This window comes from Salvia hispanica, chromosome 4, assembly GCF_029641045.1.
Source record: "Salvia hispanica isolate PSC_SH4W2 chromosome 4, Shi_PSC_v1, whole genome shotgun sequence".
Classification (NCBI taxonomy): domain Eukaryota; kingdom Viridiplantae; phylum Streptophyta; class Magnoliopsida; order Lamiales; family Lamiaceae; genus Salvia; species Salvia hispanica.
In genome coordinates this window covers 24,493,060-24,564,925 of record NC_142695.1, presented here as the reverse complement: position 1 = coordinate 24,564,925, position 71,866 = coordinate 24,493,060, and the positions used below count along the sequence as shown (strand labels likewise).

The following is a 71,866-nucleotide window of genomic DNA, read 5'->3' as shown; positions in this document are numbered from 1 at the left end:
ACACTCATGTGTGACACGATTTGATGATAAATCTGGAGTTGTTGTGCGAATAAAAGCGATATGATAATCGTACTTTGATTTTGAATGGTGATATTAAAACTAATCGATGGGAAAAAGGGAAAACGTGGGAACATGCATGATTTTGATCAATGATTGACACTTACTTGTAATACATAAATTAAAGGTGATACCTCGCGCTCTCGGTGTGATATCAAGAAGAAGAACATACTTGTGATCTAGGAATCGAGGTGGACTTTATTCTTAAACTCTCTCTTATGTTGCAAATTTATGAAAGTGGAGCAATAAGGGTGGATTAAACCGTTATGCCATGCCAATGATTATTTTGAATATTGTGTGTGCCTGATGCCTAGTTTGCGAATGCGTTCCATTAGGCTATAGGGCTATATAAACGAATTCGGGTCTGAGTAGGGCCGCAAACCCTATCAGGCTAGTGTACACGAGAGATCGGGAGCCGTCCTTGCTAGTCGGCCGGTCTCGTGGGCGAAGTGTGGCCACACTTCGTCGCACCATGATATTGTTGATTGATGAGAAAATGAGAGGTATTGTTTGACTGGTCAGTCCATGAAATATTTTTGTGATACTCGATGCTATTCTTTAAATAAATGCTAACCCTCGAGTTCACTATGGTAAGGGTGGCATAACTATTAAAACGTTTTGGCATGAGTCCACTGAGTATGTTTAAAATACTCAGTTCTGCATGTGTTTTCCCTATGTGCAGGTTGAGCAGTGACGAGCGGGTGGCGGTGTTGAGCTAATAAATTGAATAATGATATGATTGTTTGAAACATCAAGTGGAGTTGTGTCTTCATACATGTTCTTCACTTTTCTCTTGGTTGCTTCCGCTAAACATGAAACTTAGTATCATCGCTTTTGGACTATTTCGTTATTGCTTAGAATATCGAGACATAATGCGTTTTGTTGGATTTACATTAAACCCTTGACCTTTGAGCATAGTTATGATATCTATTCATCTTTTGATTTTCTTGATTAAACCGTTGACTTATTGTTTTGATAGTTCGTTAAATACCTTGGTCAAATCTCATTAAATGAAACCCTAGCCTATGTCTTTATTGCTTGTAAGTCCGCCTTAATAGCAGTCGCCATATTTATTATACCCTAAAATATCGGATTGTTACAGTATATATAGTACATTCGAGTTTTGTAGTGTAGTTCTAATCCAATATAATGAAGGAACGAGTTAACAATATCTAGTTGATTTAAGGTTTAACGAGTTTAGGCCTTTAGGGTTTAGAGAGCTTATGAGAAAACGCCATTTATAGTTGATTTATATTCTAACAAAGATTGGTCGGTCCTATTGAAATTGATAAAAAAAAAAAAAAAAAAAAAGAAATGATTGGTTGGTCCTATAACTCTAATCTAAATCATTATTGAAAAAAAAAAACCCTTTAACAAGTAGTCAAAAATCACTTTTTCGCTGCAATATGTGGGAGCCGATCATGTTTTGAAAATAAGGTTAATAAATAGTCATTCCTTTCTTAATTTATGAGAATAGTCATTTCATTTCTATATTCGCTTTGTTACCACTTCCATTTCATGTTCTTCTGCTATATTCCATCAAGCACCTAGAAAAATACTTCCTCTGTTCACCATAAAGTATCACATATTTCATTTGTGGAAGGACCTAAATAAGTATTCCATTTCATTTTTACAATTTTTAGTAAGTTTTTAGTTAATGAAACTCAATTCACTAATTTTTTGCACCCGCTTTTCTTAGAAAAGTTAAATAATTTATTAAACTCAAACTTGTCAAATTATGAGACATCTAATAGATTGGGAGATTAGGGTTTAGGGTACATGGATTAAAGGTTAAAGGTTGGTGCCAAACTCTTCATTGATATTGACACCATAATAGTCGGGAAGATATTAGAAGTAGATTGGAGTTTTGGTATCCACAAAGAAGTAGAATTGTTGAGTATGGTATGTTTTGATGTCATTTTTACTTGCTTGTTTTTGTTTGTTGGGAGAACGTAGTAGGATGCTATGAGCGTGGCTTGTTGGGTGGTGTAGCTAGTCTTCTATGATTTTTGGTTTTTGGATCTGCTTAGATTACACTTAGATGTCGCTTCTCTTTTATTTTTGGTGATGTTGCGCTTTTTCGGTTGACAGACTCATAACTCACCGATGATTGAAGGATTGGAAACCTCTTTCTAAAACTTTTTTGTATTACTTTTTCAAGTTATTCAGTTTTAGCTTTTTTTTCTTTTTTTTTTTTTTACTCTTAAAGATTGAAAAGTCTCACGAAATATTGTTGCTTGACAAAAGAGAGAGAATCCCAAAATAGTGAGTTGTTTTGTGAAGAAACAGTTTTGCCAAGGTGGATTGTGATCAACACAGAACCAATCTTAAATGCAGAACATAGAACTATATGAAAATAGTTCATTGTAGGAGACCATTAAGGTCATTGTTATTTCATTATTAGTTCAATATAGTAATCTGAATATTAAAATGAACTAGTTTATTTTTGGATTTTTTTAGTGTATTTTAAAATGCAAATTTTCTATAATGAATTAAAAATGATCTTATAATAACCTTATGTTCTTTTATAATGATCTATTTTATTTGGTTCTATATTCTACATTTAAAAGGGGTTCTGCTGTTAACGCTACCCTTGCCAAGGTAACTTATCTTTTCTTTTTTGATGACGTATATTTGTAACAATCGAATTACAATTGTGAAACAATAGTCCAAAACACCAAAACTATATTTCCTCGTATGATGCAAGAAAATCAGCTTCTTTCATTCTTGTTATTAATTTTCTTCTATTTTTCTTAAACAAACTATCATACTCTAGATAATTTGAATTAATAAGTGTACTGTGTACACTTACTTTGACCTCACCAAATTTGCCATCCGTCATCAACTTAGAACATGCATTGTTTCTCAGTAACATTAATGTATATAATTAACACAAATACCTTACGTTTAGCAAACTAAACCCTAATTAACATTTATCCAACCATCCACAGGAGAATGGTTCATGATTTTGTAATCTATCATGTGTGGTAATTTAAGTGTTACCGCGAAACACAATATATGTGCTCCAAATAACAAATTACAAAACCATCAAAATAAATCATGAAATCAAGAAACTACAATAATCTGAAGGTACAAGGTGACACTATATGAATTCAATATCCACTGCATTAAATCTTATTCCCTCCTCCCTATTTTAACATCTCACAGAGATAAAGGGAAAAGGAACCAAAATGAACATGTATAGAAGCTTTTCTGACAGGGCAGTTGAATTCATTAGCATCATTAAATTCAACAATTACTTAACTTCCTAAAATTTTACAGAAAAAGAATCACAATCTAATTACATGGTTAATACAAGGTTAAGAAACGAACTTAGAGCATATACATCTAACAGACTTGGCTCCATATTCTTTTTTTTTTTTCTCTCAAATATGCCCACTATTTTTATTATAAAAACTTATTCTTACACTTTAGTAATTTTAATTATAAGGAATCCAACAACATTAATCATAGCTCAACCTAATTTTGGAGTATAGCGGGTGTATGTATATATATTACCCAGATCTACTGAAACTTAGGAAGCAAATTTGCAACTGAGGAAAATCTTAGTATTAGTCTGTCACAGTAGAGTTTGATCGGCTATGTTGATCTCTCTGATATTTGCAGTACCTACTGCAAAATATCAATCATTTCTGCCTATTTTGGAATATCCAATTTATTATCACCACACTCACTTCCATAAGCCTACACTACACACAGTCATAGGTGCAAGTGTGTGTATTATAGTACTATATGACAATTTTTTTATTTTCGGAGGGAATTAGGCGAAAGGAACTTTCAGATGACCAAAGGTTTTAATTTATAGCACATATTATACAAACATACAATAAATAAGTTAGCAGAGCTAACCGTTTTTTGATTATTCCGATGCCCATTTAGTCAACGAAATCCTAACAAACCTTTATTTTTTTTCTTATCATCACATGATTGTTTTCATTTCTTCATCAAATACCACTTCATTTAATAAATTACTAAAATAATTATTCAGTTGGAATTTAGGATCATCGCCTCATGCCGTCACGTCACCGTATATATTTCTAATTTCCACCATTCATTATTTTATAATTTATTGTTTTTTACTTTTATTCCTCTACCACTCATATCAATACTATTTTCGACGAAAATCACGTTAGAAGAAAATGCACAACTCTCAATAGTGAATTGAGCACCTCAGCATCAAAATCCTAGCTTCGTTAATGAGTATATACACTCACAACTAATATATTTTGACCAAATCACAAATATCAATTCATTTTAATGGTCCAATTAGTATATAATAATAAACATACATATTATTTTTTATTCCATCACTCATTATTTTATGATTTGTTTTCCATTACTTTTCTCCATATTCATGACAGAAGAAAATGTACAACTTTCAATGGTGAATTGAATCCTTCAACATCAAAATCCTAGCTTCGTTAACCATTGTATACAGACATAAATATTATATTTTGACCAAATCACAAATATCAATTAATTCCAATGGTCCAATTAGTATATATAAACATACATATTAGGGCAAATAATAATTAAACTAAAATGAACTAACTAAACATCAACAAACTTATTAGTCATGACCTGCGGCGGCGCCGAACAAGTAGGGCGGCGGCGGTGCCGGAGCGTCGCCACCGCCGCCGCCTTGGAGGATTCGGATTTGCCTCTTCAAGAACTTGACATACCGAATGGCCTCATCGAGCATGGAGGCCGTGTCCATCTTGGTCCCGCCCGGCACAAGCCGCTGCAGGATGCGGATCTTCTCGCTGATCCGCTCGCGGCGGTGGCGGGCAGCGACGCTCTGCGGGTCGTCGCTGATCCGCACGTTCCTCCTCCTTGGCTTGCGGATGGTGGCGGGGTCGATGTCGACAGGCTGCATTGAGGCGATCTTGAACATCATCTCCTTCATCGCCCCGAGCTCCTCCTCCTCCTCCTCCTCCTCCTCCTCGGGATCCTCCTCCTCGTGGTGAAGTGGGAGGTAGAGATCGTAGTCGTTGGGATTATGACTCTCCATTGCCATGGCCATGGCGTATGGATTATCCCAGAGCTTGTTTTCCATATATTATTTTTTTCTTTTTATTTTTGTGTAGAGGGACAGAAGGGGATTAAGATTTATGAGTCTCCTCTATGGAATAATAGGGAGAAGAAATCTTTGATGGGGCTTTGCAGCTTTTGAGAGAGGTGGGAAATTGGGATATAAATAGGAGGAGAATGGAGATGGGACCAGCCTTGGGATAAAGTGAGGGAAACTAGTTGTCAAATTTCTTCGATTGTTAGGGTTTGTTTTTTCAACTATTGCTTTTTCCTGCTACATCCACTTTTTAATATCAATAAGTCTATGCAACCAAATTTTGTACAACCAAAAATTGGTTTATTTGGGAGAAAAAGTAATGTATATATACATTTAATTAAAAAGTATAGACATACATATAGTATACGGAACGTGCATAATATTACGGTATCTGTGTATAATTTTTAAATATTTTTTGAACCATAAAATGTAATTAATGCATACTTTAATTCAAATTTAAAAAATAATAGAGAAATAATTCAAATATAAAAATAAAAAATTGAAAATGAGGCCATAGACTAATAAATTGTTTTTAATTTGTTAACTAACTATATTTATTATTTTAATATTTAATTAACACATCAAAATAGCTAATATAATATTGTTTTGGTTGTACAAAATTTGGTCGTTTATCATTGCTCTTTTAATATTTATACTCTCTCTATCTATACATATGTTCATCAAGGAATTTTTTTTATCATTTTTAAATTGTAGTGGCAAAATTATGCTGAATAAAATTAATTATGCTACTTCTCTATCTTCTTTAGTAAAAAAAGTTTTTGTTGCGGCTTTATTATTAGTTTAAATGATATCTTTGAACAATTTAATAAACGAGATTTAGAAACCTTAGTTTGTGTGTCGGTTGGTTTCGTTTCTATTAATTGTTCTGATGCGAAAACGTTATAAAGAATGGTTGGACTGCTGAGTAATAAGAGAAAATCCAATAACCTGAAAACGTAATACTCCTAGTAATCAAAATTTGCGTTAAAAGCAAATACACCCGTCATTTCTAAGCAGCTAGAAAACCCTAGAGGCCCAAAAGAAAATGAAATAAAAACTAGGAAATTAATAATAAGCCTGAAAAAATAGTAAATTGTGTTTTCGCACCTAAAAATGTCGGATGGTCAAAGTCACTGTGTTTCGGCTCGTGCGAATTTCAAGCAAGTCCGGCACAGAAAACTTTCTCAGTGTCGTTGTCAAGACGTCGACTGATGAAACTGCATCATATTCTGTCATTCTCGATTGCGATTTGACATCTATTTACTCACTCCATTTTATGACAAATGTTACTTCTATTTAGCTTTTTTTCTTTCTTCCTTAGTAAGTGTTCAATCTCAAAAAAAATGGAGTGAGTATTTCTTTATGAAGTCATACATTTTTTTTTCTCATAAACTATAATCTGTAACACTAATAATAGATGCGTTTTTAGCATATTGCTACAACATTTTTAGAATTTCGTTTAGTAATCCTACTACTAATTAAAATTGATTAAAAAAAAAATAGAACACTTTTTGAAGCAATTAACCCTAGTTATAAATAGTGTTAAATTGAAACCTGATGGAACAATTGGAATGTTTTTATATCATTTGCAATTTTGCATGTATACGGTGATATTGTATCATTGTTAATATATTTTTCAATTTGGCTTTAATTTCTGAAAATGGGGCAGTAGAATTTGAATCATAAATCTCTATGTTCAAACACCTTACAAAGAAACAATTAGTACTATAATTAGTGAAAAAAACTAACTCACTATAATCATTAAAGGAAATAATGCATATATCAGAAATTTCTAATATGGTTTCTAAGATGAGAATTGCATCAATTGTGAATCGACTTGGTATTCCTGTTGCAGTTACTTTAAAAGTAAAAAAATCATGAAAAATATCTCTATAATTTATTGAAAAAGTCTGGCTAAAGAAATTAATTTTTACTTCTTATGCACCCCTATCTATTAATAATAATTTGATACGATCGTCACAGTGCTTCGCTAATATTCTTAAATTTCTCTTGAGTGACAATGACCACTCGATGAACTGCATCTGGCTGAGATCATGATAATTTCCAAAATAAGAGCTCAATATATTTCATACGTTACTTCTTTATCAACTAAAGATGCAGTCTTTTTTCAACATTTATCAATTAATATCGTAAGAAATATATATGTTTTCGTTCTAATCAATTAATATCTAACTTTAATGATGCATTGAATACTGTTGTGTACAATGGAACGTGCTACTTATCTACTAGATGTACGAGGTAAAATTCACCAAATTTTAATGGCAAATGACCCTCCTTTATACAAAATAAGTAAGAAAATCCAAATGCGTAATTTGGTAGATTTTGCAAATGACCCTCCTTTATACATAGCAACCATTTATAAAATTTTAAATTTTGCATAATCAGGCCAGACTTACTGAACCATTATGTGTATTGAATAACTTTGGTTTATAAATCAAGCACTTGGCTTACAATATATGGATAAATTGTGTACTACTATTTATTAAAACTAATTAATTATTAGCAAATAATTTATTCGGCTTAAGGCTAATTATGTACTAATACTACTTTTTCGTTATAAAAAACAGACTGTTTTTATTTTTTATAGAGTGATACAACAAATCATTTTTGCAATATAGATATGTAAACATATTACACGAACCTTCCGCTTCTTATATTCCCTGTGGCCTATTAATAATTTCTAAAACCATTTTTTAATCATTTATAATGTCTCGAACCCAAAAGAGTGCCTAAATATTGTCTTACAAACGAATCCCTTTAATTTGCTAGTGATAAAATAATAATTTCTTTCTTTAATTTGAATAATTTCAATATGCACTTTCCTTAACCTATTTCATTTTAATTTACATTAATTAGTCCCAATTCCACAACAACTTCAATTGTCGCTTCTTTGAATAATTATTATTTGAATCATGCAATCATGTTACTATGCACATTCGACTGCTAATAAATGCTATATAAAAATGCATTTATTAGTGAATCTGTCCAATACATTCTAATTGTATCCATGAATCAATCCTATGTATCCTAATTAGTTGTAACCATAAATTCGATAAATGCGCCCTTGTAGAGTTAGGACCATTTTCATGATGACTAAATGCATACTTTCTTCTTATGATGACTCATTTTACTATTATTCACAAGAAATATAACAATTCAAAATAGCATAGAATAGAACGTTAATTGCTTTTAAATTTTTTAAAATTTTATAAAATCAGTTTATTGATATTTAACACCGAAATACTTAGAATTTCAAATTTTAATTTATGCAGATAAGAATATATTGCAGTGACGATAATATATATATCCTACGCCTACAAAAATAAAAGAGTGACATCAAAGATAGTCCGGATTGGAGCCTTGAAATCCTCCGGAATATTGGATTTAATTCCAAAGTCCAAACAGTTTAATTTATAAATTATTTATAAGAATAAAGAGTAATGGACTCTACTTTGTCGTTTATTTTGAACTTTGTTACGTTGTCGATGCTACAATTTTAAACCATGAATTATCCAAAAACAGAAGGTTAGTCGATCGGTACCTAGCATATAAAGTTTAAAAACCTATACTCAATTCAGTCTTCAGGATAGTATGAATTTTTAATATTTTATAACTTGACATTAGTTCATGAGTATTTCATTGTCTAATAACTTTATTCTTCATAATTTCTATTGCAAAGCTCGAGACCTAAGACATGTACTCCATCTCTCATAAAAATAAATCACTTCTAAAATGACAAAACGACACAGATTTTAATTTGCAACTAGTAAAGTGAAGGATATAGAAAAAAAAAATTGTAATATTGTTAATGAAAATCTATGTCTACTTCATGGGAGAGGAAAAGAATTCCTAAAAATAGAAGTTGATGTAACATTGGGACAGCCCAAATAACAAAAGAGATATGTTTTTATGAGATATATATAGATGAAGTATAATTTTATGGCGACAACTTACAAACCATTTTTTTTTATCACTTTGGGTGATTAAAATCAAACATTAATTATGAATGGCATTAGAATACTATCATCAAGAATTTTTCAACAATACTTTTAAATTTTATTACAAGTGATTTTACCTAATTTAACCAAAGCAGTAACAAATTTTCAAATTCTAAAATATAACCATTTCAATAACGATGGCACCACTTCCATATATGGAGTAATTAATACGAACAACAGCTACACTTTCATAGATGATCACTTCACTTTTGAACTAGCTAATACTATATACTCCTATATATTGTTCATTTATAAGTTTATGAATATTTACATTACTACATAGACACACACATATACTCCTACACAATAAGACTAAGATAATTAGAAAATTAAGCGATAAATTTTAATCATAATTTGATTTACAACTCACGCACAGTAAAAAAGGGAGAAAAATTGCGACAATCTCATGGTCTAATAAAGAGAGCCGTGATGTTCACAAATTAGTTGATTTGAAGAAAAAAATCGTAGCAACGATTAAGCATAAGTATTCAATATCATCTTAAAGCAACTAAATCCCTACCCATGCTGCTAATTGAAATTATTAATTATAATATCTAAATTAATTCATTTACTTTGGTTAATTTAGGAAAGAAGAAAATGGGCGTACTCCATCTAAGTGGGATCACTTTTTGTTGACACGAAGATAGGAAAAAATTGTATGGGATGAGTTAAATAATAATAAAATAAAATAGGAGAGAGGGAAAAAGTAGGTGAGATAAAGAGAAAGTATAGTACTCCATCCGTTTCATAGTAATTGGGGTGTTTTTTTTCGGCACGGAGATTTAGAAAAATTGTGTTAGGTGAGTTAAGTAAATGGAGAATAAAGTGGAAAATTAAAAAGGTAGAGGGATAAAGAAAGAAAAAAGTAAGAGAGAGTAAAGTTGGTGTGAAAAAATGTGTTGACTTTTATTAAAAAGGGAAATGACTCTATTATTATGCAACGTATTAAAATAACTCTATTATTATAGAATGGAGGGAATAGATGATACAGTAAAGTAAGAGTGAATAGGTTTTTCTTTCTTTCTTTCTTTAAATAACTCATTTTTGTTAGGACGTCACGACACAGAATATGATTCAACTTAGCTGGGACAGAAGGAGGAGTACATGGCTAGATTAAAAGTTAATCCAATATAAAGTGATTTGGTTATCAAGAAAAAAAGGTAAAATGTGAGGGATAATTAGAGAGGAAAGACATAAAAAGCAAAACATGGAGAGAGATAAATTGAGAGGTGATGAAAGAAAGTGTAATTCAGAAATGTGTAAGTGGATGAGGTCAGCTTCTCCCTCTCTTCAATGGAAATAAAGCAGCTGTCTCATCATCATCATCATCATCCCATTACCTCATCATTCTTTAATTTTGTGTATAGCTGTTGCAGGGATAGAATTTCTGGGCTGAGAAATTGTTTCAGTAGTGAATGCAAGTGTAGCCAGAACAAGTTAATTTTGTGTCCATTTATATATTTTTTTTTGCTCATGGTAAAGTTGAAATGTTAATGCCTTTTCCATCTATTTATTTAGCTCATGGTCTTTTTATTTTTGGATTATATGAGTGAGTGGTGTTTCTAGTCTTTCACTTTATACCCATTATTAAAGAAATTGAGTGAGTTGGATTTTGTCCATTCAAGATTTTCACAAGAAAGAACTTTTTATTTTACTCACTTTTATGAATTGCAGCTTTTCACTATTTGCTAATTATGGAAACTATTCTTTGAAATATTGGGTTTACCCATGCTCTTTACTCCTCTTTTTTCTCGACGAATTATGAATAAGTAGGCAGATAATTATTTCGTTGCATTCATTTCTTTGGATCGAAAAGGGATTCACCGTTTGGGAACCCAGTTTGATTATTTTTTACAATAGATCTTTTATCAAATTTTGTACAACCAAAAACTAGTTTATTTGTGAAAAAATAAGTGTATTTATACATTTAAGTAAAATATATGGATGTATATATAGATTAGTACATGGAAAGTGCATAATATTGTGATCATATATTTATAATTTATGTATAATTTTTTTTACTTTTTTGGAACCATAAATATAATTAGTGCATACTTTAATTCAAATTTTAAAAACAACATAAAGGAAATTTAAATATAAAAATAAAAAATAAAGTTAAAGGCTAATAAGTATTTTTTAACTTGTCCACTTACTATATTTATTATTTTAATGTATAATTAATACATTAAAATATTAATATAACCTTATTTTATTTGTACAAAATTTAGTTGTTTATCGTTATTCTATTTTTTAATGTTAATATTTTAAATCCTACTTTCAGCAGCAATATATTTGATCATCACATATATATTAACATAGTAATATCCTTAGATCCAACGTCAAATTTAACATGTCATGAATAGAAACTAATTACTACCTTCGTTTAAAGTAGTAGTCTTAGAAAGTGGACTGGTACAAAATTAATTAACTTATTTATTTGACTAATTTTAATGAATAGTCCAAATTACAACAAAACTATTTTTATGCTACCTCCATTAAGAAAAAAAAGGTATTGTATTTCCTTTTGTTAGGTTTTGTTCGGGAGATGACACATGATTTTATAAACACTTTTTAGTGCGTGAAGTAGAGAAAATCAGAAAAAGATTATTATATTTTTAAAAGAAATGAGAATGATATAGTTAAAGTAATAATGATAAACTTTTTCAATAAAAAAAAAACTGTGGCATCTTTATCGAATAGACTAAAATAAAAATAAAATACTCCTAGTTAATTATGTTTTCCAAAATTGTTTTATTAAAATGTTTTTAATACCTTCGGAAGTGTTCAAAATCGTTTTTCTTAAGAGTAAAGCCTTAAACTGGTCCTGAATATATGCTCATTTTATGATTTTGGTCTTATACTTTATCTTTTTGAATTTTTGCATCCTGAACATTTCAACTCGGATCACAATTGGTCCTATACTAACAATTTCGTCATTTTTTAAACGGTTTTAACCTGATTTTGACCGATTGTGATAGTTTTAACAGTCCAATTCGGGTTAAAACCGTTTAAAAATCAGTCAAAATCAGGTTAAAACCGTTTAAACATTGACGGAATTGTTAGTGTAGGACCAATTGTGATCCGAGTTAAAATGTTCAGGATGCAAAAATTCAATAGATAAAGTATAAGACCAAAATCATAAAATGAACATATCCTCAGGACCAGTTTTGGCTAGACGTCACCACGGTTCATGAACTGCCGGTTCCCGGTTCGAAACCGCCGGTTCCGGTTCAAAAAAATATGGAACCTGAACCGGCCCGCCTAGGGTCAAGCGGTTTCGGTTCCTGTTCAGTCACGGTTCCAAGCCGGTTCAAAACCGGCGGTTTCCAGACGGTTCCGGGGTGGTTCCGGTTCGGACCTCCGGTTCAATGCCGAATTTTTTTATTTTTTATTTTTTAATTTTATTCCGGTATAGTATTAATTGTAGAGTTGTAGGTGTAGTTGTAGTCTTGTACTATCGAATAAATAAATAAAACGAGAATGACAATTGACAAATGGACTAGAAGTCGACATTGGAGTTGGAACAATTGGAATTTTATTGAAACAATCATACAATCATACAAATTTGAACGATATGTGAATGTCGATATTACAAATACAAATGTTGAAAATTGGAATTACAAAAGAATCAAAAGACTTAAATAAAAAAAGTTGAAGTAAAAAACAATAAATTATACATGTAAATAGATAGTATATATATATACTCTTAGTCGGCATGCCTACGCCTGCATGTCTATACCCTAAACCCTGAAAAGCTACCGGAACCGCCGAACCGGCGGTTCGGAACCGCCGGTTACGGTTCTTGATTTTTCGTGAACCTGAACCGGCCCGCCTAAACCGCCGACTCCTATCCGGTTCCGAACCGCCACCGCGGTTCCGGTTCACGGTTCCGAACCGCCGGTGACGGTTCCGGGCCGGTTCGGTTTGGTGACGTCTGGTTTTGGCCTTTACTCTTTTCTTAAATAATTGAGTATGGTATGGATGAGTCATATTCTAATGCTTATAGCAACCTAATCCAAAGTCAAGACCAAATCTCCACCCTTAGATTTTAAAATGAGTGTATGAAATTAAATCTTACGAATCTCAATAAATAGTAGACAAAATATCAATAAAAGGGTAATATCGTCATTATGTTATCATATGATAATTTTCGTGAATGTTTTTTTATATCAACATAGTGTATTACAAATATCAACAATATGACATAAGAATATCAACACTATTACAAGAAAATATCAACACATATTTATTGACATTTTTACATGGTTTTATTGAGAATTTTACATGGTTTTATTGAGATTTTTTTATGTATTTGTTGATAAAAATCTGGTTATCAACATTTACGAAAACTAAAATAAAAAATATCAAATTTCATCATCTGAACGTCGTCGGAACATATGCATTTGACATCTCGTTGGAATTCTTATAAAATTATCTTTAATTTGATATATTTTTTGTGAAAAAATAATTTAAATCGAGAGAGTCACGTAAATTTAAAGTTTTAAGATGATTTTAATGAGAGGGAATTGACATTAATACCCTCTAATTTTATTTATTAATTTTCTTAATTAAAAATATAATATATGTGGCATTATTTCAACCACTAGATCTTCTAATTTAATGACTAAAATTTAGTCTTAGTTTGAAATTGCTAATTAGTTAGGAATTGATCACTGCCCTCGTATATCTCGTAAACTATATATTATATCTATATTTAATGATATACATTCTACGTATAACAAATAGAACAATTCACCTGTCACGCATATATATTCTACAATATACATTGAAAATGGTAGGATACGTAAGTTATGTTTATAGTAAATTCATTATTCTACAATTGGTTTTTCTTTTATTATTTTTGGTTAAATTTATGGAAAATAATATTCTCTTCATCCTGGATTAAGTGAAGTGTGTTTCATTTTTGGATATCTCAGAATAAGATCATCCACAATAGAGTTGTCAACTGAGCCGGGTTAGCCCAGTTTTATAACTCGGATCATTATTATTTTAACTATAAAAATTATTCTCTTTTATAACTCGGATCATCCACAATAGAGTTGTCAAACGAAGTGGGACTGGACTCGGCTTATTGGTTGAAATGGGCTCTAAGTGGGCCATTTTGTAAACCCAAGTTCGGGTCCATCAGAATCCCATTTATATAATTAGATTTTTTAATATAATTAGGTAATTAAAAATTAATGATTGTATATTTCTTTATTGATGCATGTCAACTTGTGCATGGGACATGTTAATCTTCTCTATCTCGTTCCAATTTATTGAATATCTCTGAATGGACTCAAACAGTAATAGTCTATTATATTCCCATCACTTCTTGTTGAGTAATCAAGTACGAGATCTCAGTGATTACTTTTTTACTAAATTTATAGAAGTAATATTGAACATATGATGTTGGTTATAAGTTAAATTGAATTGTCAATATGGTAAGGTTTTTCAACACCCAATATTTCATGGCATCTTGGATACCAGTAAATAGCATAAAAGAAGGGCTAGTATTGTTACTTTATAAGATTGTGTATCCATCCGCCGACTGTACACAGGGGATGTTATGATCGAAGCTTTATTATACAGAAACCTAGCTAGTTGAAATTTTCCAATACAAAATAAGGGCTAACTCTTAGCACTCTTTGGATAAAAAAATTATTTGTTTATAGCAAGCTCAATTGATTAATGGATATAGAATATGCTAACTATTCTCTCCGTCCCAAGCTACTAACACTATATTGTCTTTCAAGTCATCCAAAATTACTTGTACAGTACCATTTGACAAAACTTATTCTCTTTTATACTCTTGTTAAGGGAATAGAAAGGAGCATAAATTTGGTAATCTCAAAGTAGATCAATGTTAGATCACTATGGTAGCAATAATTAAACTAGAAAGGAGCATTACTCTATGTGCAAACATACAATAACCAATGGTGGTTTCACTCCTTTCAAATATGTCACAACAGTTAAACCATCAACGTGTTCAATTTCATCTTACAAAGAAAGCAACAGCTAAAACAGTTTATTATATAATCAATATTACATTGCCAAGTAACAATCATGTAACAACAATCTGCACCAGAAAGAACAAAATAACTAGATATTGAAGGTTATCACAAGAGGATCCTCACCTGGATCAACTACAAATGTCTTGGTCACTTTCTCATCTTGTAAAAGACTAACAATTTCAACTTCATATGATCCATGAAATCCTCTGAACTCAAAATGGCCTTGTTCATCGATATGGCCATGACATTTTGACAGCCACTCTTCCTTGAGAGCAAGATATTTTTTACCAGCTTCATTGATGTCCCCTTCTGCATTAACCAAGTGTCCGTTGTCTCGGCTCATGAAGAGCTCCCAGAATCCCCACAGCATCACACCCTCAACTGCAGGGTGGGCAAAAGCTTCGCGAAGCATAACTTCCAAATCATCAGCTCTAACATACTCATTAGTAGAAGAGACATCGAGTTCTGTGAACCAGATCGGGAGGCCAAGAATCGCCAACTTATTAAGAGCGGAACAGACAATCGGCCCAACTGGATGATCTATGTGACCTTGTATGCCTATTCCTCCGACGGGGGCTCCCTGCTCTTGGAGATCAAGAATGTGCTGAATGTACTTCTCGGGTGATGAATGTGAGTCACATCCATCCTCAACATGATAGTCGTTCACAAAAAGGGTGGCAGAAGGGTCCAGCTGATGTGCAATCTTGAACATGTTTGCCCTGATATCTTTTCCCAAACGATCTTGGTAGAACGACCCATGCAGCATTTCATTGTTGACGTCATGGTGCTTAAACTTACCCTTGTAACGGGTCAGTAGGCCTGTCAAACGGTTTTGAACCGCTGTCATCAGATCATTTTTGCTCAAAGCTCGTATCCATGACTGAACTGTTGACTCCACCTCCCAGAAGATACAGTGCCCACGAAGTTGAATGTTTTGGCTTGAACAAAAATTCAATAGGTCATCAGCGTCTTTGTAGTTGAAGTTTCCTTTGTTCGGCTCCGTCCAATACCACTTCAGCTCATTACCAAAAACAGCCCAGTTGAAGTTCTTCACAAAGAAATTAATGAAGTCCTCATTGTCTATATTTGTCCTGTTTACACATGAACCAAATGGAAAGCTGTTTTGAGTTTGTCTAATTTTCACAAAGGTTCCAAACAGAGGACATGAATCTGATGTGGTAAACTTCAAGATAACATCCCGCTTGCGTATCTGCACAGTTAAACATATACCAATATTATGAAAATACACATCAACATAATGGATAGTAAATAATCTTATAGAAATCTGGAAAAAGTCTTTACACCAAGAAAACAAGGGTTCTGTTTTCAAAGTCTTTATACCAAGAAAAACCAGGGTTTTTTATCATGTCCGACAAAATTGAAAAATTAAGATCATCATCTACTGCTAGCACGAAAGTACGTTGGACAATCAATAAAATGTGTAAAAAAGCTGAAAACCTACTTTTAGTAGTTTTCGTATACCCCAAAAGCCAGAAGTTCAGAACTTACCTTATCAGTTTGTGTTTTCAAGTGTTTGAATCTCGCAGATCTGTCCACTGGAAAGATTTGTAGCCCTGCAACCATTAAATCAACACCAGGATCAGGACCCTGTACATAAACTATTATCTTCGTGGCTCGATTCTCAATTCTGAAAGATCCACCAATTTCATGCCATTTATCATCATTAATCTCAACTTGGCCACCATTTACCCATTGAGAGTCCACACCAAGAGCCACATTGACACTCTGAGGTCTAGTTGCCCCACTTCCAATTCGTACCCATGCAGACACTTGATAAGTCAAAAAAAGTTGCACTCTTTCTGTAATTGTCTGAGCTGGACCCATCCACGTCTGAGTACGATTAGTTACAGCAATATAGCAACCACTCAATGGCTCCTTAGGTCCAAGAGACTCTTGAGCCATTGGAGGAAGGATATGTGGAGCACCATTGCCAATACTAAGATTGCAATTTCCAAGTGGGAACCACCCATTGGTGCCTTGTGTAAGGTTGCTATTAGCAACAATATTAAATCCGAAAAGAGAGATCTGGAGAGGCAAAAAAAAGGTAGAACTATGAGTCATATCTTCATTCTAAGACTACCAGTTTAATTATTCAGCTACCTGAGTGGCTGGTCGGGATGCAGGTGGAGCTCTCGGAGCATGCTTTACAACTAAATTGTTAAGAAGAATATCAGTGCCCGGAGGCGGACCCTCCAAATAAATAACAGCCCGTGAAGGCAAGCTATTTAAAAGAAATTTTCCATGCAACTGCACCCAATCTTTATCTGTTGCCTGCACACTGAAAACCAGCAGACTTCTAAGAAAAAAGACTTACAGAATATGCATACTGCATAGGGATGATCACATTTTACTACCTAAAATCCCATGCATAAATCAGACAAGATATGCTACCTAGTTCAGTTACAAAGTGTGATTAAGAAACTTGTGAAAACAAGAATGAAAAATATAAGCCTTGGTGCATCAGTCTAGAGACTCTAGTCATACCTTTTCCCTTGCATCGTATCAAGGAACTCAAAAGAAAGAAACAATAGTGACCACTAAAACCTAATGCCAGACTGATTGAACGATAACACGCTCGGAAATGTCTACGAATTTGGTCTTCCACGAAAACCAAAAAATACGACTAAGACGTTAATGACATGTTACATGTTTTAACCAGTGGTACTTCAGAGCACAATATATTAATTTTATTAAATTTCTAGATATATTTATTCATGGGGTTCTTTTGGGTCAATCTTATCGTGGACTGACTCTAGGCAGATAGGGTAAGTTAGTATTTAGAAATGGTGATTATCATTTGTTAGGAACTCTAGTTCTCAAAGGAAAATTCAAAACTTCATATTGGCAAGTTCAGTCTGGCCATTGGTTGCTCAGAATGTCTACCAGTTGATGACAGGACTCAAAGTCAATCCACCAGAAGAGATAGGATATGCGAATTTCTTTACAAAAACTAAAGATCGTAACAGGCATGTATTGGTTAGAGTACATACCTCGCAACCCCTATGTATTGTTCACGCAGATCTCCTGTCTGAACCCACAGTGTAGCTCTAACATCTGCACTACTGACATTGTTACCAAATATTCGCACTGTAGCAAATACCTCATAGGCTAGCTTCTTCTGCACTCTGCTCGTTATCTCTTGTTGAATTCCATTCCAGTTCTGAGTACGATTTGCTGTTGATGCAAAATATTTTCCCGTCTGTGGAAGAATTTTTCCACCTGCCATAGACTCATTCAAAACAATTTTGCAACCTCTCCCAGACCAGTTATTAAGGCCGTCATCAAATCTTGGGTTCTGTACAATGTCACTATCCTCATCACAGAGAGAACTTTTGCTTTGGGTCTGTTAGATGAAAACAAACAGACCACTTCAATATATTGCATATGAAAGGGAAGGAGTATCATATCAAAATAGTAGAAGACTTTTTCTTTAAATATATTTAGATTGTGCATAGTGAATATTTCATGACAAAATCGTCTCAACAAATTTACATGTATATTATACTAGGATAGGGGCAAAGACAACCCCCTGATATTTATTGTGGAGCGAATATACACGTCTCTCCAAAGATTTTTTGGGCGCAACTGAGTTCAATTCCAACATTAAGGGTGCAATCAAACCCAGTCCTCTAATGGTGCAAATTGACCTAATTCTATCTGCATCTTTCCTGTGGATCAACGCTGCGGGCCATTGGCCAGTTAAATCAACCTGATGGTTAGGCACCACACACTTTCAAGGCCCTCTATCAATTATACAATCCGATGTGAAATCAAACGTCGAAATCCAAAAACCACACAAGACTATTGTATTCATACTTGTTGGTATTCCCGTCATTAGATTTCTCATAACAGGAGCTTTCTAATAGTATTCATACTTGTGGGTGTTCTCTCCAGAATCATCCTGAAATTTGTCCGAAAATCCGAGCATTCACACTCAAGCATTTACATTATTCTGTGACATTTTGGGCTAAGTTCATGCAGCCCAGACGAGGATACTTTGAAAGTACCATTAGTTGAACGACGGGAGACTGTTATGTTCACCAATGTCCTAGGATGTTTTTAACTTGGGATCTGACATTGATTCTTGTAATTTAGCAAAAGGTTTTAGGACCCTGGATTGTGGGATGTCCAGCCATAAGGTTAGTTTAGACTTTAGATGACCAAACACCAGCAGTGGTGTAATTGCACTCTATTTTGCACCATTGGAAAATTTAGTTCAATGAACTATAAATTTGAGGGTGCAGACTCAAGAGAAAAACATACTTACTGGCTATTGAGCATGTGACCAGTCATTTAAAGAAAAAGTAGTTTGTAAATAAACTTACAACATATTGACTGGAACCAGAGCAGGAAACTACTACTGATTTTACGAGTATGTCAATGCCAGGTGGAGGTCCCTCCATGTATAATATAACTCTCTGAGGCATAGTTGATAAGCTAAAAGTCCCTTCTAGCTTTTCAAAGCACTCCATGGAAGCAGAAATTCTGAAGAAGGCTTATGGCAATCAAGATCGTGATCTCAACAAACAGATTTAAATCAGAGAAAAAGAATTTACCTTCCAATGGATAAATAGCTAACTGATGAGTGTTGGTATTCAAGTTTCAGAGTGGCCTGCACATCAGCAACAGCTTGACCAGATCCTGATATTCCAACCCAAGCATATACTGTGTAAGTGGAACCTACAGAAACCCTACTTGTTATGTCTTGTTCGAGGCCTTGCCAGCATTCGCTCCGGTTCGTAACTCTGGCAAAAGGTCCATTTAGACTAGCTAAAATCCGTTGAGAATAACCAGAGTCTGAGGAAACCACAGAGCAATCACAGCCATTAGGATGCCATGAATCAAGTCCTCCGGAAAAGTCATGGTTCAGGATGACATTAGTTGCATGTCTGCTTGTTGTAACATTCAATTCCTCATTCGAATTCTGCCAGAAATATGCCAAAAAGAAAAGGACTGATGAAAATGATATAAACTTGATGACAGATATGTGTAATCACATATCACATAGACTACAGCACCCGGCCCAACAAATGGTAGCAAACAAGAATTTCAGGCTGATGCAGGGTGAAAAATCAAGCTACGCACTTGCCAAAAATGTTTAGGATTTCCCTGATAATTCATTATACCAGAAGCTATACATTTCAAAGCAGATTCCAAATCATCCATAATATGTATCAAAACTGTTATGAGATTAACATGATGCTACAAAATCTCATTCTTGACATTGCACAAGAGTAACTGAATGTCAAGCTCAAAAAACAGATTGATCTTGATTCTTGTCACTGAAATCAAAAGATAAAATATCGGCTTATCTCAGTTTAATTTTTTGAAGCACCATTTGATAGCCCCTCTGCACGACAATTGAAAAATTACTCCTTCATGCGGCACTAGTCAAATTCAAATCACAATTAGAAAGTTCGTAAAATAAGCTTTCTAATAGTACTCGTAGTTATGTGTATTCTCGCCATAAGCAGCCTAAAATTGGTTGGAAAATTTACGCACCCGCACTCACACATTTCATTATCTTGTGACCTCTTTGGGAAATTTCATGCATCCCCCCGAGGATGCATCGAAATATGGATACTATGAGTTGGAAGCCGAAGTTAGTGGCAAGTGTTTTTTGCACCTATGTCCTTGCGTGATTATAACCAGGAAGTAGACATGGATTCTTGAAATTGACAGAGGAATTGTGTAGGCCGGAAGGCTGAGCTTAGTTGAAGCATTAATTTGAGGATTTGGAATCAATTGCTCCCAAACAATCTTTAGGGATGGAAATGCACACTTGGTTAAACTTAGAGGGAATTTAACTTAATAAATCTTAATGGCAACTAAGTAAATTCAAACTTAAGCTAACTCCTGCAAAGTTGCTCGTAGGTAATACACACTTGATCAGGCTTAACTTTGCCTAAAACTTAGAGTAAAGAATGATATTAGTATGTTCCAAAAGTAAGCTTTTCCAGATGTTCAATAACCAAGGATAATGGCACATGCAAATTATGCAAGCTAATAAACTAAACATTTTTACAAGCTTCAATTCATATGTAATAATCTAACATTACTCATAACATAATAATGTAAAGAGAAAATAATAATTACCGGTGATCAAGCACTTGACCAGTCATTTAAAGAAAGTAGGTTGTAGATATCAGATAAACTTACATCATATTGACTGGCATCAAGGCCAGAAACTACTACTGATTTTATGAGTATGTCAATGCCAGGGGGAGGTCCCTCAATGTAAAATGTAACTCTGTGAGGCATCGTGGATAAACAAAAAATCCCTTCTAACTTTTCAAAGCGCTCCATGGAAGCAGAAGTCCTGAAGATGGCTAAAGGCAATCAAGATGATGATATTAAGCAATACGATCAAACTCAAAGAGTAAAAGAATTTACCTTCCAATGAATAAATAGTCAACTGATGAGTCTTGGTATTCAAGTTTCAGAGTGGCCTGCACATCAGCAACAGCTTGACGAGATCCCGATATTCCAACCCAAGCACATACTGTATAAGTGGATCCTGCAGAAACCCTGTTGGTTATATGTTGTTCGAGGCCTTGCCAGCATTCATTCCGGTTCGTAACTTTGGCGAAACACCCATTTAGGCTAGTTGAAGCCCCTTGAGGATAACCAGATTCTGACGAAACCACAAAGCCATCACAGCCATTAGGATGCCATGAATCAAGTCCTCCAGAAAAGTCATGGTTAAGGATGACATTAGTCGCATGTCTTCTGGTTGTATCATTCAATTCCTCATTTGACTTCTGCCAGAGATATCCAAAAAATGACTGATATAAATGATAGTATCAACTTGATGATAGAAAATTAGAAATGTATGACAGCAGAACCTATAAATGTTAGTGCAAACTTTTCATGCTAATAAAGGGTTAAAATTCTAGAATGCGCTTGATATTTAATGAAAAAATAAGAAAACGGATGCCCCCCACAATTGATGACAGCAGAACCGATATTACGCAAGCAAATTCCAAAACCATCAAATCACACTACTTCAAGCTGGAGGAATAAATCGAAAAAAGCTCATTTCTCTAATCTTCAAACATCTCGTAGAGACTATAATACACACCTAAGCCAATATTTAACATGATTCTACCAAATCTCATGCTTGACATTGCACAATAAGCTCAACAAAAACAGATAGTATATCCTTTCTCTAAAGCCAAAATATAAAAATATCAGCATATCTAAGCTCATCCAAAACTCAAATACCAATCACCGAGCACCACGAAGCACCAAAAAGAAGATAATACTAACACAAACAAAATATGATCAATGTAAAAGAACAAATGTTGTGATCATATCTGAACACAAACAATAATTCAAACATAGGCAAACAAGGATAACAACTCAAACAATGCCCTAAACAGATCACCACCATTACCTCAGAAGCAGTGTTACCGTTGGCGTTGCTAGTGGATGGCTTCTCCATAAAGTCGATTGATCCCTAAAACCCCATTTTCAAAAAAAAAATAATCATTAAATCAAAATGAGAAGAAAAAATTGACTATTCCAAAAACTGATCGGTCAATGCCCTACCTGCGGCTGCGAATCTGAAGTTAGGTTACCGACCGGAATCGTGAAGCAGCAATTCAGGAAACGCCCCATTATATACTACCTCCGCTCTGCCAAAGTTTCGAAAAGTGAAATCTAAGTTAAGCAAAGGCGATGTCAATTGTCAGGTAACCAATCAATGTTTAGTAGTCGTATGGAGATAGCTACATACATACATACACGAATTGAAATGGCATAATGACCTTCACTTTGGGCTTTAAATAGACTGATTTAGGTGCAGTAGAAGATTGATATTTGCGGAATTTAGTCATCGGATCGGATGAGTGACGTTTCCTCAGGGGATGCTGTGCGTTTGGGATTGGGATGCTTGAATTGAAATGGAAGATTTTGCAGGTTTTCTTTGATAATTGTATGGATTAATTTGCTCCACAGCAATGTCATGACTTGCCTATCTGCAAATCGATTGCTGCTGAAATCTGATTTTGAATACAAAATGTTTGAAAGTAGAGGAGGGGCTGCATGTATAGGAACCAATATTTTAAAAACAGGACCAACAAGCGAACCGGGCTACTAGTTCATGGTTAATCGATCGAACCAGTTAAACCACTGATTGAACAGTTTTACTGTTACAAATATATATATAATTAAAGGAGAATGTTATATTGCTAACTCAATACTAACTACAATTAAATAATTGTCCTTAGATATTCAAATTAATGGCTAAATCATCAGCTCTGAAATATCAATACGATCAACAAAAAACGTCAATAATGATATTAAGGTCAATTTACGACAAATTAGTTGTAATTAACTTTTGAAAAATATCACATAACTTTATAACGCATATAACTTTCTAGATTTAAATTATTTTTTTGCACAACATATATTAAATTAAAGATAATTTCATAAGGATTCTAACAAAATCTTACTTGCATATGTTTCGATGTCAAAATTTCAAAAAAATTCAATTTTTTCGTACAACAACAAATGTTAACATAGTATATAAAATATGTAAATATAATACATGTAGAATGTCATTTTTAAAGCAATGTGTTGACATTCTCGAAGCATTGTGTTGAACCCTAAGCATTAGGTTGATATTTTCAAAACACTATATTGACATTTTCATCGAAAACCCTAATTTTGTAGTTTTTTTAGCTTTTTCGATTTAATTAATAAAAATGAAAATTACATACGGCAAATTTTAGACCGCTAGATTTCTAAAATCATATGGTCTTAAAGTCGTTGTAGTTAGCAACTAAAGAGTGGGTTAGCAGTTGATCACTCCCCTATAATTAAATATATAAAATACAATTAATAAAGGAAGTGATTAATTGCTAACTCATCATTTAATTGCTAACTACAACTAATTTAAGACTATATGATTTTAGAAATCTTGTGGTCTACAATTTATCATGTGTAATTTCGTTTTTCATTTTTTTAATAATAAAAAGAAAATAACAACTATCAATTTAGGGTTTAAAAACACAATGAAACACATCAACACAAAGACATGACAATGTCAATACAATCTCATATTAACATTGTACAAGCATTGTATTGACATATTATGTGTCATGTATTGCTATAAAACTGTTGATGAAATTTATGAAATTTTCAAATTTTGACATCGGAACATATGCAAGTGAGATCTCGTTAGAATCCTTATTAAATTATCTTTAATTTGATATATGTTGTGCGAAAATATAATTTAAATCGATAAAGTTTTATGCGTTTTAAAGTTGTGGAATATTTTTCAAAAGTTAGTTACAACAAATTTGTTGTAAATGACTTTAATACCCTTATTGACATTTTTTGTTGATCGTATTGACATTTTGGGGCTGATGATCTAGGCGCATGATTTTAATATCCAATGGCTATTATTTAATTATAGTTAGTAATTAAATATTAAGTTAGCAGTATAACACTCCTCCAATTAATAATATATCACAAAACATTAAACCTTATGGATAATTAGTTCTATATAAGTACAACTATATTAAAATTCAGTAAATGTAATTAAATATATAAATTATTAATTAATGTAGATAAAAAAAATCTAATATTTCATGTATTAAAATAGATAAAGTTCATATTATTTCATCGGGTTTTCGGGCCAGCCCATCGGGTTTTCGGGTCTAGCCCTAACGGGTTGCGGGTTAATTGGGTGCAGGCTAATCGGATTTTAATTTTATCGGACTATAAATTTTCAAGCCTAACCCTATAAATTTGGTGGGCTATTCGGGCCGCCCCACAAGTTGCGAGCTACACTGACAATCCCTAGTCACGAGTAATGAGAATTGTTAAAGTAAGAAGTATGAGAGAGAAAATGACAAAGAAAGGGTAAATTACGATGTACAAAGAGAAAGAGAATAGGTTGATAAAAATGTTTCAAAAACTTCTTTAAGAAGCTAGTTTTTTTGTATTTTATCGGACTATTTTTGGTCCAATAGTTTTGTCTTTTGGTCAACTATTCATATAAAGAGGCTAGTTTTTCTATATTTTATCGGACCATTATTTTTTCGTCGCGCTGTCGCCGTGCATGTCGCGGTCTGTCCTCGGCTTGACGCAACAACCGATTCATCCATCCTTGTTGCCGCTGCCTGTACACACCGCTCGTGACATCTCCCTTCAAGTCGAAGCTGACCTTATCCCCGATGAGCTATCTTTTCTTCATTTTATTTCATGTTTTCAAGACATCGAATTCAAAACTAATGTTTAAGTGTTCAAACTTTCAAAAATAGGTAAATTGAAAAGTTCTATATATTTCTAGCTAATTTGATATGTTTGTCCTATCCCTGTAATAAAAAAATCAGAAAATCGGAAAATTAGTCCAGATTTCAAACAGATCACACCTGCTATGTTGCAATTAGAAAAGACTGAAAATTAATCCACATAAATGCAAATTCAATTAATGGTTGTGTATTTATTAAAAAGTGTTTCAAAACTTCTTTAAGAAGTTAATTTTTCTATATTTTATTGGACCAGTATTTGTTTAATAATCCCTCTGTCCCATTAAATATTACTCTCTCTGTCCGCTATTAGGAGTCTCATTCCTTGGCGGCACAAGTTTTAAGAAATGTTAAGAAAAGTAGGTGGAAAAAAGTTAGTGGAATAAGGGTTCCACTTGTATATATTAGTTTTAAATGAATGTGAGTGGAATGAGTTAGGTGAAGGTGAGATCCTATTACCATTTATGGTAAAAGTGAACCGGGACTCATATTTGCGGGCGGACTAAAATGGAAAAATGGGACATCTAGTCGCGGACGGAGGGAGTAAATGTTTTCCTTTTCGGGTTGTCCCATTAAAAATGAAACGTTTCCTTAAATTGAAATAACATTATCTCTATTTTTCTCTATCTTTTACTTTATTCTCTCTTTATTAACTCACAAAATAACACTATATAAAATCTCGTGCCGAAAATCAAACGTTTCATATTTAATGAAACAGAGAGAGTATAGTTTTTACCTTTTGATTAACCAATAGAAAAGTTTCCCCCTTATATGTCATTCATGTAAATATTCATAAAATTATCCTTTTATATATGTACAGATTCAATTAATGGTTGTGCACCTATTTAAACGTGTTTCAAAACTTCTTTAAGAAGTTAGTTTTTCTGCATTTTATTGGACCATTATTTATCCAATAATTTTCTATCTAAATGGCATTCATGTAATCTTTAAAAAAAATTGTACTTTTATAATATATAAGGAAGTGATAAAATGCAAACTCTAAATATTATACAAACTCTAAATTATGATTTGGATCGTCAAAAAATGTCGATAGATGACAAAATAATATCAATAGAAAATGTCAACATAGTGTCAACTTAATGTCAATACAGCATCAACTATTGACATTGTGTTAGACATTTTTTTGCTGCTATTATTTGGTCATATATTGACAATTTTTTAACGGTCCAAATCAAAGTTTGGAATTTGTATAATATTTAGAGTTTGTATTTAATTATACGTGATCTCCCTTGGTATAGATGTTAGCATCCATGGCATGGCCCATCAATCCATCATTGTTAGTATCCATGGCATGATAGTACTATAATAACAAGTCCCCCTCTGGTTGGACTTCACAATTCGTAGAAATGATGATGCCATAAAAAATGAGGAATGTATGATATAGTGATGAGTCTATGCATTTAAAGAAGCCATTCTAGCTACGGCAGTCTTGTTTCCCCAGTGGCGCAGCCTCTCCAGCCAGTCGCAGTCCTCATCGATGCACGTCTGAAGCCGGGCGTCCTTCACCCGGATCCGCCAATGCGCGTCGGAAAAGTTCCCCATCTCCGCCTCCCTCCTGTCCAGCTCCAGCTGCGCCTTCTGCAGCGCCCTCAGCAAGCAGTAATGCTGCAGCTCCCCGGGCATCGCGTCGTGCACCCGCCACCACAGCGCGTGCGCGGCGTCGCTAGCAAACTCCCTCAACTGCTCCACATTCCAGTTGCAATCATAGTCCCTAAAACACATCCACGGCTTGTTCCCCAGATAATGCAGCACGTACATCCCGGGAGGGTCGGACTCGTACATATGGTTCTTCTTCTTTCTTGCCACCGCGTCATCCCCTACCCAGAAATGCTTCAGGAAGTTCACCCGCCTCGGGATCCGATGCCACCACGTGAAAATCTCGTTCAGGTAGCCCTGGTCCCCGCCGTTGTAGGATTCTAAGTCGTTGACATGGTCCATGAGGAGTTGGAAGGTGCAACTGGATGGCTCGATGACCATCACGCCCGAGTTGAACATGTGCTCGTGGTTCCCGGTGGCGGAGAGCTCTGGCATGGTGAACAGGAAGTCGATGTTGCGGAGGACGAGGAGGTCTGAGTCGATGAAGATGACCTTGTCGTAGTCTGTGAGCTGCCAGAGCCGGAACTTGCTGTAGTTCCACTCGTTGTAGGCGTCTTTCTCGGCTTTAGGGTTGCGGATGCGCTGTATGGTGCGCACCTCCCACCCGGCGGATTCCAGCCCCGCTCGGTGGGAGGTGCTGATGTATTCGTCCACCAGGATTACCAGGTCCTTGTCGGACCTGGACATCCTGATGCTCTGTGCTACCGAGATGGCTCCACAAACGTAGACATAGTTCGAATGAAGCACAGTCGCGTACGCCTCCCGCCTCCTCTTTCTCGGTATTGAGTATGGTTGCTCTTCTGTTTGGTTTGTAATAAAAAAAAACATTATAAAGTTGAATGAATGAATAAATGTAATAATATGTCTGGACCACTAAATTTTTATTCGAAAGCCTCAGTGATTTGAAAAACTATCCCAACAAGTGGAAGTGCCAGCTGGCAAGATTTGATTGAGATGTTTGGTTTGTAATAAAAAAACACATTATAAAGTTGAAAAAGCAGTATGTCTAAACACTAAATTTTTATTCAAAAGACTTTGGGATTTGAAAAGGTGAAATCTATCCCAACAAGTGGAAGTGCCAGCTGGCAGGATCTGATTGAAAGATGTTTGGTTTGTAATAAAAAAACGCATTATAAAATTGAAAAAGCAATATGTCTGAACACTAAATTTTTATTTGAAAGACTCTGGGATTTGAAAAGGAGAAACCTATCCCGCCAAGTGGAAGTGCCAGCTGGCAGGACCCGATTGGAAGACGAAGCTTATCCCTCAATCTCCCCAAATTTGGTTTGTACAACCAAATGCTGCCTCTACGTGTGACAAGATCCTCGCATCTGAACAAATTAGGCACGGGGAAGCAGGTCGTGGCGAGGAGAATATGCAAGGGCTGGGCCCCCTTGTGTACGGCTGCCAGATCCGCAGCCGCGATCTGCAAATGCAGTCGTGCAACGTTTCTGGACCACTTGTACTTGTGGCAGGGCAGCTTGACAGCGATAAGGTCGAGGCGCTGCTTGGGCGGTGCAACTCTGGGGAGGGAGGGGCAGACGGGGACTTGCACCTCTTCCTCCTCGTCGATCCACTCAGGGTAAAGGACCTCCCACGTTGCGTTGCTCGATGCGTGATCTAGACTTAGGACTGTCTGGTTGGCATGGGGAATCAATTGCTTCCATTCATGGTTTTCTTTCATGTTGAAGTTGAGAATGCCTATGTGATTGAATTTTCCATCCTCTCCTAATTCATTTACTACTTTTGATATCTCGCCCCAGTCCATCTCCAAATCCGATGATTCGTACCCATCATCTGATGGCCATGTCCTGTTTCAATAAGAACACAGTTAGATAATTCTAAAATAGAAGAGTTATCTATCCTTGAAAACGGGCAACTTACTCGGACAAGGGCCGGGGAGCGATTGGATGGTAAACAAAAACTATAAGGCAAACCACAAGTATTATGACTTGGAATCTCCATTCTGTGATCTTCCTCAATATAAACCAACTCTCCCAACTCCTAGGCTTTTGCACTCTTCTCTTGTACATCTCTTTCAAAAATTCAACTCTTTAATTTTTTCCAAACTTTCATTCACAAAATGCTAGAAACTAAACGCACTTATGATTGAGGATCACGTGTGCCAATATTAATATGCATAAATAATAACATCTACACTTACCATGTTCATAAGATAATGTTCATAAGATCTTAATATAAATTCGTACACTTCATAAAATTGGATGCTTAGAAAATGGGATATCGGATCTCAAGTGTTTGTATGTATAGAAGATAATGACAAATTGAGTTATCTATTTAATTCACCTAATTCAAATTCTTTATACATAAATGTTTTCATGTGTATTGCAATCATTGTATATCTTCTCAATTTGCTAAAAAAAGATCGGCATCTATATTTTCCACTTGTGTAATTTGCATATCATACATTTTCCCCTAGAGCAAACGATGGACTCTTTCTCTTGAGTTACTATCTTTTAACCCACGGTGGTATTGCATGATTTTATAAGCTTAAAATATAGGTGAAGTATTATTCGATTAGGTAAAATAATAATGAGATACAATGGGAGAAAAACCAAAACAGTGTTTGTCAAAGATTAATTATTCGCAGGAGGTGAAATGAATAATTGTAAGATACAGTGTAATCTTGCACTGTAAAGACGAGCCAAAATACATTGTCATGCATCGAGCCTTTGAAATAAAAATGCAACCAAATAGTACTCCCTCCATCCCGAGGAAGAAGAACCCTTCCTTGGGAGACATATAATTTTATGTAACTTTATTTTATGTGTTAAGTAAAGAGAATAAAGTAAGAGAAAAGGAATAAAGTAAAGATAAAGTGTTTCCATTTTTAGTAATGAGCCATCTTGATTGGGATAAACCAAAAAGGAAAGTGAATCGATCATCTTCAGTGCTACGGAGGGTGTAATAAAAATAGACGTGGCTATGTGGCTTCTAGCGAGGAGTAAATATGACAACTGAATGATTGGATCAGGATTTTGAGAAAAAAGACAATCCGGTAATAGATAAAATAAACATGAGTAAACATGACAACAGAACAACTCAACATATGTAGATATAAGGATCGTGATTTTTTACTAACAAAGATTACAATACCTATGAGTTTCTACCTTTTCATATTTTGTCAATTCTTCTGAAAATGTTGATATTAGTCAATTACAAATATCAAGAAAGTGAATCGATCATCTTCAGTGGTACGGAGGGTGTAATAAAAATAGACGTGGCTAAGTGGCTTCTAGCGAGGAGTAAATATGGCAACTGAATGATTGGATCAGGATTTTGAGAAAAAGGACAATCCAGTAATAGATAAAATAAACATGACAACAGAACAACTCGACATATGTAGATATAAGGATCGTGATTTTTTACTAACAAAGGTTACAATGCGTATAGGCTACTTCGCTTGAGTTTCTACCTTTTCATATTTTGTCAATTCTTCTGAAAACGTTGATATTAGTCAATTACAAATATCATTGGTATTCAATGTGGTGATATTGGAGGCGACATTTTGGTAATTATCAAATTAATTTACGTGTTTTTTTTTCGATTACATATTTACTTTGGATGTTAAATAGTGTCATGCAAAATGTGGTGTATTAGCAAAATCAATTGAAATGCACTAACATCATAGAATATGAGACAACAAAAAAAAATACTAGAAATATTTATAGCAGCGGTATATGGCACTTTTTAACTGGCCACACTCTCAATCAATTCATTTAAATAGAAACAGGGTTTCACCGCAACAGATACTACATAGCAAATTATAAACATTTCTCCTTTTTCCTCAGTTTAAGAAGAATTGGTAATGAGATAGATAAAAGAAATTCTAACTGACATTTGTGTTTATTAATTCTATGGCTTTCACCAAAAACTTTGCAGGTCAGCATTCAAATAGGAACAAAACTATTTCAGGCTCATGAAATTTGCAAAATTTCAAATTTAATGGATGATAGGAAGGTGTAACAAACTGCAATTTGGGAAGGACATAACTCAACTGTCGGAGTCGGAGATCTTCTCCTCTTTAGGAGGCGCATATTGTCTGGTAAGTCGCGATCTTGTCCATGGATCCACAGTTGGCCTCTGTGGTGGTGGCGGGGTGGGTGGCTTAGCTTGCCTAAGTTCATTTTCCCTATCTATAAACCTGAGGTGTAGAGAAAATGTAAAAAAAAAAAACTAATTGTTTGGTACAGTAAGAGCAAGAGAGATACACATGCGACTTTATCATACAAGACTGGACTTACTCAATGTACGCCATTGGTGCAGCATCCCCAACTCGTATACGAGTTCGAAGCATTCTCGTGTATCCACCTGCTCTATCTCTGTAATCAATGAATATCAAATATGTTATAGCAATCATGTACCAGAAGCTGTGGACGAGATTAGAGGATTGAGATTCACTTGTATCGATAGGCCAATTCTGTAAATAACTTGTGGATGACATCATCACCACGAACAAAGGCACCAGCACACCTTGCAGCACATAAAGTACCCTGTAGCAATGTAAAATGAGTTAGAAACTGGGAACGAGATCAGGTGTTCAACGACAAAATTTGAATTCAATCACGGATAGAAGTCCTGCCCATTATTATAACAACCAATCAACAAATGAGATTAAAATGCTGCTTAACCCCACTTCCTTTTTGGATATGAAACAACTAGTTAAAATAATAGCATAAGTTAATGCAAACAAGATAGCTCCTTCCATCTTTTTTGAGTCAGTTAGTGAATAGAAATTTCCAAGTTAAGGTGCATTTTAACTTTTATGCTCTACGTTCTCATAAATAGTAAAGTTCATTCAAGTATACATAGATGAATATATCAGGAGTCCTATTTCAATACAAATCTAAATCAAATCAAAAGAAATCAAATCCTACTGAAACATGATTCTCAAATAAAGACAACCAATGAAATAATAAATCAACAAAGAAAATCATGGAAAAGTGACTCAGATACTATTCACAACATTTTCCACATAATATACCACGATACCTCAGATAACTATCCGTACCATGTCACTAGATATGTGATGGTACATTATTAAACTGAGAGATACATTTAGGGTGGAAAGTGTATAAATTCTGATTTGAAATGTATGATGTTCAAAACGAATGGGTTTTTAATCTGCTGAAGTATCCTTCATTTCAAACTTTATGCTCATAAAAACTTCAGATTGCATAAAACAAATAACACACCTCTTTTCCGAGCTGCACCATATTATCAGCAAGCCTGCGAACTTCCTTTGCCTAAAAAGATAACAAGAGAAATAATAAACGTGAAGCCATTAATTGAGCCTTAAAGCTTAAATCCAAAAAATAAATTAAATTTCTTGAATGATGATGACACCAAGCTTCTAGTCATGAAAACTGGCCCCAAAAGCATGGAATCATAATAAATCAGGCAACCAAACTTCAAACTCATTTTGGTCTTCCATCATTCCATATAATTACACATATCATAGACTGATTACAGAAAATTCAATTAAACAAGAGGAAATTGGCACTTGATCGGTTTCCCTCAACATTTTCATATTGAATTTATAGAAAAACGTCTGTCCAAATTGTTGAATTTCAGAATATATATAAAAGCAGCAAAACCTCACTAAAACCCTAATCAATTTCAAACCCGCAGAAATTAAATAAATAAATTTATTTCCAGAAACCTTGGCAACTGTTGTCTCGATCCGCTCATGCTTCACTAGCTGCGACACCATCGTCCTGCTCAACATAATCAAAACTTTAGTTAATTTCTGTGTGAAGAATATAAAAAATGATTATGAAAGAAGAAAAGCTGAAAAGAAAAGGATCTCAGAGACAGCTGCTAATACCTGAGCATGGACATTCTGTGGCCGGTCGGCCGATTGAGCTTCCTGAATTTCGTCATTACGCTCAGAAGGGAGAGAGAGAGGCGACGAGAAAATGGGAATGGTGAGCTTGAATTGAGATGGGCGGACACGGGTGTAATTATTGGGCTTTCAAAATCGGGCAATTGTAGATGGTCTCTTTCGGGTTGAGCAAAGATTGAAGAAGGGCAACTTAGTAAGCCCAAAAATGAGTAGTTTACTTCATAGGACTATTTGAGTTATCATAATGGAGTATCATTCACAGATAAATACCAAGATGACGGTACGGGATTTTGTGCATTAAGTGGAGAGATAAAATAAAAAAGAGGAATAAAGTAGAGATAAAAGTATAATTTTATTTTTGGTAATGCGTCATCTTGATTGGGACAAACTAAAAACGAAAGTGAGTCATCTTTGGTGGGACAGAAGGAGTAGTAGTATATAACAATTTATTCCCTCTGTCCACCAATAATTATCATATTTTTCATATTCATTCGTCCACCAATAAATGTTACATTTGCTTTTTTTACTACTTTTGGTAAGAGACTAATAATGCCAATTTCATGCATCGGTTATGGGATAAGATTCTACGGTTGCTGTAAACTAATACATGTTTTAAGTTCAGGTGCGCAAAAAATATGTCAGGTCAAGTAAATGAATGGAAAATCTACCAGGCAGAGGGAACAAAAGGAAAAGTGGAGTGAAGGAGCTGGTTGCAACTTGACCCAGGAGATCAAGGAAGCAGCTGTGAGCAGAAAAGAGTCTTTTTGAAGGACTTTCTAGGAGGGAAAAATCGACAATTCAGTAGAGAGACTACCCTAGAAGTTCGAGCCTTACTATAAATAGAGACAACATGAAGAGAGAGGCATCATTCATCATCACCAAGCATCACACACTTTTCGCTCTTAGCTCATCACTCACACACATCATTTCTCTGCGCACTTAGATACTTATGGGGTAATTTCTGGGATTTCTGTGGTAGTCTAGTCTGATTTCCGTGGTGTAACATCGTCCTTTTGAAGGGCGAAGATACAATATACTATTTTATGTTGTTTATGTCGTTTAATCCGAGACTTCATCGTTTTAGAAGCTCGGCATGTTTGATTTCCATGTTGAACTTTGAATATCGTTGCTATAGAATTCTATGTTTTCTGTTCAGCTGATTCTGATGTTTTGATTATTGGTATTTACTGTTTTGGATGCTTTTCGCAACTGTTGTTTGATTTGGGGTGGAGATCGGTTTGATCGGAGTAGAATTGTTGTTGAATCGGGTAAATCGGAGTTGAGGAGTGTGGGTTTGACGTATTGGAGTTGGTTTTTGGTTGATCTGAGTTGAATTGTTGAACGGAGTTTTGGATCTGAGTTGTGTTGTTCTGAATTCTGCATGATTATGGATGTTTACTGTTTTCTGCTTGTTTTGCTCGGCCTGGTAGTTTAGATCTAGTCATTTCTTGTTCGAACGTAATGTGTGAAGCTGGAATTGTGATTGCTCTGTTTTCATATGTCGATGCTCTGTTTCGTTTCTGCTATCGTGATAGTTAGGGAAGATGAAGGTAGAAGTTAGTTGGTAGTCGGATCATCGTCTGTGTCGTTTACCTTTTCGCAACTTTTCAGTCGTACTAGTTAGTTCGGGAAATGGTCCCTACTGCATGCTCGCGTTTTGTTTAGTCGTTTTAGGAAACCCGTTTATCTGGTCAGGTAGTTTAGTCTTTAAATCTCTTTAGTTAAATCCTCCTTTCTGTTACCCATGCATGCATATGTTTCTTTTCTGTTCCCTAGGTCTAGCAGATAGGATAGTCATCTTTAATTTTCCCAAGTCTAGTCGTTGAAAAAGTCTTAATCCATGAGTTGTGTGGCAGCAGCCGACCCCTTCCAAGTCCTCCCTATACTAGCCAATAGTAAATGGGTTAAGGTTTTGATAGCGGTTGAGAGTCCCCCAACGACATAGTCAGATAGTTTAGAGAGTTCCTAGGCTTAGCGGTCAAGTGAATCCTCTAGCCCTGTTTAATCTCATTTCCATACCATCATATAAAAGACCTCAAAACCGAGCATATCAGATACCTCACATTTTACTATTTTTATCTTACTCACATTTTATTATAAAACTAATACTCCCTCCGTCCCACAGGAGCATGCATTATTTGTTTTTTAATTCAACCCACAATAGTATGCACTTTCTAAATTTGGAAACTATTTTCTTTCTAATGAGGTGAGCCTCGTTCTCCACTATCAATACTTTAATGATTTTCTCTTTCTATCTCTCGTATTTTACCAATTGTTCATTGAAACACATGACCAACCAAAAGTGCATATTTTTGTGGGACGGGGGGACTATATAAAAATAGGATTCACTTTCCAATAATCCATTCCACTCACTTTCTACTATATTTTTTAAAACTCGTGCTCAGTCAACCGTGGCCTTGTATTCTTATAGTGAGAGAGTATATACATAAAATTAACAAAATATCCCTTCAAATATATGATAATTGCAAATTATTTTTTATACAACCATTTAAGATGGATAATTGATCCCAACCTTAGTGAAATAATTTCATTTTAGAACAAGAATTTAGACAGTGATATTTAATAAATTAAATTATGAATAATAAAGTAAGTTCTTGTTTGGCCATTATATTTTACCACAATAATACTATTATTTATCGTGACTTTACTTATTGTTTGGTTTACAAAATAAATTCTACAAGACAGTGTTATTTCTTCAGCATGAAGAGACTCACACACTGTTCCATGCTTTTATAGAATAATAATTGAACAAACCTTGGAGGTAGGTTTATTCATCTACATTAAAATAAATGGAAAATAATTTAGTTTGATTACCTCATTACCCTCAAATTACTTGATCACCTTACATAATGCTTAATCTATCAAAGAAAATCATATCCTCTACAAAATCTAGCATTGTAATCTCTTCCTCTATAGATTCATACATAGCAAATTTTGGCACCAAAACCCTAGCTTTCAACCAACGAAGTTTTGTTCCTTGTCACTGGTAATTAGGCACGACCAAATTTAATTATATTTCTTCTTTGTTTCTTGGTCTAATCTCATATCGGTCTCTGACTTTTTTTTGTGTTGGTTGTTTTTGGCTCATCAAATCCTAATTTTTAGGTGGTACACAATTGTGCTTCGTCATTCATATGTGGGATTTGGAGGTGATAATTTGAATTTTGAAGTATTTGTAATTCTTATTTTATATGACAGAACCACAAAGAACAAGAGAGGGAAATGATATTCTTTAGAGCTATTAAATAATGCGGATAGATCGTTACCGAGTCAACCCTATATCGATCCAATCTGATACGGTCAAACCCTAACCCAACCCAAAATTATCGGATCTTATCGGGCCTCAACCCATTAACTTCATACGTGTTCTTGCGAATTATCGTGTCATGTAAAAAATTGTCATCCTTACTATACACATTAGCTTGACACGGCACAATAACGATCAGAACATGATATTACATAATTAAAACTTGATATTAATATGATATTACACCGTTAAAACATGTCGTAACATGATTAAAACTTTATCACAATGTAAATCTAAATAATAAAATTAAAGTATTATATTTTTATTTAATAAAATAATAATTATATTTCTTATCAAATAACCTGAATCAACCCGACCAACCCGAAATCTTCGGTTTCTTATTGGGTCAACTCGATAAGGACCGAACATAATAAGGCTTGACCCAATCAAATTAACAGACCCAATAACACAAATGCAAATTAATAACTAAAGTCCATGGATATATATTGAAGTATCGTTTTTTTATACAATTTTCTAACAATTTGGGGGAGAGGGAGGGGAGGGAAATTTTGCTCAAACTTATAAAAACAAGAACCAATGGCTCTTGATACCAAATAATATGAATCTTGTTGATTCAAGACTATGTTGCCGAAGACTTGTTCTTGCAAAATTACCCAATGAACCCAACAAAGGCCGATTAAAAATAGAACAATAAAAATGGTGGAAAAGAAGAAGATGATAGTGTTATGATTTAGGTTAATGAAACAATAAAGATAACCTAATGGCTACTTTTACTAAAACAACAATCTAATGGCTCCACTAAACTAACAACACAAGAATTAGTAAGCATTCCTTAACATTCAAGATAGGTGCTCAATATTGAGACTTTGTTTACTAACAAATATGTAAAAAACTGCAATGATAAAACCCTAACCTTGGTATATATAATAGAAGTTAAAATAGAGCAAAATAAAACAACTTTGGCCAAAAAGAAAGTCTCTGGGAAAATCGCTCGGTAGGGTATTCCCAAGTTTTCAGGTTGCCCAAGCCGAGCAAACATTCTAGAAAGCGACATGTGCATAACGCACAGTCGGGCGTTATTGGCTTGCCCAATCGCCCGTGTCGGGCAAACTCTTTGGACTCCTTGCAAGAGAAAATGACTTAAATGCTCGGTTGGGCATTGGCTGATTGCCCAATCGCCCTAGCCGGGAAAACTCTCTGTAATGTTATTGCAAAATATCCAAAACGCCCGGTTGGGCATTCCCTAGTTAGCCAATCGCTCGGGCCGGGAAAACTCTCTGTCTTCCCATTTTGTTGTGCTCCAAAGTGGCTTCGAACACAATTTTGAGCTTCGGGCTATCGATAACTCGAGCTTCCTCTTTGATGCTTATTCGGAGGATGAGTGTGCTCATTTGTCGTAGACCTCGTCATGGGACGATGTAGATCCTTGATCAGGTTTGCCACAAGATGCGTGATGGTTAGATTCACATCACCTAGCCAGAGCCAGACTCCACCAAGTTATACTTCTTGAGACTGACAGGGTGAAGCGTCTCCTTGGCTTTGGTCTTCCCCTTTGCACGATACTTGGTAGGGGATTCTCGGGAAGGACTGTGACAGCTTCATGTCCAATGTAGTCATCGGTGTTGATTAGTAAATCAAGTTCAGGTCCATGTTCGAGCCATCCGTTCCTGGGGTACCAAGATCTTAGGTATCAATGATCGGTCGGCACATGTCTCCGTAGTTCCCCACACAAGAAAAGTTGAGATCTCATTATGCAATTGGCAAAGGTTGTAGTAGGCTTGCTGAACAGCCGTGTTCATGGCTCTCAGTTGGAGAAGACAGGGTAACTGTAGGGGACTGTTAGGGAACATTGGAGATCCGTCGGGATTTGTTGGAGGACCAATGGGATCCATTTTTTATGGTATGAGAGGGATAAATGACATGAGAAGAGAATGGAATGAAGATGTGACGTGAGGTATTTATAGAGTAGAAATCATTGGGCGGACCGTCGCATGCACGGGTACATGCGTCTTGCCCCCTCCCCCCACTGCCCCACCTGCAATAACGTCCCGAAAAGCGCCAAATGCGGTCGTCGGTTTTTTCGGGCGCTATTGTGCATGTTCTTATCTCTATCACTTAATTATTTCTTTTTTTTTTACTTTACTTTCTTCTACTTTATTCTCGATCTCATTCAAGTTACTCCCTTTGTCCTACAAAAAATGTCACACTTGTGGGACGACACAGTATTTTAGGAGGTTTTGTTTTGTGTGTTAAATGGAGAGAGAAAATATAATTTTTATATTCATGTGAGAGAGAACTTTTTCCAAAATGAGAAATGTGATATCTTTTGTGGGACAAACTAAAAAGGAAAGTGTGACATCTTTTGTGGAATGGAGGGAGTACCATTTTAAATATGTAATTATTCCTTAATTTTCGTGTTCTAAAGAAATGCTTGAAGACAAATGGAACAGAGGGAGTATAATTTTTTACATGGCTCTCATATAGCGTTCCGCTAAATATAAGGGTGAGCAAAATAATTGAACATTCGATCCGAACCAAACTGATATTTAAAATTTGATTCGATTTTTTATTTTGAAATCGATTTAAATTTTGGCTGATTTGATTTTTCTATTCGAATGAAAAAAAAAAATCGAAAAATGAAATGCTTAGTAGTGACTGAAATGTGTAATTTGAGTGGAATAAGGTCATCCGCATCCCTATCTCTTATTCATCCATTAACCATCTCATCCATTAACTATTCATGGGCCCCACTGTACTTTTCAGCCCATCTCTTAACTAAGAGACAACACCTGCATCCATCCATCTCTTAACCATCTCATCCCTTAACTATTCATTCAATTTCGTTTTTTATTTTTATTTCCAACAAATTCAATTAATAAAAACACACTTCATTAAATAAAATAAAAAATACATAATTAAAATCCTAAAAAAATTAAAAATACAATAATTAAAATACTCTAAATTAAATTATAAAAACTACTCCGCCAGCGAATCATCTCCCGAAGTCGGCGAAGCACCCAAGTTAGATCGAGTCTGAATACCAAGTTGAGCTTTCATATGCTCAACTCCGTCCATATAGGCTTCAAATTGGGGAGGACTCAATTTTGAAGTGTCAACCATCGTGGCGAGCAGGTACATGGACATTAGGGAGTTCGAGCCCGAGCCCGCTTGGCTTGATTCGCCGCGGCCCCTCCCCCTCGCTCTAGCCGCCTTCGCCGCCTAGGTCCCTTGGGGCCGACGTCGTGAACCGGAAGACCCCCCTGCATCATCGGTTGGCATGCCCTCTTGTGAGGTGTTGCCTTCGCCGTCATCACTAGACGAGTAGTGGCCACGCGCCGTGTGCTTCGTGCGTTTCGAGCCCGAGCCCGACTCGACACCGCCAGCCCACCTTTCAAGGTGGTGGACGTGCGACCAAACTTCGACATGCTTGAAATCTTTACCGACGTCGTCTTTGAAGACCCGCAACGCCGCTCTCAGAATGTCGGCTCCACTGGCTCCGCTTTGGTAATTCGCCTCTTCTACCCTGTATATCGCGCGAAATTTTTTGACATCTTTGTCGCATCGGTCCCAATGACTGCGGAGCATCTTCACGTTGCGGGCAGAGGTCTTCTTCGGCCTTCGTGCGTTGTAAACTTCGGTGACTTTTTTCCAGAAACACAAGTGGGTTTGTTGATTCCCGGCGACAGGATCGTACGGGACGCTGATCCAAGCGTCGTACAGAGTCAACGTCTCCTTTTGGCTGTATGGATGATGGCCGCCGTCCCCCACAACCTCGTGGTCGCCCTCTTCCTCCTCTTCCTCCTCGGCATAGACGTCGATCCTGGCGGAGCCTCCACCTATCGGCCGGTACTCCAAAGTGCGTTCATCCGGCAAATTCTCCGGAATTTGGGATAATCCCGGCGATTGCCCGTAGCTCTGGGGGGGAGGGACGATAGTATGCATCCACATCAAAATGTGGTGTTTGGTACGCCGGCGGAGTCGTCGAGCCTTGGGTGCCCGACGACGAATCGGGAGTACCCAAAACGTTGTACATGCTCGCCCAATCGCCAAACGAGTTCAAGTCGAACCAGCCGGAGCAGCCGCTGCCGGAGTTTCCATCGCCGGACATTTTTTCAACAATTGGAGAGAAAAGAATAGATGAGTATAGTGTTTGTGTGTAAAATGGAGAATCAAAGAAGAATGGAGTATTTATAGAATAATAAAAGAAAAATAAAAAATAAAAAAAATTTGAAAATTCGACCGTTTGGAACGGTCAAATGACCGTTTAAATTTTTTTTTTTTTTTTTTTGGAAATTTCAAATTAAAAAAAAATATATTTATGACGTCATAATTCGCCGCCCACTCGCGGGCTGGCGAGTGGGCATCACGCCATCCGCCAGCGCGTGCCACGTGGTCCGCGCGCGTGGCGAGACAGCTCGAGGCCGCGCGCGACGCGCGACGGGATGTCCCGTCTCGTCGGGACGAGTTCTGTGTTGCAACGCGGTCTCACCGCCGTCTCGTCTCGCCGGGACGAAACCAAGACGATGGCGAGCCTCGCTGCGGATGCCCTAACATCCCACCCTAAATAAACCTATATACTTCCCCTATATAAACAATATAGTACAGCTATTCTGGGTCAATCTTTTTCAACGTAGAGATTTATTGGGGTGTGAGCAGCCATTTAAAATAGCAGAGCTCCTTCCTTCAATTCAATAATTCAATAATTCAACCCACTTGCATCCGAATCTCCACCACAAATCCCCATCCATGAACCTCCCGGAGTTCTTCTCCGACGCCGCCTCCGGCAGCAACCGCCCTTCCCCAAGAAAGGAGGTCCAGCTGCAGGGCCCACGCCCCACCGCCCTCAAAGTCAACAAAGACTCCCTTAAAATCCGAAAGCCCCCAATCGCGCCGCCGCCCCACCACCACCATTTCCCCCCGCCGCCGGAAAATCGCCAGCCCATCATCATCTACGCCGTCCCCCCCAAAGTCATCCACACCACCGTCAACGACTACAAAGGCCTCGTCCAGCGCCTCACCGGCAACGCCACAACAACCTCCTCCTCCCCCTCCCCTTACGCCGGTGGGGCCCTCTCTCCCGCTGCCAGGCTGGCATCTCTAGAGAAAACCACCTCTCCCAAAGAGAGAGAGAGAGATCCCTCCTCCTCCGCCGACGCCGACGCCGGAAATTTCGCCGTTGGAGATTTCGTCGGAGACACCAACGTCGAGATGGGGGCGCTTCCCGGGATCCTGTCGCCGGCGCCGGGGAGTTTGCCTGCAATTTCGCCGGGGTTCTTTCTACCGTCGCCGGGGACTTTTCCGGCGATTTCGCCGGGGATATTATCGCCGGCGAATTGGGATCCGTTCAATATGTTTATCCCGAGCCCGTCAACGCTCTTCACGGCACCGATGGTGTCACCGTCGCCGTCTTCTTGTGATTTGTTCAATTCATTATTTGACTTTTAGTTCCATAGTGGAGCTCAAAATATCTTCTTTTCTTTCTTTTTTTTTACAATTATTAAATTAGAAAAATTGCATTAACCATGTGTCTTTTAGCTAAGTTTTTCTAGAGAGAGAATGTGGAAAAAGAGGAGTTTTGGATAGAGAGAAGAAACATCTTGGATGATTGACACTTTGTCACAAAAGATAAAGGTGACATTGTTATTTATGCCAAAATTGGCTTTTGATAAGAATGCAATATTGTTTGTGAATCTGTTATTCTCAACTAGTTATAGCAGTATTTATAATGTTTATTTATTTATTTATTTATGAGGTTCTAAGCTATTGCATGATTGTGTATGAATGAATAGATTGTACCAAAGGTGTTGATTCCACCTACCTTTTTCAGTGGGAACAATTTTTTGTATTATTTTTTAGTCTGTTAGAATAAATTTGTTGTTTTAATTAGTTTTATCAAAGGAAAATATCTTCCTATGTTTTTCTTTAAACCGAAGTACATCTTTGAAAAAACATACTCCCCATTCGTTCCAATTAAGTTAAGACATAACCTTTAAGCACGAAGACTAAGAAATTGTGTTGAAAAATAAGAGAGAATAATAATGTATGAAAGATAAAAAGAAAGGAAAGTAGATAGAGGAATAAAGTAGGAGTGATTGAATATTTTACTTTTTTAAGAAAAAAAAATGACAAAAAAATGACTTAACTTAATTGAGATATCTCAAAAAGGATTATTACTCAAACTTAGTTGGGACGGAGAGAATACTTATCTAGAACAATTATGTAATTACTACGCAAACATTGGTAAATAAAACATATAAACTTACTTCTTTAGATTATTTCAATGCTTTAAAAGGATATTTTACGGTCATTTCATTTATTTAATTTATATTTAATTATTTCTAATTTAATGCAAACAATAATTTATTTAATGTTACTATTTTACTTTGTATTTTATACTATAGTTTTCCAATTTATTATATTAGGAAAGTCCTAGAACTCTTATTGAATTTAGGCGAAAATCATTTGTCATTCAAATTTCTAAAAGCTGAAGTTTCATCTTGACCAATTATATTTTTTTTATCACTGGCTATCTTAATAAAAATAGGTCAAAGATTTGAAGTCAAAATTAGATTTCAACAGTATAAATAGAATACTGTATTGCTTTAAATTTTAATCTAAATAAAAAATTTAAACCATTTCATAGCACTATTGCCCAAAAAACACTCTATTTTTATAGTACTATGAAACGTATAAATCACTCTCTTCTCCGTAATCTTTTAATAGGTTTGATTTTCACAAAAATTAATTGAATGTGTTAGTATGAGTTAATGAGATAGTGAAGTCCTTTGTTTTTCATTTCTATAGTAATTTTACAGTGGTAATTTAGTCGAGTGTATTGTTTTTAGTTATTCATTCTAGAATTAAAATATTTATTTTGATTAAAATAAATTGATAAGTAATCAAGAAAATTAATTAAAAGAACACGAAAAATAAAATGAGAGACGAAAGATGAAGTTTTATTAATCCGCAATTATACTTTTCATTTTCAACATCTTAACTCGAAAATAGAGTATTAGTTTTATAATAAAATGTGAATAAGAATGAGTTAGTGGAATATGAGGTTCACTACCAAAAATGGTAAAAGGTGAAGTGTGACAAACTTTCAGGGACGGACCGAAATGGTAAACTGTGAAAAACTTTCAGGCAATGTTTTAAAAATCGGACCGGCCGGCGAACCGGCGTCGTTACTGGTTCACTGGTCGAACCATTGGTTGAACCGGAATATATAATAAACACATATATTAAATATTATTAACAAATTTAATATTTTTATGTATTAAAATAGATGATGTTTATTAATTTAAGAAAATTTATTTCGTAAAATAATATTATAATTAAATACGAATTAGGTATTAAGTTTAGATAAAAATATTCATTGATGTCAATAGCTAGGGTATATAAATTAAGTATGTAATATAAAAAATTTATTTATAGTAAATAATGAATCTTATATGGTACTAATAATAATATAGATGGTAAGTAGAGCATCATTAAAATATAGAGGATGATAATTATTTATATTATAATTAACAATTATATTAAATAATATAAAATTAAAATGAATTATTAGTTTTTGTAGATAAAAATTTAATGGTTAATGTATAAAAATATTTGATGTTCAAATTGTTCAATGAGCTCATGTGGTGGAGTGGTAGAGGTCTTTTTATGTAGAAGAGAGGTCATGAGTTCAACTCCTACCAACAACAAATTTTAAACATTTTTAAACAAAACAATATTGAACCGGTTTCCGGTTCACAGTCCAACCGGTCCGGCCGGCCGGTTCTGCCGGTTCACAGCGGTTCAATACATTGGTGGTTTAAAGGAGTGAACCGGACCGGACTACCTACCGGTTCGCGGTCCGACCGGTCAAACCGGCCGGTCCGGTCCGGTTTTAAAACATTGCTTTCAGGGACGGAGGTAGTATTTATTCCTCCCTCTGTCTCGTTACATGTGATACATTTATTTTGGCACAGATTTTAGGCCGTTGTGTTTAGTGGTTAAATGTATAGAGAATAAAGTATGAGTGCGAAAAAGTAAAGAGAGAAAGTAGGAATAAAGTAAGAGAGAGATAGAGTATTATTTTTTTGTCATAAAAGGAAATGTCTCAATTAGAGTGGACGGCCTAAAAGGAATACGCTTCACTTGTAATGAGATGGAGAGAGTATCATTTTTCCAAAACGAGTGCAGAAAATAAAATGACTCTATTACCGTGGAATGAAGGAAGTGTGATTTTTTCAAAACGGATGCAAAAAAGAAGTGACTCAGCTATGGAGAAACGAAGTAGTACTTTTTTAATTCTAATTTTAAGTTATGCTCTTTTAATTGTGGTTTGTAATTTTCGAAATTTAACTAATAGTACGAAATAGTTTTTTTTTTTAATTACATTGCATTTTATTATTTTCCTCGTACTAAAATTTAAAATACAAATCAATTAAAAGGCTATTTGAGTTGTGGCTGATAATGGGGCTGCATTGTTGATGCGTGCATTTAAATTCAATGACGGACCCAGAAAATAGAATTAGTGGGGTCGAAACTATTAAATAAAACACATATAAAATATTTAAATAATTATTATTTTATAAATTAGACTACTAATATTTAAATTAGTTTTAAAAATAAATTTACAATGTTAGTAAAATTACATTTTGTTATGGACAATAGTAGTTAATTCTTATTTTCAAATATTTTATTTTTTGCGAGACCTTATGTAATGTTTTTATCATTACTTTGTTAGTAGTATAACTTTATTTGTTATTTTTCAAGTATTATTGTTATTGTTTGTATTATAAATAAAAATAAAACTCAATAAAATTAAATCAATGAAACATAATATACAAAAACAACCAGTAACTTTTTTCCTACGCATTTATTAGTTTGAAAAAATTATATTAAAAGCATAAAATAAATAACTAAAGAATTACTGTACATATTAAATCTGTAAAAACTTTCTTTTCAGATTAATATTATCACATTTTACAAGTATTTGGCTCTCTTTCCTCATTAACTTGGGGCTTTTTTCCGGTGAAACTTGAAACTGTAATATATGGGATGAGTTTTCTCTTTACTGTTAATATAAATGAATATTAGGAGTATTTCAGAAAACTAAAATATAAAATATATACTTACTCTATAAAGGCCTTCTTCCTCAGTCATTCCTCACCTAATTACCTTCTCCTTTTTTTAATCCACAATGTCATTGTTTTCAATTTTCTCCACTACTTTATTTCTTCTCTTCCATGGAAACACTATGGTGGGGTTGGCGGCGGAACTATTCTGGTATCGGCCGGCCAACTAATAGAGATTCCGATGGCTCTCACGGACCCGCATTGGGGTCCGACCCCACCCGACCCCATCTGGGTTCGTCATTGTTTAAATCACTCCATTACAAAAACTCCTATGAAACTAGTGCAGCTGTGCAAGTCTCGACGAGTCAAAGAAATTACTGATAGCCGCCGGCACACCACTCCTGGAACGCCCTAAATTCTCCGATCATACTCCTACATTCAAGAAAAAAGCATTGTACTGTAGTTAGATTATGCATGTAATGACACGAGGTGAATAGAAAAGTCTTTCATTATTGTAACTCATAAATGCAACAAAGAAATAGTGAACTAGATGACTATCCCACATTTGGTGGGATTCTAAAAGTACTGAAGATGTGACTCTTCACCAAAGGAACATGTACAAAGTTGATAGTCCCTTCTGTTACTCAAATATTGTCTGATTCGGCAGACGTGAATTTTATGAAATGTAATGAAAAGTGAGTTAAAAAAATTAGTAGAATGTGAGTCTTATTTTTATATATTAGTTTAATAAAATATGAATAGGAATGAGTTAACAGAATATATGATCCATTTAAAAAAATGGTAAAAATTAAAATGAGACAAATTTTGTGAAACGGATGGAAATAGAAAAATGAGACAAACCTTCATGGACGGGGACAGAAAGAGTAGTGAAATTTTCCATGGTCACAATATTTAAATTTCAATATGTACTACATGACAGAAGACATTTGGTATAAACATCAACAATTTTCCCGCAAAATACTTTCAATCACCATTCAAAATAGTTCAGGCTAACATGGAGTAGCAGAAAGAAAGCTGTTAGATTTTTTTAAGTTGAAACTTCGGTTAAAAAGTCTTTATCCCTTTTCTCATATGTTATACCAATACTCTCTCCATCCCACAATAAACGTCTTATTTTGCCATTTTGATCTATCCCACAATAAGAATCCTATTTCATTTTTATCATAAATTGTAAGTAAACCCCCATTTCATCAACTTATTCCATCCACATTTTATTATAAAACTAATATATTTCAGTGATACTTATATTCCACTCACTTATTCAACACATTTCTCTTTCTTAAAATTCGTGTCATAACTAAATAGGACTCCTATTGCGGGATTGAGAAAGTACTTTATTTCAAACATGACAATAACTTCTTTCACCCTTTTAGACAAAAAAAAAAGGGAAAAAAAAAATCAAAGCTCAAGCATGCTTCTCGTAATAAAATAAGTCAAGCTCTTCCTTTCAAGTTCAACATAGACAACTTTTCATTGGTGCACAAATTAGAAATAAACATTTAAAAAACGACACCCATTTCAGAAATTAATAAGATAAGATCTAACTGTTCAAATTTAAATTTCTTTGGTAAGAATGAAGTTGGATGAGTTTTCATGACCTTCTCTTAAAATTTTACAACGATCAGAAAACATTTGAACCTTCGATCGTGAAGAAAACTAACACTATTACTATTGTAATTAAATAACAACCACTTCAGATATTAATGATGGAAGATCTAACTATTCAAATTTGATTTCCTTCAGTCCGAATAAAGCCGGATGAGTCTTCAACCTCAAGTTTAAATTTTAATAAGATTGGATAACGTTTAGACCTGTGACCATGAAGAAAACCGAGACTGCTACAATTAAAATATGCTGCATTTTCCTTTTCTTTTTCCCCTTTTCTGGTGGCTGGGTGGGGAGGCTCATGACCAGAAGTGGCAGCGGTAGCTACATCGTTTCCGGCGAGATGGAGAGTGATTTTAGAGAGAGAGAGAGTTTCTGTCTAGTTTGTGTGCAGAAAATGGAGAGGAATTAAGAGGGGCTATACTGTTTAATTTATGGGTTGGGTTAGTTTCGGCTTAATATTTTTCATCAGGCTAAAATTACTTAGGGAATGAGCCCAAGTTCCTATTTAACTATGTTCTCTTAAGCTAAGTAAATAATTTCTTTTGGTTCAGATAATTTAAGTTTTAGGTTATATTTAATTAATCCTTGGATAATAGCAAACATGGAATGCTAATAAATCTATGATCTCAAGAAGTTACCTAGAGCTTGGTTTGGAAGATATACAGTAATCATGAAACGTTATGGGTTTTAGCATAGCAACTCTAGTCACATGTAATTCTTGAAGAAAAGAGGTGATCATATTACTTGTTTGATAATTTATGTGGATGACGTGATTATTACGAGTGGTGATGCAACTGTGATTGAGAATTGAAGGCAGACTTATTTACCGAGTTCGAAATGAAGAGACTTGGAGCCTTCAAGTACTTCCTCGACATTGAAGTTCTCAAATCATCTAAAAGGACTTGTTATGCCAAAAGAAGTACACACTTGATCTTCTCACTGAGACAAGAATGTTGGACTGCAAACAAGCAAATTCTCTCATGGTATGGATTACAAATGTCTCCTCTTTTCATTCTTGCAGAAAAGGTTGAAACGCCAATCCGAGAGGCCTCCCATATCCCGGTCTGACAGTATTGTTACAGGACTGACTCAGAAAAAACTTATGATTACATCAATTCCAAGAAACGACCAAATCTATATTGATTGACTGCCTCCATTATGTTGTTGCTAGCAAATATCACTATTTTTGGTTTTGGATCTTCCAAATCATTCCCGCGAGGTTTCCCCGTCCTTATTAGGAAAAGGAAAGGAATTAGAATCCTAAAATAAGAATTACTATTTCAGATTGTGCGGAACAAATAGATGTATCAAATTTGGTCTTATGTCAATTAAGGGGTGTTCAATCAGGGTACGCAATGGCCCACTAAGGGGGAGAGGTGTAACCCACTATCTGCCAGAAGCCCACCTCCCAAGGCCTCACATTTGTGCCTGAGAGGTGTTGCAACTATACAACAGTAGTGAGAATCGGTCTTTGCCCATTCTTGCAAATCTGGCCATCTAGAACCAACTGCGCTGTCCCTGTAGGCAATGTCACCCCTTTTCATATTAGTACATTCCGTTGTTATTGTTCGGGTCCCGTAAACTCATAGACTATGTGATGTACAAAATCTTTCACCATTGTTTTATGTTGGTACAAATAGTTTTATTATTATTTTATAATGATACAAAAAATTTAATTATTGTTTCATGTTTTGTACGCTATGTAGATAAATGGTTAACGTCGTATTCAAACATATATGACGGAATGTATTAACTGAAACGTGGATCAAACATAAGTGGGGAAATATTTTGTATGAATTATATAATTATGCTAAATTCTGACTCGTACACAATTTGATGAGTGACATAGTAAAGGATCTTACTCTACACACTTAGAGCATCCACAATAGAATTCGGCCAGCCATAGGCCAGCCACTTTCTCTCCCTGCCATGTCAGCAGCACTAAAAATCCACCTGCCACGTCAGTATGAAACTAAAATCGCGTATATATAGGTTTTCAAAAAAAATTTAATTTTTTTTTTAAAAAATAGCGCTGGCCGATCGGCACGCCACAATGGCGGCCAGCGCACGCGAATCAGCTAGCCAACGCCGATTTTCTCGCCGAAGCGACGCGAATCGACTAGCCGGTCGGCTAGCCGCCATTGTGGATGCTCTTGTACTTTTAGTTAAAGTTGGTACACGTAAATTGGAAATTTCTAATAAATTTATTAACATGGAAAACCTGACAAAAGTATGTTCCCGCTGTAGTTTATTATTGAAGGGAAATAGAAATAGAAATAGAAATAGAAAGAGAAGAAAAGAAAGAGGAAAATGAAAAACAAAAGAAAATTGGAGTAATACAATCGAAATAGAAATCTATGAAACTGTATAGTGCCTTCCCCTCGGACTAAAAGTACGATAGCAGTAGGGCTTCTCTCTCTCGCCCTCTTCTCAGTAAGGCGCACGTTTATAACTAACCTGCGCTCTTTTTTATCCTACGCCATTTCGTGTATGATCCCCAATTCATCGATTATCCACGGTAATCAATTTGTATTGTTTCATTCTTCTATTTGAATTATTATAAACAATTTTATGAACTATTATCAATCGATTACTGTTACCGCTTTCATTCAGTGCCTAGGGTTTTTATTTTCATTCACTTGTTGCTGCAGCGAGATCTATTCAGGGGAGGCATTGAGTGAGAGAGAGAGAGAGAGAGAGAGAGAGGGAGAGTTACTCAGGGTTAGGGTTTTGATGCGTTGGTGTGGTTTGGGAGATCCTTGTGCTCGGATATGGCCAATCATGGCTCCAAGTTTGCATCCGTCAATCTGAACAAGTCCTACGGGCACCATAGCCATTACAATGGGGGTAATGGGCCCGGGCCTGCTGGACGGGGGCGGGTCGGGGGTGGAGGGATGTTGGTTCTATCTAGGAACCGAGGAGCTGCCCCCAAGGTTGCTCCTAAATTATCTGTTCCACCCCCTTTGAATTTGCCATCATTGAGGAAAGAACATGAGAAATTTGATACCTCAGGACCCGGTGGGACGGGCGCTACTGCTGGCACTGGGACTGGATCCAGACATTCGTCCGGGGTTGGCTGGAACAAACCTGTGGCATCTGCCACTGCATTACCTGAGAAGATTGAAATTGGGGTTAACGGAGTGAGTGATGCAGCTGGGGCAAGTAGAGTTGGTTCTTATATGCCACCATCTGCTCGTTCTACGGGGGTTGCTGCTTCTGTACCTCGAGAATTCTTACCGTCTGCAGAGAAAGCTATACTTTTGAAAGGTGAGGATTTCCCATCTCTGCAGGCTGCAAGGCCTGTCTCATCCGGGGCATCACATAAACACAAGGATGGGTTAAACCAGAAGCAGAAGCAAGTCTCACATGATGATTCTACTCAGGATAAAGAGGAAAGCTATCATTTGGGTCCAATGGCTGATATGCTTCCACCAGGAGAGTCCTTGGGAATAAATCCGTCGGTGGAAAATGGTAGTGCAGTCCACAAAATGGCTGGTGGAAGGATGGCCGATCAAATTAAGAAGCAGGAACAATTTTTGCCTGATCCACTGCCACTGGTTCGCATGAATCCGAGGTCTGATTGGGCCGATGATGAGCGTGACACGGGGCATGGGTTTGTGGAGCAGGGACGAGATATTGGATATTCAAACAGCAGAAATTATTGGGATAGAGATTTTGACTTGCCAAGGCCCAGCATTTTACCTCCCAAGCCAGCTACAAATCAGAACGATAGATGGGGCCAACGAGACAATGAAACTGGGAAAATTATTTCTAGTGGAGTCTTTAAAATGGACCCGTTTAACAAAGATGTGAGGACACCTAGTCGGGAAGGTAAGGAAGTCAACAGATGGAGAACATCTCTTCCTAAAGATGGGGTTAGTGAAATTGGAAATCATAAAGTTGATATTGGTGCAAGAATGGCTGTTAATAATATGGCAAAGGAGAACAAATACGCCCCACCTTATTATGGAGGAGACACTGTTCAAGATGGCAGCAAGGATTCTGCATTTGGGAGGAGGGCCATGGGACTTGTAGGACAGCAGATGCAACGTAATAGTTCAAGTGATTCATATAATAACAGAGGGGCAGATCGTAATTCTCGGGATCGCCATGTCTTTGACCAACCTAACAGATATAAAGCTGATATTTTTCAGAATAATGCATTGTCCAGACCCTTTATTACTTCTAGTGGGAGAAGGCCTCCTATAGCTGACCCCTTACAGGAAAAACGGTATTCAAATAGCGATAGACCCTACTCAGATGATATTTTCTCGAGAGACTACAGTTCTTCAGGATTTGATGAAAGGGATCTCTTCTCAGATGGTCTTGTTGGGGTGGTTAAGAGGAAAAAAGATGCCGCCAAATCTACTCATTTTCATGATCCTATTCGAGAATCTTTTGAGGCAGAGCTTGAAAGAGTCCAGAAAATGCAAGAGCTTGAGAGACAGAGGATTGTTGAAGAGCAAGAAAGAGCCTTGGAGCAAACTCGAAGGGAAGAGGAGGAGAGACTGAGAAGAATTAGGGAAGAGGAGGAAAGGCTGCGAAAGCTGGATGAAGAATCTCGTGTAGCTGCATGGAGGGCAGAACAGGAGCAACTTGAGGCTATTCAAAAAGCTGAAGAGCTGAGGATTGCCAGGGAAGAAGAGAAGAAAAGAATTCAGTTAGAAGAAGAGAGGAGGAAACAGGCTGCGAGACAGATGCTTCAAGAATTGGAAGATAAGATGGCCAAAAGGCAGGCTGAAACTGTAAAGGTTGATGCTTCTGTACCTAAAACAACCGTAGATGAAAAATTAAATGCAGCTATAAAAGAAGATCTTGTATCTAGGAATGAAGACTTGGAAACCTGGGAAGATGGTGAGCGAATGGTGGAAAATGTTATGAATTCAGGTTCATTTAAATCATCAGCTTATGTCAAACCTGCTGAGATCAGCTATCCTCCCAGAGAAAGTTCTTCAAACTTAATTAACCGAGGAAAACCTATGAATTCATGGAAAAGGGATTCTCTGGAATGTGATGGCAGCTTCCCTTCATCTCAATCAGATCAAGAAACTGGTCATTACAGTCCTTGGCAGGATGCAGTTTCTGGTGGCAGAACAGGTTCACGAAGAGAGTTCCATGGTGGACCTGGCTTCATGCCTTCTAGGTCTTTCGGATTGCAAGACTCTTACTCAGATGATTTTGGATATCAAAAAGAACAAAGATGGAATCTTTCGGGCAGTGCTGACTCTTATGGAAAACTCAGGGAGATGGATTTCGATTTTCAGGATACTGCAGATCAATATGGAGATGGTGGATGGGGACAGGGACACACTAGAAGTGGTGCTCGTCCTCCTTACCCAGAGCGATTGTATCCTCATTGTGATGCAACTGAATTTAACTCCTACGGGAGATCTAGGTACTCTTTCAGACAGCCTCGTGTCCCTCCCCCTCCTTCAGTTTCTTCAGTTCAAAAGACTAATCTTAGAGGAGTCAGTGAACACTCTGGTCCTTCAGCGTTTCTAGATGACAGCATTCATCATACTCATCCTCCACTAACTGAATCTGGCAGGGAGTCAGATTATTATGGCACTGATCAAGGAGGTCCTCGGCCATCTGAGATTTTTGGAAGGCCATTAGAAAGTAAGTCCTCTGAACGTCAGAAATTGAACAGTGGATCAAGGTGTGACTCGCAATCTTCACTCTCTGTTTCCAGCCCCCCAACTTCTCCACCTCAACTATCCCAGGAAGAGTTGGATGCATCTGGAGATTCTCTTGTAACATCCGCTGTAGCAGAAGGGGACATTAATTTAGTTACAAGGACTGAATCTGATGCTCACAATGGTGACTCTGGACATAATGCAATGATGATTGTGCAAGATTCTGTTTCAACTATTGAGGATGAAGAATGGACTCCTGAAAATGAAGATGTGATGCAGCAGCAAGAGGAATATGACGAGGATGAAGATGGTTTTAGAGAAGAGGAGGAAGTGCGTGATAGGAATGTTGAGAATCTTGAGCTGAACCAGAAGTTTGCGGTACGGGAACTTGAGGAAAGAGACTCACCTCATGTGATGGACAATGTAGTCTTAGGTTTTGATGAGGGTGTTGAAGTTGAAATACCAAGTGATGATGTTGAGAAAAGTAAAGGGCAACAAGAAAAATCATTTGGGATGAATGATGGTCCTGTGAGCATGGTTGAAGAACGAGTCATCATTGATAGGTTTCCATCTGATGAACAAAATCTTCTGACTGCAGAAGATTGTCACGGGACAAGTGCTGATAGCTCGTCTTGGAAGGTACTGGATACATCAGCTTTGCCAGGTTCTATTGGTCAACTTGTTGGTGCAACCTGTACAGCAGCATCAGCCGATATCTTAGATGGTACTGATTCCTCAGGTAGCATCTGTCTAGCTCCCCAGCCAACTGTACTTTCCTCGACAGTTGATGTTTCAGCTGTGACAAGTCAGCCTATCGTGTCATCTGTATCTTCTACTGGAAGTCAGGGTGATTTACCAATCAAGCTTCAGTTTGGGCTATTTTCTGGTCCTTCTTTGATTCCTTCTCCAGTGCCTGCTATACAGATAGGTTCCATACAGATGCCCCTTCATATCCATCCTTCTGTTGGTCCGTCCATTACTCATATGCATCCATCACAGCCTCCAATGTTCCAATTTGGTCAGCTGCGATATACTTCTCCTATTTCGCAGGGAATTTTGCCAATACCCCCTCAATCAATGTCTTTTGTTCCGCCTAACATGCTGGGCCATCTTAATCTAAATCAGGATGTTTTAAGCTCTGGAAATCACAAGGATGCTCAAGATGCTTCCACGCAGAACATAAGCAAGGACGAGACACCATCTGTTCTAGTGAATGGTCAGCCAAGATCTGTTTCTGCGTCATCTGTGCAATCTAATGGTGGTCTTCTGTTGAGTGTAGATACAGTTTCAAATGCAGGCAATCATAATGAGAATTCTGCTGTCCATACATCTACTTCTGGAGCCTCTGGGCCCTGTGATGGAAAATTTATGTCAAACTCAAGCTCACATGCTGAAGAGAAAGGGCAGCTTCGTGCTACTTCAAGGAACTATCCACCACCATCGAAGGCAAGGGAATCTGACAGACAGTGCAATCATGCACATCCAATGACACAGTCTGTTAATGTTGACAGAAATCATGGCGTAAGAGGGGCAGGTGCATTGTCTGGTGGCAGGGGGAGAAGATTTGCTTATGCAGTTAAAAGTTCTAACACAAGATCATTGGTCCAGGATCATGATATGCTTACAGATTCAAATGGGTTTCACAGGAGACCTCGAAGATCTGTCCAACGAACTGAATTCCGGATTCGTGAAAACTATGACAGAAGACCAGCACCTACAGTGGCTTCTTCTAGTGCTTTCACTAGAAGTGGAGCCAAGAGGGGAAGCATGTCTAATAGAACTGTGAAGCACACTGAGCCCTTGGCATCTGGAAGGACGATATCTTCGGAGGTTGATTCTGGAGATAGGGAAGCAAAAGTAGTGGGGAAAGATTCTTCGAGTAGGAGCCAGAATATCTCAAACCCTGGTGAAGCAAATCTGAGGAGAAATGCTTCTGAGGAGGATGTAGATGCTCCATTACAAAGTGGTGTGGTGCGTGTTTTTAAACAACCTGGCATTGAAGCCCCTAGTGATGAGGACGATTTCATTGAAGTCAGATCCAAAAGGCAAATGCTAAATGATCGGCGTGAACAAAGGGAAAAGGAAATAAAAGCAAAATCATGGACCACCAAGGTAATAATGATTGCAGAAGAAACTCCCTAGCACATGTTTGGCAATTTTGTGTTGGTATCTGTTTCTTCTCTTGAACTTACATTTCTCTCTTCTATATGCTAATTACATCCTCTTTTTTTTTATCATATCAGACACCACGTAAACCACGCCACTCCAGACAAAAGGAATTGGTCTCAAGAAGCATTAATAAACACCCAGTACCATTGGGCAGTGAAGGAACAGTTGATCCTCAATTGGCATTTTCTTCTGCAGCTTCCCAACCTCCAATTGGCACTGCTCCTGTTAATTCTGAAGCACATACTATCAAGTACATTCCTAAGCAAAAACATCAGTTTTGGTATTTTGTATTAGCAAAGTAACTAATATATTCTTCAACTTGTGCGTCTATATGCAGGCCTTCACAATCCGATTCTGTATCTGTCGTCTCTAACAGTGGAAAAGAATGTGAACCTGGCCTTTTTGACAGCAAAAATATGGTATATGATCATACTGGATCACCCTAATAATTGGTCTTTATAAAAATAAAATAAAAATTATGACCATGGTATGTGCTAGTGATTATTGGTTCTTATACTCCTAAGAGGCAGTCGTATTTCCAGTTCATCTGACACCCTATGTTTCTGCGATTGCATCATTTCTGACAGTCTAAGGGAAAAATCAAAACTAGTTAACTTTAACCAGAGCCTGGTTTTCATCCTTAGGTATATGCATTTGTGATTGTGTTGACAATGGCATGCGATAACATTTAGTGGTTCATATCTTCCTAAAAGGTAGCTATATATCCAATCCCAGAAATAGCTTGAGTTTTAGTGATCGCATTATTTCTGTTAATTGAAAATCAAAATGAAAATTACTTAACAATTTGATTTTAATGGACCTTTCTATTTTTCAGCAAATGCTTGGAACTATTAGTTTGCTCAGCTATATCTTGTGTTAATCCATTAATTTTATGATAGGTTATGTCTCTAAGCCAGACACTAATTGACGAGGCTATGAAACCTGCTCGGTTTGATTCACACATTTCTGCTGTTGGAGGTCATTCAAACCCAATTAGTGGCCAAGTTTTGCCACCATCATCTATTTTGACAAAGGACAAAACATTTTCTTCTGGTGCAAGTCCAATCAATTCATTGCTTGCTGGAGAGAAAATTCAATTTGGTAAATTTTCTGCCACAATGAACTTTACATATGCTGAGATATTCCTCTTGAAAAACTTACGATTTTCTTTTCCCCCTTTTCCTGTTGTCAGGTGCTGTTACATCTCCAACAATTATTCCTCCTAGTAGCCGTGTTGTATCACAAGGGATTGGTGCTCCAGGTTCCAATCGACCTGATGTGCAAGTATCCCGCAACTTTCATGTAGCAGAGAAAGAAAACATACTTTTCTTTGAAAAGGAGAAGAACCCGAGTGACTCTTGCATTCCACTACGAGATTCTGAGGCTGAAGCAGAAGCAGCTGCTTCTGCTGTTGCTGCTGCTGCTATCAGCAGTGATGAGATAGTTGGGACTGGCTTAAGTTCCGTCAATGACACAAAGAATTTTGGTTGTGCTTCTGTTGACGGCATTACGACAGGTAGCTCTAATTACAGTAATCAAGAGGGTGGAGAATATTATGCGTGGCTTTGCATCGTAGTATAATTCCTTATCCTTCTTTTTGCAGGTGTGCTTGGAGATCAGCAGATGACAAGTCAATCACTGGGTGAGGAGTTGCTAAGTGTTTCTCTTCCGGCAGATCTGTCAATTGAGACAACACCAATCTCTTTATGGCCACCATTGCCAAGTCCTCAAAGTTCTACTGGCCAGATGCTTTCTCATTTCCCTGTAGGTCCTTCCCACTTCCCCTTTTATGAGGTGAACCCTCTGTTGGGGGGTCCAATTTTTGCATTCAGTCCACATGATGAATCTTCTGGTACACAATCACAACCTCCAAAGACTACAACATCCAGTTCTGCTCCTCTTGGTAACTGGCAGCAATGCCATTCTGGTGTGGACTCGTTCTATGGTACTCCGGCTGGATATTCTGGTCCGTTCATTGGTCCTCCTGGAGGCATACCTGGGGTTCAGGGGCCTCCACATATGGTTGTCTATAATCATTTTGCTCCTGTTGGACAATATGGGCATGTAGGTTTGAGTTTTATGGGTACCACCTATATCCCATCTGGGAAGCAAGCTGATTGGAAAAATAATGGTTCGTCTACTGCAATGCATATTGGTGGGGGAGACATTAATAGCGTGAATATGACTGCTGTGCAGCGAAGTGCTCCCATTACGGCTCCCATTCAGCATCTTGCCCCAGGATCTCCACTCTTGCCTATGCCCCCACCATTGCCCTTGTTTGATGCATCACCATTTCCGGTATGAGCTTCTTGATTAATTTTATCCTTTTCTGAAGTTTATTTACTTGACAAAATGTGTTATATCCGTGGACAGTTTATTATTTTCAAAGTTCCTTCACATTTTGTCCTGGTTGGATTGTTAATTGGTGAATAATTGTATTCGAAATTTGAATGGGATTGTTCTCTTTATTTCTTCAAGCATATGAAATGCATGTCAAAATCTTTCATTATATCTTGAAAAATGTGGTAATTTTATTTTCAGACTCCCCCTGATTTGCCTGTCCATGCTCGATGGGGGCACATTCCTGCTGCTCCACTTCACCCAGTCTCTGTTTCTCGACCATTGCAGCCACAAATGGAAGGTGCATTGCCTCCTCAAGCCAGCCACAGACACTCAATTGACCAATCATTAACTGCCAATCGGTTCACGGAGTCTTGCACTCCTACATTATCAGGTGACACTGGCCCAACTTTCTCTACTGCTGCAGATACAAATGGTGTCCCATTTCATGCTGAATTGGGATTGGTAGATTCAGTGAGATCCAACACGGCTTCATCAGGGCAGACTCCAGTTCTGAGCATGTCCGCAAGTGCAAATGCTGAATCTGAAAAGATCGATACAATTGAGAGTGGGAAACGATACAACAATGCAAGATCTGTGAAGAGTCAATTCTCAAATAAGAGTTTGCCCACCCAACAAGGTAATACCACTGGTCGTTATTATCAAAGAGGCCACACATCACAAAGGAACAATACAGGAAATGAATTGCCTCACCGTAGGATGGGTTTCCATGGAAGGGGCGGTGTGGATAGAAATTTGCCTGCTGTAAGGATGAAACAGATCTACGTGGCTAAACAGACCACAACTGGAAATCCGTCTACATGAGCCAGCCAGGCGATTGCGAGTTATGGATGTTAGAAGTGCATTTTCTATGACTGACACCCGATTTTGGGGTACACGAACCCTGCAGTTTTGGAGCTATATATTAAACATTTTTTTGATCACTTGGAGCCTATCTGTTGTGTCGTTGTTTTGCAGAGATCCATTCTAAATCGAGCAGTGAAGTTCCTTTCCTCCATCGTGCTGCTAGTAAAGAAATCATGTTTGTGTCCCTGCCATTCGTCACGTTTAAGTCTTTTTTTTTTTTTAATTTCTTGAATGATGTATTGCTTATTCTCTTTAGTTAGGATGCTGTGGTTTTAGTAAGAAATATTATCATATGTTAGTACATTTTTTATCTTCAACATGTTACTAATCGAATCAAAGAGCGCCCAAATTACCTTTTTTTTAGATTAATGTGATGACATCTTTTAGATTGGCAATAGATAATATAGGACCATGTTTGTTACGAAAAAATAAAGTTGACAAGGAAAATGAATCCTGGGAATATGATTTTGATTAATTTTACTTTCCTGTGTTTGGATTAACATTGAGATTTTAGATTTTATTTCTAAATTAAAACACCAAAGCCATGTTTGGTTGATGGGAAAGTAAAGTTGCTAAGAAAAATGATTCCGCGAAAAATGAATCCCGGGAATGTGATTCCTAATAACTTTACTTTCCTATGTTTCGAAAATATCAAGATTTTAAATTTTACATTTGATTTACACACGAACTAAAAATATACTTATTGTTATTTTTAATAAGTTACTAATTATGATAATAACTATATTATTATATTTATTATTGCGATGGATAGTTCAAACATGAATTATCCACCATAAAATATAATAATATAATTGCATTTATAGTTACGTGGAGTATTATATTATAATCATACATAATTATAATAATATATATAATTATTATTATAATAACTATAATTTTTAAAGATATAATTTTTAAATTTTATAATTTAAAATTTCAGTATAACTTTATTGATTAATTATTAATTTATAAAATAATAATAATTATTTATTATTGTATGATTTTTATATAATTATATTTTATTTATTTATTAAATTATTAATTATTATTATGATAATAACAATTACATATAATTACTATAATAATATAGTTATAATCATGATAATTTTAATTATAGTTATTTATTATACTGAAATTAAGTATGCTTTATAATTTAAATTATTTTTAAAACATTGGAATAATAATAATAAAAAATTATATTATATTGCATTAAATATGTAAGAATCCTAAATCTGAGAAAAAGAATACCTAAGAAAAGTTAGGTTTCATAATCCTCGAAAGTTGTACCAACTTTCCTTGTTCCGGGATTCTGATTACTTTCCCAGTTTGATTAAAAACCAAAACAAACACAAAACACATGAATTTAAAATTTAAGAAATCAGATTACTTTCCTAAACAGAATCTTGACAACCAAACATGACATAAATTAAATAGAATAAGGCAATAAAATTGTTAAAGTAACAAAGTGCTAGAAAGAAAAAGTAATAAAGTATTATTAGTGGAAAATAGGTCCTACCTCATTAGAGAGAAAATAGTTTACAAAATTAGAAAATGCATATTCTTGTGAGACGGACTATAAAAGAAAGATTGCATACTCTTGTGGGACAGAGAGAGTAATTTGTAACATAATAGTAATAGTAATAATGAAATGATGATATACTTAATTGTAGTAATAATTATAACTTTATTAATATTTAAATTAGTTATAATTCTTAAATAAATCAAGAAAGTCTTGATTTATTATTAATTTATAAGAAATAATAGTATTATAATTGTTACTTATTATATTATTCATAATTCAAATAATTACATTGCAATTATTTAATATATTATTAATTATTAGAATAATACTAATGATAAAAATTATAAATAATAATATTAATAAATTATTAAGTACTTTATAATAATTAAATAAATATAATTGTACTTATACTTATATTTATTATTATTATAATTATATATTATGATACATTATTGTAAATTATGTTAAAAAATTATATATATATTTTTTTATAGTAACGATAACAGTAATAGTTGTAATAAAATAATATTTGTATATAATAATTAAAATTATACTATTAAATACTACACCCTCCATCCCACAAGAATATGCACGTTAGTTTGTGCACGAGTTTTAATGCACAATTGGAAAAGTAAGAGAGATGTAAAAATAATAAGGAAAATGCATATTCTTGTGTGAGAGACTAAAAAGGAAATGATGCATATTCTTGTGGGACAGATGAAGAAAATTTGTAATCATCAAACTGGATAAAAGAATACCCAGGAAAAGCTAGAGAATCAGAATCCTGGAAAGTTATACTCCCTCCATTTCAAGATAGTTGGGCATTTCTTTAGGGCATGGAATTTAAGAAATTGATTTATTAAAAGTTAAGTTGAGAGAGTAAAGTAAGAGAAATAATAGAGCAAGAGAGATGAAGAGAGAGTAAAATAATAAAGGGAATAAATTTTTTACTAAAAAACGAAATGCTAAACTATTTGGAACAAATAAAAAAGGAATATGACTCAACTATCTTATGACGAAGGGAGTACTATTTTCCCTGTTTTCAGGATTACGATTACTTTCTCAGTTGAATTAAAAATTAAACAAATACTAAAATTTAAAAATCTTAAAAATCAGATTACTTTTTTCAAACAAAATCCTGCAAACAAACATGACCATCATGTTTAATGGCCTTAGGAGAACTCTAAAGTACGGCGCCTTATAATACAAGTAAACTTGATACTCCCTCCGTCCCAGAGAAGTTGACATACTTTAAAAATGACACGGGATTTTAGGAGGTTTTGTTTTGTGTGTTAAATGGAGAGAGAAAATATAATTTTTATATTCATGTGAGAGAGAACTTTTTCTAAAAAGGGAAATGTGACATCTTTTATGGGACAAACTAAAAAGGAAAGTGTGCCAACTTCTCTGGGACGGAGGGAGTATTTCTTAGAAAATTAATTTCAAAAGGATTATTTTAAGTAATATAATAACCATGTAAATTTGATATGTAGAATGTTTTTAATAAACTATTTATTGCCAAAGAAAAAAATTAAACTAGTGTCCTAAGTTTTATCGCTAGGAAGAAACCATCTAGCATAACACCTAGTGTTAACATCCTCAAAATGGGCCTAGACGGAATTTGCTATTTCACTTAGAAAATCGGTGAATAGAGTTTCCAATGAATATATTGATCTTACAAATAATAATAATGATTGATAGAATAAAATTAAAAGGTATATTAAGATTAAAATGTAATAAAATAAAGTGGTTGAGTGGTATTATGACTTGAAGAAATAGGTTTTCGACAGATTTCTTAGAAATAGTAAAGGATACTAATTTGAGCATAGTACATTATTAAGTGTCCTATTAGTCCGATTTTGGAGTTAAATTAGTGGTAAAATGAAGAAGAATCTAGAATTTGATTAAAGATATGTAAATATAATTAGCTTATATGTTATGGTATTAAAGAATAAAAACTATTCTATACACTCAAATGTACCGATTTGTTTTATGAGTTGGAATCCAAAAGGTTGTCTCAATTTGTTTAAAATATATGGAACAATCTACAACAAAAATGTACTCGTATTTAGTAGAACATGTGTACTCATATTTAGTAGAACACTTAGTATTGAATATTGGCCACAAATTAAATTATTAGAATTAAGATGTAGACATTCACACATATTAGAGGAGGAACCATTTTTATTCCTGACAGAGGAAAAAAACATCTAACGCCTCTCCAATACCATAATCATATTATTTCAATTTTCATTAATGATTTAGCATCTAATCGGACCTCTATTAGCATATTCATTGGTAAATGAAGGTATGTCTTCCATTCTAATCAAGCTATAGAGTTTATTGTTGGCATTAGATGTTGATATTTGTGATATGGTGTGATTGAGTATAAAATGAAATATAAAGATAAGAAATTGGAGTATATGTTATGTTTTTGTGATGATCGAAAAATAATCAGATATAAGGATGAAGACTTTGAGTTTTATTAGATCAAATTAGATACGAATTTGAGATCAAGAAATGAGTCTGTGCATAATATGATGCTATTGGAACTTTTTATAATAGCGTGAATTTTGGAAAATCAAGTTAATATGTCTACGTTTTAAGTTTATGTACCAGAATTTGTAACATCTTCAATCTGACGGGTTGGGAGTGTTACAACTAGAAAATAGACTACTATCTCATATAAAATCTAGATTTGACGAAATATAACATCAATGAATTTTCTAGACTACTATCCCATATAAAATCTAGATTTGACGAAATATATCATCAATGAATTTTCTCACTCAAAAATGAGTTGGCAATGCATAGACAAATTACTAAAGAGGCCAATGATAGTTGAGCTCTGGAAACAACAATTTTGAAGTTTCTATAATATTTTGGCTTGAAACCCCCTCCTCCTACCTTCGCCTTTTTAACTTTTCTTGACTATTTTGGCTCAAAGCCCCATATTGTGTGGATTGGTTCATCGGAGCATATCCAACAATTTATACTAAATCTAAACACAATATATCACATCAAATAGTATTTTTACTTCAAATAATATTTTTACTTAGAAAAATATTACTATTTTTCATGTACGGGGATTGAGTACATATTTGAAAAATACACTACCATAACATTAACAACTATATTTAGATTTAGAAACTTTTTAATAAATATGTTATAGTATGTTACTAATGTTACGGGTCATATTCTAATGCTTGTAGCACCTTAATCCAAAATCAAGACCAAATTTCCACCCTTAGATTTTAAAATGAGTGGATGAGATTAAATCTTACGAATCTCAATAAATAGTAGACAAAATATCAACAAAAGGGTAATATCGTCATTATGTTATCATATCATAATTTTCGTGAATGTTTTTTAATATCAACATAGTGTATTACAAATATCAACAATATGACATAAGAATATCAATACTAGTACAAGAAAATACCAACACATATTTATTGAGATTTTTACATGGTTTTATTGAGATTTTTACATGGTTTTATTGAGATTTTTTGATGTATTTGTTGATAAAAATCTGGTTATCAACATTTACGAAAACTAAAATAAAAAATATCAAATTTCATCATCCGAACGTCGTCGGAACATATGCAATTGACATCTCGTTGGAATCCTAATAAAATTATCTTTAATTTGATATATTTTTTGCGAAAAAATAATTTAAATCGAGAGAGTTACATAAATTTAAAGTTTTAAGATGATTTTAGTCAGAGGAAATTGACATTAATACCCTCTAATTTTATTTATTAATTTTCTTGATTAAAAATATAATACATGTGGCATTATTTCAACCACCAGATCTTCAAATCTAATGGCTAAGATTTAGTCTTAGTATGGAATTGCTAATTAATTAGCAATTGATCACTTCCGTGTTACTAATATAAAGTGAATTAATGACAAACATAATAGTGAAATTTAAATCAATTAAATTGTAATAGCACCTTTGCAGAAAATAAAATTAGAAAGAAAAAGTATTAGACAAAAATAAGTATAAAATTGTAGAAAATGGCAGTTTTATATTTAAATTAGAAAGAAAAAAATATTTTTACAAAAATGAAGTTTACAAGTAAAAGCCAACCACCAAAGAAGATCTGCAATGCTAAAGAAGAAATAAAGATTCAAATGGTTATAATCTAGATTTTGTTAGTAGTATTTAAAGTAGAATCAGTATAAATACTCTCTTCGTCCCGAATAATTCGTCTCACTTTGATCGGGCACGGGTTTTAAGAAATGTAATGAAAAGTTAGTTGAAAAAGTTAATGTTATGTGGGTCCTACTTTTATATAGTATTAGTTTTATTATAAAATATGAATAGGAATAAGATAGTGATATGAGGTCCACTACCAAAAATGGTAAAAGGTGAAATGAGACAAATTATATGGGACGGACCGAAATGGAAAAATGAGACAAATCATCCGGGACGGAGGTAGTAGTACGTAAGACAATAACTTAAAAAAAAAGTGGTTTACTACCTAAAATTTACAATACTCCCTCCATTCCAAGATAGTTGGTGTAACACCCCGCCTTTTTATTTTCTCTAAGACTTTTAGAAACCAACCTATTATTATATATATATATATATATATATATATATATATATAGGGAGATGATCAAAATAAGTATGCATTTAAATCAAGAAATGCAGCCCAAATCTGGGCCATAGGATTAGATGATCTAATGGCCAATAATTAACCTAAAATACGAAAGGTCATAATTAAGTAGTTTTAGGTCATATTATAAGATTTGGGTTTATGTCATGTTAAGATTATTTTAGGTCATACTTTGCTAGCATGACATAAAAATAAACTAACTATGACCTAAAAATGGCCTACGTATGATCTTATTTTGCGTTTCTGTATTTAAATCTAGTCTTTATGGATCAAAACCCTATATATATATATATATATATATATATATATATATATATATATATATATATATATATATATATGGATGTGATCAGGTCCATAACTCATTTTATGTCAAATATCCAAGTCAATCTCATTCCATTGAATTTTTTGATCTAACGTCTTGTATATTGCCACATGTAATTGCTGAAAATTAATAAAAAAGTTAAAAAGGACAGATTTGGAAGATTTAATTTATGCGGTTATATGCATTCCATGATTCCCTCCCTACAATTTTGAAAATATACACACCTAAATAACCGCACATCTCACTACCATACGCACATAATATTTAAATTATTCTCATTTTTCTTAATTAATTATAAAAATAAACTTTATATTTTAATCAAGAGAAAAATTGATTATCGTATCCTTGTATGCATACAATATTTACACTTTTATTTAATTTTTTCTAATTTTCTATTGATCATTTATAAATCCATTAATTTTATCTATAATATTATTGTTTATACCCCAATACATATTACAGAATATATTAATCCATTAGTGTTGTGTTTATCATTTTAATTTCATGCATGAATCCAAACGAATTTTATGGTTTATACAATGGTGTTTTAATTTATAATGTACAATTTGTATTTATGTAACGTAGGTTTACATTATTTAAAATAACAAACTTTAATACATGATCAATACATGATGAATATGTTATAATGTAACATAATTTGTTAAATAATGTAACATGTTCCACGGATAATGTCAACACAAAAAATAATAGATACATTACATTTGAAACACTAAACTGCAATACTAAACGGAGTACAAAATCTTGATACACTGTTCATGTTCTCCTAAAATAGAGTACATAATCCCTTTTTCGACGACCTCCATCCCCTACATCCTCTACATTCATCTCCTTAAAGTAATTATCAAATTCATCTCCATAATCTACTCTTGTCCTCTTCGACCTTCGACCCTGTTCAAAAGTTCATAATAAAAGTGAGATTACAATAAAGACATGTGAAAATGAATAATGTTACATCACAATAAAGTGAGATTACAATCGCATACTGATTACTGAACAATGTACGTCATATATGTGTTAAAATAAAGACATGCTGAAAATGAATAGTGTTACATCACCAAATGAATAATGTTACATCACCAAATGAATAATGTATCTACACACCAACATGAAGACTTATACCGTTTACATTATTGTCGTAGAAAGCATACATTACTACATAATAAATATGTATGAATGTACCAAACTGGGATAAATAATGTAAATTATAGCACAAATAATGCACGCAACAATTCACAATAATGTAGTACAAACATGACCACTAATGTATGCTGAATTGCTGACTAAGAAATAATGTATACAACAACCTTGAATAATGTAACGACAACTAGTAATAGACAACTACAAAAAATAAACATCAATAATGTACTTATCCTTGCACAGTAATGAAATACGAACAAGCAACCAACCCTCATTTATAATGAATAATGTAATCAATCTTAATAAATCTGGTTTCCTACGCAACATCTTACTACAGTTTTCTTCTGAAAACGACAACTCAGTCCGCAGAGGAAGCTTCAAATTCTTGCTACAACTCACACTGTATTCATAATAATGTAATCGTATTTTCCCTCAACAACTCATCGAATGTCAACAATGTAAACAACTGGCAAAAACAAAATTAAATTCAACCGGCAAAAACCAAATTTTTCCATCCGGGGGTTTCTACAAGAAACAGCAATACCAACCAACCACGAAACACTGTGAATCCATATAAAGTTTCGAAATTTACTAGAATATCGGCCCGAATGAGGAGCGAGCTTGAGGAATGGGTCGGATCCTAAACTTGCAGAGTCGACTTGCGTGATTATAAGAGGATTCAAACCGAAGTGGGAGGAATTTTCGAACTGTAAACGTCAATTTCTGTCTATGATTTTCGGTTGATTCTTCCGCCGTCAATAGAAACAAGACTAGGGTTGAATGTGAAGAGATTTTTAGGGAATTAGTTTTTGCATCGATTGGGCTTCTTTGGAGTGAGAAATGAGTGAGGGGATGTGGGAGGTTGGTTGAAATTAATTGACGCTTGTTTCGGAGGTTCCTTAATTAAAACCGTCTAATGTAATTGATGTTCCCAATATACCCCCACAATGTAATTCGGAAGTCTTAATAATGTAACACGGAGCATGATGTACATTACAAATCTACACCGTACATCTGCTTAATCCTAAGGATGTAATTATATTTGAACTTAACACTTAAGGGTGAGTTGGACCATAATGCTCCTATATATATATATATATATATATATATATATATATATATATATAGAGTTGTGATCAACGTCGAACCAATTTTAAAGACCGAACTAGAGACCAAATCTGGGCCATTAGATCTAGTTTTTTTGATGAGATGTGCTGCGGTGAAAATTTTTTCTGCTTCAATACTAGCCCATTTTACTTCATTGTATAGGTTTATTACTTCATTCTGTACGTAATACCTTGAAACTACAACATGTTTTTACTTGCTTCCAGTAGGTTTTGAAATGATTCAACATATGTTTCATTCAAATTCATTGACATGGGTTTTTGCTTGATTAACATTTAAAAATGCAATTTATTCAAGTGAGTTTATTACTTCATTCAGAAACGTTATTACTTCATTGGATAAGATTTTTACTTCATTCCAGTAGGACTTCAAATGCTTCTACATATACTTCATTCCAATAATTTATTACATTATTTCATGTGTTTATTAAACCATATTAGCGCCATGGCGGTGGTGATAGATATTGTAGAGAGAAAGAACAGCACGCAACGGCGAAACCACATTTACGTACTGGAATGAAGTAAAAACCTACTGGAATGAAGTAAAAACCTACTAGAATGAAGTAATATATTCTGGAACGAAGTTAAATCTTCGTAACATGTTAGTATGACTTATTTACCTTCGAATGAATTAAAATAGGCTCGTGATGAAGGCGAAAATAATTTATAAATTTTTGTATCTTATCCATAAAAAACTAGATCTAAAAGCCCTAATTTGGTAGGGTTCGGCGGTTCGGTCTTTAAGAGTGGATTTGTGGATAATGGGATAATAGAGTTATGATCAATGTCGAACCCTTCTTAAAGACCGAACTAGAGACCAAATTTGGGCCACTCATTTTTCTTTATCTTATGGTTATGATTAACTTAGAATTAATTTAATATTTTATTAAATAAAACGTTTTTAATTTATTTTTTTAATTTATTTTTTAGAATTTTTTTTTAATTTTTTTTATTCGATAAAAACTTGCTGGAGTAAATAATGAACTATATTCACTACATAATGAACTAAATGAATGTATGTTATGAAGTAATTTTTCGCATTCATTATATACTGAATTTACTTCAACTGAAAGATAATTATGACATAACACATTATGAAATAATAAACTAATAAAATGAAATAATAAACTAATGAAATTAAGTAGTAAACTAATGAAATGAAATAATAACATAACTGAATGAAGTAATAAACTAACGGAATGAAGTACTAAACTAATAGAATGAAGTAATAACATGACTGAATGAAGTGATAAACTAACGGAATGAAGTAATAACCCTAAACCCAACTGAAAGATAATTATGTCATAACACATTATGAAGTAATAAACTAATGGAATGAAGTAATAACATGACTGAATGAAGTAATAAACTAACAGAATGAAGTAATTAACTAACAGAATGAAGTAATATCATGAATAAATGAAGTAATAAACTAACAGAATGAATTAATAACACGACTGAATGAAGTAATAAGCTCATAACAATAACATGACTGAATGAAGTAATAACCCTAAACCCAACTGAGATTGCCGTCCATTTACTTCTCTGGAGCTGACACATCCTTTTTAGCCGAGAGGCTTGGATTTACAGTGGTGGGGAAATTCTCTCACTCGATTCCCTCTTCGCAGCTTATACAAAAAGCTCTGCAGGGGATGAGATTTGTCGGAGAATACAACCGGAGCTACATAAATGCGAAGCACATTCTAGTTCAATTCAAGTTGATCTCTGATTATGCGAAGTTACTTAGTGGACCAAATGGTATGCCGGTTTGGTTCATAGATCGCCACCCTATGAGAGTTTTTAAATGGACACTAGATTTTGATCCTTTTTTTGAGTCCCCGATAGCAGCCATCTGGTGTAATCTCGTCGGATTGCCAATTCACTTGTATGAGAAGTCAGCACTGTTTGCCATTGGAAGCTTGTTGGGCACACCGATTCAAGTAGATCATGCAACCTGATAAGGCTAATTTCATGCATTGGTTATGTAGTGAAAAACATCACATTTCTGCTGGATCTAACAAGTTTTGTTAAGCCAGGTGTGTGTGTAGCGCTAGATCCAGGAGATGCTGGAGGAGGATATCTAGCGAGGAGCAGGAACGGAATCACGAGGAAAAGCTAGAGGAAGGAAGCCAAAAGCTGAGGGCAATCAAGTCAATCAATACCTCGCTGGGCCCCACCTCGAAGCTTATAAATAAAGGAGTGCGCAACAAGAATGGCAGATCGGTTACACTCCACACACAGTCACGCTCTTAGCACACACACTAGGGATATGGGAAATTTGGGGTGGTTTTCGTTTTCAGGAGTCTCGTATCAGTGCATCACCGTCCCTTGAGGGCGAAGAAACAATTGTTCTTTTAAAATTTCTGTTTGGTACTCAGTTCAGTCTCGAACTTCACGTTTGGAAGTCGAGCTTGTTGTTTTGTTGCTGAATCAGTTTATCCGTTCTATTTACATTTGATTTGCTTTGATGAAGTTAGATTTCGTGTTGATTATTATGATGCTTGCTATTTTGGTTTGTTTATTTGAGATGTTCTCTTGAATTTGTTGCTGAATATTTTAGGAGATTCGAGAATCGTGGTATTGAAGTTGTGTTCGGTTGGATTTTTGTTCGGATGCTTGGATCCGGAGTGGATTTAGCATCCGAAGTGTGGATCTGAACAGGGGAGGTGAAATTTGTGCATGAGATTATGGGGATTTTGTTCTGCTTGGTTTGCTTCGTCTAGTAGTGTGATTTCCGTCGTTGTTTCGTTTACCGTTAAAATTATGTTTCCAATCTACATCTGAGTTTGTTTTTCTCGATCTCTGCATTTATTTGTGTTCGTTGAAGAAGATGAAGTCATTTTCAGTTGATGCTTTAGTTAGTTAGGCTGCAGATTCGATTCTGTCCGTACTTACCTTTTTCAGAGTTTGGTCCCCACTTGTTTTAATCTCCTTGGTCTAGAGATGTTCGTAGAAGTCCCAGATCTAGTAGTTGATTTGATTTAGTTCTTATACATAATTCATTTTTTGCCTAGATCTAGCAGTTAGCATAGCATACTTTATTTCCAAATTCACTTAGTTAAATTCCTCAACCCAAAATATGCGTGGCAGCAGCCAACCCAAAAATAGTTTCCAAATCTCTATGCATGTACTATACGAGTCCATCTCTGTGGGATCGATCCCTACTTCCCTGTGCTAGTTTAGTATCTGTGGTTGAGGGTTTTGAAGGTTTGCTTGCGTACCAACGACCAGACTTCCAGTCTTGTGAGTCTCTAGACCTTGTGATCTAGTTGATTTACTGGATCTAGGAAGTGTGTAATTAGAAATTGATAGGATACAGCAAGCAGAAAATCAACTCTTCAAATGGCGCCGTTGCCGGGGATGGATGGCGTAGTTTGTTTATGTGTTTAGAGATTTGGTGTAAATAGTTTTAATCTTTTGAATTTCGCTTTTGGCAGTTTATGAGCAAGGGCTCAAGGTCAGGAATCTGGAGCAACCCATCTTGGTCAAGGAACGTGCAGTTGAAGTGGCAAGTTAAGGAATCAACATCCGCCATAACTACCAGATCGGGGTTGTCAACTGTAGATCCATTTCCGTTTGAATCAGGGAGTGAAGAAGAGTGGAATTCATCGGGGAAAGAGGATTCACGGTCGTCGTCAGAAACTGAGCATTCGGAAAGGGAGGAAGAGGAGTCTGTAATGGCAAACTTAGTGGACCTAGACCCAGAGATTGGTTCGCTAACTGCACATCTCGACGGAGAGCCAGCTCATGCCATAGTGTCAAATCAACGTCAGCGGTCTATTGAGATCAAGACGAATGTGCTGGGCGTTTTACCTACATTCTCTGGACGGAGGAATGAGTGTCCTTATGAGTTTTTGAACGAGTTTAGTAAGCTATGTAGCATCCAGAAAAGGCCTAACGAAACTACCGAGGAGGACTATCGCCTGCGAGCGATTCCATTTGCATTGAAAGGAGAGGCAAACACTTGGTTGCTGAGGCTTCCACCTGACTCGATCACCACATGGAGGGATTTCAAATTGGAGTTCCTGGACTATTTCTTTCCGTCCAATAAGACAAACGCTTTGAAAAAAGAAATTCAAGAGTGTAAGCAGGACTACGATGAATCTTTAAGCCAATATTGGTCTCGGTTTAAAGGCCTGCTTGACGCTTGCCCAAATCACAGGATGACGGAGGCTGAAACATTTTATCTATTCTACGAAGGGGCAAATCCTGAGTCCAAGGACTTAATGAATTCCTCGAGCGGGGGGAATTTCACCAAGAATAAGGCAAGCGAGGCACGCGAGATTCTGGGAAGATTAATCGACGCGAAGAAGGCGTATGACTGCCCGCGTGCTATCATGAGGAGAAGCTCCGCGAACACAGTTAAGGAACGAGAAGGAGAAGAGGTTAGAGACAGAATAGATCGACTGGAGAAGGCACTGCTAAATGCCATTGAAAAGAAAAATACCCCTGGGTCGACTGATAAGGAAAAAAACCCAGGTCAAGAGGAACATCAGCTTCAATTTTACAATAATCCCTCACTCGATGGAGATTTCCAAGCTCAAGTGAATGCAATGGGGAATTGGAATCAAAGTAATCAAAATACCAACTGGAACCAGTGGAAGATTAAGGAGGCACCATGGAGGGACAATCCTTGTTTCAGATGGGCTGAAGGGAACCAACAACCACAGTCACAACACCCAGGTCCAGCGGAGAACCAGCAGACATGGCCCAGCCGGAATCAGGAAGGACCACAGCATAATTCTAACTGGGCAGGGAAGCAGCAAGAGGGGCTGAACAACTGGAATTTCCGTAACCAAGGGGATCAGCATAACTGGAACAACAGGAACCAGAGCAACCAAGGGAATTCTTATGTGCCACCGCATCAGAGGAACAATTCAGGAAACAATCAAAATTTCCAACAGAGTCACCCAGGTCCAGCAACCCAGTACAACAATAATCAAGGAGGTCAGGGAAATTTTCGCCAGAACCAGGTGGTTGGAACCAATCAAAATCAAGGATTTAATCCCAGTTCAATTCAAGGTTTCCGACCACAGCGGAATCTTGATGACATGGTGCATGACCTGGTAAATTTCCAACAACACATGCAGAATAACATGCAGGCTAATAATGACGTGGTGCACAAAATTCAAGATGCCCAGCAGGAGCAGAAGTCTGCCATGGACATGTTGGCAA

General features: G+C 35.5%; 6 protein-coding genes and 1 non-coding gene across 13 annotated transcripts; 2 read left to right on the top strand and 5 right to left on the bottom strand.

Annotated features, from left to right (window-relative positions):
• Positions 1 to 4,467: 4,467 nt before the first annotated feature.
• On the bottom strand, positions 4,468 to 5,225 carry LOC125192138 (transcription factor HEC3-like). The gene has a single exon (XM_048089613.2). It carries the CDS (start codon positions 5,132 to 5,134, stop codon positions 4,649 to 4,651), a length of 486 nt encoding a protein of 161 aa, XP_047945570.1. The 5' UTR covers positions 5,135 to 5,225; the 3' UTR covers positions 4,468 to 4,648.
• Positions 5,226 to 14,363: 9,138 nt separating this feature from the next.
• Positions 14,364 to 14,464, bottom strand: LOC125197569 (U6 spliceosomal RNA). Its single transcript, XR_007172108.2, has one exon. It is a non-coding gene; the product is annotated as a U6 spliceosomal RNA (small nuclear RNA).
• Positions 14,465 to 15,090: 626 nt separating this feature from the next.
• LOC125195694 (endo-1,4-beta-xylanase 1-like) lies at positions 15,091 to 23,212 on the bottom strand. 5 transcript variants are annotated; one of them, XM_048093854.2, is made up of 11 exons: positions 22,939 to 23,212; positions 22,752 to 22,837; positions 22,597 to 22,659; positions 21,594 to 21,961; positions 21,360 to 21,519; positions 19,757 to 20,124; positions 19,526 to 19,685; positions 18,191 to 18,543; positions 17,301 to 17,478; positions 16,689 to 17,225; positions 15,091 to 16,389 (listed from the first exon to the last, which is right to left on the bottom strand). In XM_048093854.2, exons 2-11 carry the CDS (start codon positions 22,818 to 22,820, stop codon positions 15,268 to 15,270), a joined length of 3,378 nt encoding a protein of 1,125 aa, XP_047949811.2. In that variant the 5' UTR covers positions 22,821 to 22,837; positions 22,939 to 23,212; the 3' UTR covers positions 15,091 to 15,267. The 5 variants fall into 5 exon arrangements, with proteins under 5 accessions (XP_047949811.2, XP_047949817.2, XP_047949815.2 ...); XM_048093860.2 differs by having other exon boundaries at positions 21,594 to 21,958; XM_048093858.2 differs by having other exon boundaries at positions 22,943 to 23,212.
• Positions 23,213 to 26,862: 3,650 nt separating this feature from the next.
• LOC125192733 (UDP-glucuronate:xylan alpha-glucuronosyltransferase 1-like) lies at positions 26,863 to 30,218 on the bottom strand. The gene is made up of 3 exons (XM_048090363.2): positions 28,961 to 30,218; positions 28,283 to 28,887; positions 26,863 to 27,876 (listed from the first exon to the last, which is right to left on the bottom strand). The coding sequence occupies exons 1-3, from the start codon at positions 29,107 to 29,109 to the stop codon at positions 26,873 to 26,875; spliced, it is 1,758 nt and encodes a 585-aa protein (XP_047946320.1). The 5' UTR covers positions 29,110 to 30,218; the 3' UTR covers positions 26,863 to 26,872.
• A 543-nt stretch (positions 30,219 to 30,761) lies between these two features.
• On the bottom strand, positions 30,762 to 33,154 carry LOC125192734 (Ribosomal protein L17 family protein). The gene is made up of 6 exons (XM_048090364.2): positions 32,925 to 33,154; positions 32,760 to 32,814; positions 32,293 to 32,343; positions 31,499 to 31,590; positions 31,342 to 31,419; positions 30,762 to 31,241 (listed from the first exon to the last, which is right to left on the bottom strand). Exons 1-6 carry the CDS (start codon positions 32,978 to 32,980, stop codon positions 31,091 to 31,093), a joined length of 483 nt encoding a protein of 160 aa, XP_047946321.2. The 5' UTR covers positions 32,981 to 33,154; the 3' UTR covers positions 30,762 to 31,090.
• Positions 33,155 to 40,853: 7,699 nt separating this feature from the next.
• On the top strand, positions 40,854 to 41,921 carry LOC125193152 (protein MKS1-like). Its single transcript, XM_048090896.2, has one exon. It carries the CDS (start codon positions 40,978 to 40,980, stop codon positions 41,674 to 41,676), a length of 699 nt encoding a protein of 232 aa, XP_047946853.1. The 5' UTR covers positions 40,854 to 40,977; the 3' UTR covers positions 41,677 to 41,921.
• Positions 41,922 to 49,205: 7,284 nt separating this feature from the next.
• Positions 49,206 to 58,300, top strand: LOC125195705 (uncharacterized). 3 transcript variants are annotated; one of them, XR_016129007.1, is made up of 9 exons: positions 49,206 to 49,443; positions 49,577 to 54,673; positions 54,805 to 54,980; positions 55,068 to 55,149; positions 55,630 to 55,831; positions 55,923 to 56,246; positions 56,334 to 57,028; positions 57,272 to 57,963; positions 58,049 to 58,300. XR_016129007.1 is itself a non-coding variant. In XM_089057492.1 (8 exons), exons 2-8 carry the CDS (start codon positions 49,697 to 49,699, stop codon positions 57,893 to 57,895), a joined length of 6,993 nt encoding a protein of 2,330 aa, XP_088913618.1. In that variant the 5' UTR covers positions 49,206 to 49,443; positions 49,577 to 49,696; the 3' UTR covers positions 57,896 to 58,300. The 3 variants fall into 3 exon arrangements, 2 of the variants coding, with proteins under 2 accessions (XP_088913618.1, XP_088913616.1); XM_089057492.1 differs by having other exon boundaries at positions 57,359 to 58,300; XM_089057490.1 differs by having other exon boundaries at positions 49,207 to 49,443; positions 57,272 to 58,300.
• Positions 58,301 to 71,866: the final 13,566 nt, after the last annotated feature.

Bases quoted from the DNA above. Each gene is read 5' to 3' on its own strand.
- LOC125192138 (XM_048089613.2), bottom strand. From the start codon at position 5,134: ATGGAAAACAAGCTCTGGGATAATCCATACGCCATGGCCATGGCAATG.
- LOC125195694 (XM_048093854.2), bottom strand. From the start codon at position 22,820: ATGGGGCGTTTCCTGAATTGCTGCTTCACGATTCCGGTCGGTAACCTA. The intron at 19,686-19,756 runs GTAAATTCTTTT...AGCCTTCTTCAG, and splicing joins AGCTATTTATCCATTGGAAG to AATTTCTGCTTCCATGGAGT. The intron at 17,226-17,300 runs GTAGCTGAATAA...TTGCCTCTCCAG, and splicing joins CATCCCGACCAGCCACTCAG to ATCTCTCTTTTCGGATTTAA.
- LOC125192733 (XM_048090363.2), bottom strand. From the start codon at position 29,109: ATGTACAAGAGAAGAGTGCAAAAGCCTAGGAGTTGGGAGAGTTGGTTT. The intron at 28,888-28,960 runs GTAAGTTGCCCG...TTATTGAAACAG, and splicing joins GCTCCCCGGCCCTTGTCCGA to GACATGGCCATCAGATGATG. The intron at 27,877-28,282 runs GTTTCTCCTTTT...CAAACCAAACAG, and splicing joins ACTTCCACTTGGCGGGATAG to AAGAGCAACCATACTCAATA.
- LOC125192734 (XM_048090364.2), bottom strand. From the start codon at position 32,980: ATGACGAAATTCAGGAAGCTCAATCGGCCGACCGGCCACAGAATGTCC. The intron at 32,815-32,924 runs GTATTAGCAGCT...TATGTTGAGCAG, and splicing joins CACAGAATGTCCATGCTCAG to GACGATGGTGTCGCAGCTAG. The intron at 32,344-32,759 runs GTTTCTGGAAAT...TTATCTTTTTAG, and splicing joins TCGAGACAACAGTTGCCAAG to GCAAAGGAAGTTCGCAGGCT.
- LOC125193152 (XM_048090896.2), top strand. From the start codon at position 40,978: ATGAACCTCCCGGAGTTCTTCTCCGACGCCGCCTCCGGCAGCAACCGC.
- LOC125195705 (XM_089057490.1), top strand. From the start codon at position 49,697: ATGGCCAATCATGGCTCCAAGTTTGCATCCGTCAATCTGAACAAGTCC. The intron at 54,981-55,067 runs GTACATTCCTAA...GTCTATATGCAG, and splicing joins TCTGAAGCACATACTATCAA to GCCTTCACAATCCGATTCTG. The intron at 55,832-55,922 runs GTAAATTTTCTG...TCCTGTTGTCAG, and splicing joins TGGAGAGAAAATTCAATTTG to GTGCTGTTACATCTCCAACA.